Source organism: Ursus maritimus, unplaced genomic scaffold, assembly GCF_017311325.1.
Source record: "Ursus maritimus isolate PB19 unplaced genomic scaffold, ASM1731132v1 scaffold_1, whole genome shotgun sequence".
Classification (NCBI taxonomy): domain Eukaryota; kingdom Metazoa; phylum Chordata; class Mammalia; order Carnivora; family Ursidae; genus Ursus; species Ursus maritimus.
Genome location: NW_024423343.1, coordinates 21268026 through 21340114, shown reverse-complemented (window position 1 = coordinate 21340114; position 72089 = coordinate 21268026).

Genomic DNA, 72089 nt, shown 5'->3' with positions numbered 1-72089 from the left:
GCTGAAGGCAGACGCTTAATGATTGAGCCACCCAGGCGCCCCAATAAGCTGCTCTTTTAATTTCTATAGGAATTAATAACGTCTAAAGGAATATAGGAATTAATAACGTCTAAAGTACATTCTTTGACACTCAAAAGGTTGAATTTGGTTAAGGCAAGACTAACGATTGCAAACACGGTATACCATGATAAGAAATCCAAGCAATATGAACCGTTCTTTGAACTGATGAAATTTAAATATCTAAATAGCATTGAGAACTACATTGATTATCTCAAAAATTAATCAAATATTGTTTAAGAAAATGGAGTGTTAAGAAATATAACTTTATTTATTTTATTTTATATTTTCTTTAATTTTTTTAGAGAGGGAGGAGGGTGGGGCAGAGGGAAAGAGAGGATCTTAAGCAGGTTCCATGCCCAGTGCAGAGCCCAGTGCAGGGCTCAATCTCACAGCCCTGAGATCATGATCTGAGCTGAAATTAAGATGTTAATTACGCCGGCTCACACATGTTCTCTTTCTCTCTCTCTCTAAAAAAAGAAAAAAAAAAGAGAGAGAGAAATAGAGAGAGAGAGAAGAAGGACAATGGGGGAAAGAAAGTTATTAGCAAAAGAAAAATATTGTCCCAGGGCTTTCTATGGGGAAAAGCCAGGGGTCTTACTATACAGATGACCTCATCTCAGATGTTTAACCTACTGAGCCACCCAGGCACCCCAAGAAATCTACTTCACATCACATTTTTGGTAGAAAGAGATGGAGAAGTAGAAATGTCTGAGACCCAAATCCTTGAAGCTCAAGCCCTCCGTTACCTGTACTCTTGCAATAGTTCTATCGTTCCCAAACTGTCCTTATCCTTCATCTATCCACATCAGTGCTCTTTTTATTTGGGAGCAGAAGAGAAGTAGAGAGAGAGGATGTTGGATAAGTACAAGAGTCCCTCCCGTTCATGTCCAGAGGCCAGCATATACTCTAGTTAGTACTGAAAATGTTGACTCCTTACCTGTTGAGGTGATGGCAATCTTTTGTTTCTTTCCTTCCTTCCTTCTTTCTTCTTCTTCTTCTCTCTCTCTCCCTCCCTCCTTCCCTTTCTCTCATCCATCCATCTAACTAAGAAATATTGATTGAGACTCTACAAGTAGCTAGGAACTATGCAGTGTAACTCCATTTCTGGTCTTTTATTTTTATTTGCTACATGACGAATGAAAGTCCTTCTTTTTCGCATATAGCAGAACAGGTACCTTGACAGAAATTCTTTCTATTCCCTCTAGAATAGCCATTTTAGACGCAGGGTCTGCTCGGCTCCCAGAGTGGAAATAACAATTGCTTATTATTTCGTAGCACTTGAGGCTGGATTTACATTGCCTGTTGGCCACCTTTCTTTTTCTTTTCTTTTTTATTTGCACACATTGGCTTCAAACTTCTGTTGAAAACACCCCAAAAAACCACACAGACCCGAAATGGTGTCACTTAGCCTGAGTCCCCAAACAGGTGCTTAATACATAATGTAAATGCAGTTTTAAATTCCTCCAGAAATGTACTCTTCACTGGTCAGTCTGGAATTTTTCAGTCAGCACCAGTGAGTCGGCTGGCTACATGGTTCCTCTCCATCGCCCCAAGGAAGATGAGGTCGTCTGCATGGTAAGACCCCTGGCTTTTCCCCATAGAAAGCCCTGGGACAATATTTTTCTTTTTCTAATAACTTTCTTTCCCCCATTGTCCTCCTCCTCCTCCTCCTCCTCCTCCTTCTTCTTCTTCGAGAAAGAAAGAGCATGTGTGGGCCGGTGAGTGGTGGGGGGTTGGGGGAGAGGGGGAGAGAGAATCTTAAGCAAGTTTCATGCCTGGTGTAGAACCCAGTGTGGGGCTCCATCTCACAACTCTGAGATCATGACCTGAGCCACAATCAAGAACGAAACACTTAACCAACTGAGCCACCCAGGCGCTCCGCCCTCACTGTCTTTCTATAACAACCTTCCATTTTGTACAACTCCTTAGAGTGCCCCTCTACTTGCTAGATGCGGTGCTGCCCAATTCACGAATTGTTTAATAACGTCCATTAGATCTTCAAATTTCTTTGGTTGCATTTTGTTATTTAATTCCTGTCTTCAAGTTCTGAAAAATGTGGCATAGTGAATGAGTGTGTGAGCCACTGATTTTGCCCCCATATGCCTGTCAGCCTGGTGCGGTATCGGCACAGGGCAGCTGCCACAGTGACGTTGCTACCCTATGTGCGGGTCTCCTCTCAGTGTGTGTGTGGGGGGGCAAGCATGGTCTCTCCTGTGTTCGTGTAGTTCATAGATACCCTTTGTTTCCATGTTATTTAAGGAAAACAGGTCTTGAATAAAAGTCCTAAAGAAGAAATGGGATTCACACTCGTTTTATTCTATAATACTCTACTTAAAATTAGAAAAGTCACATTCATTGCCCTTCTCAGTTTATCAGATTGAACGACACAGATTTTATTACATATGACCTCTTAGGTCATTAGCATTTCACAATCATTAACTTTTCATTACCCTTCTTTTTCAGAGCAGAAAATGCCACTAGAAGCCTATGTGACATGTTTAAGAATCTTGTATCAAATGTACAAATGAACACGAAAAACATTAGTTTTTATATTGAAAAGAAAAAACCCTCTTAAAACGTCTTGGGAGTTTCCAGTTAAAATGTAAAACTCTTGATTAAATGCTTTAGTCAGTCATGCCTGACTGAATGACAACTGCCATCTCGCCATCCCTGTTCAGTCTTCTTTTCCTCCAATTTAAATCATTGTATTTATATGGTTGGTTATGCCTGCAGAGCCAGGGGAATCGGGACATAGGATTTTATTATATGTGTCTGGGGTTATTTGATCAACCACTCCACATTATAATAAAGCAGGGAACATTGGATTTTCTAAACTGCCTGGTCAAATGGGTCAAATTCTCTAGGTGTTTTTTTTACCACACCCTCCTATTTCCAGGAGTCTAACTCAGGATTTATTCACTCTGTAGGTGTGCTGATGGCTTTATTGAGTATACACAGTAAGTTATGCACTGTACGAAAAATGCACTTTAGAGTCAGTCTATGACCGGCAGGTTCATAGCCTTTATTTAGCACTGGAACTTATAAGGAAACAGAAATAACTGCATTTTTCTTGAAATTTCATTGCTATTATATCATGGAAAAAAAATTAAGTTTTTTTTTCAGTTAGCATTTCCTGATGGTGATAATTCTTTTTTTTTGATTGATTGATTGATTGAAGAGAGAGAGCGAGCACACATGTGCACTCGAGGGGAAGGGAGGTGGTGACCAGAGGGAGAGGGAGAGGGAGAGAGAATCTCAAGCAGATTCCCCACTGAACGTGGAGCTTGACACGGGGTTCAATTCCACGACCCCGAGATCATGACCTGAGCTGAAATCAAAAGTCAGATGCTCAACTGACTCAGCCCCCCAGGTGCCTCCCAGGTGGTGCTCCAAGCACACGGTGAGGGAAATAAAAACTTCCTTATGTCACAAAAGCATTTTTAGTAATACAGATAGGTTCATTTTAAGTGAGTAGGCTTTGAGGCTAGAATTCACCCGGTGATATTTGAGGCAAGCATCCATGCCCACGGTTTGAGGTCAGTGTTTTCCTGAGGTTCAGTTCTCTGAGAGACCAACGTCTCATTTATCCCCAAAGAAACAGCCCGATTTGCCTCCCAAGATTATTTTCTAATAACAACGAGTGAAGTGTATTTATAAACTGTTCAGGAAACCTAACACAGGTCCCTGTTGAAGCCGAGAGACTAGAATATACATAATTGGGGTTTTCTGGCAATGGTTTGGATTATGAAAGGCAGCGTGAATTCTGTTTATAAACGCATACGTTTTCTGATGAGCCCCCTGCGCCCCTGAGATGAGCAGAGAGGTCTCCTCCCGAGGAGACATCGATTCCTCCGCCTCGTTTACCTTTGCCTGGCTTGAAAACAACAACAAAAGTATCCGCAGTTCTCAGAACCAAGCTGGCTTTACTTTGGCTTCTGTTTCTGTTTGCTCTTTTCGCCTGGGCTTTGCCTTCTTTGTGCCTGTTTTTCCCCTTTCCGCCTCTTCTGAGTCAGCTGTTGACATAAGTCGGTGCGGAGCCCGGGGTTTGGGGAGACTCGGACACCGTGTCCAGGTACACAGATTTTCGTCTGATAACGCCCCAAACCCTCGGCCCGGAGGCGCCCTGCGCTCGAGACACGATGTTCTCAGCGGGCAGCCGAGCAGGTTGGCGGTGGGGACGCCCGCGCCCCGCGCTGCGCGCCGACTCCCCGCCTTGGTTCTCGCTGTCGCTGTCGCCGCAGGAAGGACCAGAGCTCCTTTTTGAAGTGCAGAGTCTGGGAGGTTTTTCTCCCCCGGGGCTGCGGGGAGAATGATGAAAAAGGACTGCTTTATTCCGAACTCGATTTTTGATGAACTACAACTCACAACTGATCTCAGCAATAAAAGCTTCTCCAGTTTGGAACGGTGGCGTCTGAGGTGTCGTGACATCTTGATCACTCGAGAGCTTTATTTTCTGGCTTCTCTATGGCTGCACGTTTGGGAAGTTGTGTGTACCTAATGCCATCCTTCTTATTTGATGTTCTCAAATGTGAACAGCGGTGACTCGTCTGTCCTTGATTAAATCACCCCCCCCATTTTTACTAATTTTTTTCCTGCCCCATTCCAAAGATGTAGGTAGATGTCAGATACCATGAGTGAAGGAAGGAAGCAGAACAGGGAAAATACAGGGATACAAAGGGAGAACAAAGTAAATGAGTAGAAAAGACAAAAGGGAAATGGGATAAGATTTCTACTTCAAAATATGGGAAATTTCATTAGGTGTCATTAGGCAATTTGGCTTCTTTCATGAAACAAAGCAATTAAAACTGCTAAGTTTTTATAGAGCAATTATCTGCATTTTAAGACAGGCAAAAAGATATGTGATAAGAAAGAACTGAGTCTTTCTCTCTGTCTCAGTCTCTCTCTCTGTCACACACACACATACACACACACACATTCACACCCTCCTGTTTGGTGATCAACACTTAAGGATGTAACAAGTGGTTTCAAAGGTAATGATACTGAGTCAGCAGGATTCTTCTGCCTTTGATTTAGACCAAATGTTGTCTGTCGTTTGACTTCAGATGCATCTTAAGGTCCCCTTAAGGTCCCTTCTTGCTGAAGCCAAGAGCTTAAGGCAAAAACAAAACATGCTTTTGATGTTCGTGCTATTTTAGCACCAAAATACACCCAACATCTATGATCTATGGTGGAAGTCCCTCCCCATCATTTAACTTGAAATAGATGGATAAATAGATGGAACGTTCTCTTACTCAGAGCGGATCAGACTTTTACAAGAAAGTGCTCTCCAGTTTGGGCTCCACATCTTAAGAGAACTCTGAAATTTGGAGAGGATTCAGAAGAGACCATGCGTGTTGATGAGAGGGTTGGAAGATGGTACTTATAAGAAAGAGTTAAAGACGTTAGAATTGCTTATCTTGGAGGAGAGAAAAAGGTAACCTAATAACAGTCTTGCAGTGTTAGAAGATATAGAATAATCATAAAGATTACCAGCTGTTTTCCTTCTCCAGCAAAGAGAACCAGAGGCCAAGTTCTCATGCTGCATAGATCAAATGTAGGGAAATCCTTCTGGGTGGTGCTGGTAGTGGTGGTGTTAAAAAGATAAATGAGTAACTATTGAATTTGTAAAAAAGAAAAAAACAAAAAACCCACTTTCCTGGAGTATTAAAATACCGAATGAATTTTAGGTCTCGTATTTTCTGGGAATTGGAAGATAAAACTTATGTCATGGTTCTTAATGTTGCATAGTAATTTATAAGTCTGTAAGAACAAAAGCTTATTTTAAGGGAATGTGTGTAGATAGTGGCCAAGAATCATAGAATCTATGAATTACTTTCCACAGAATACATCAATTCAAGACAAGGAGACATGATTTCCATAAGGATATTAGATGCCAACTGTTTAGACTGATGCCCCATTTTCTCAGAAAAATACTGCCTGCTAATTGACATAAGAAAAGAAAAATCAAGAGAGAGCAGAGATGGAAAAGTATACAATAGATACTAAAATCATGGAGACGCTAAGAACCTCAGTTACTGTTATACTGGCACAAAAAATAATCCTAGACTTTTTTCTTTCCTTTTTTCTTTTTTATTACAACGGACTAAGCTAATTCTTCTAGTTGATCCACAAATAGGTCTGCTTCTATGCAAAAATCTCTGTGTGAAACAATATGATTTACTTATTATTTTTGAAAACTGGACAGCCACATGCAAAAGAATGAAACTGGACCACTTACACCATACACAAGAATAAATTCAAAATTGATTAAAGACCTAAATGTGAGACCGACGAAATCCTAGAGAAGAACATGGGCAGATGATCTCACTTTTATGTGGAACCTTAAAAAAAAATAAATAAATAAAATTAAAAAAATAAAAAAACCATAGAAAAAGAGATTAGACTCTGGCATCAGCCGTAGCAACTTCTTACTAGATACGTCTCCTGAGGCAAGGAAAACAAAAGAAAAAATAATCTATTGGGATTTCATCCAAATAAAAAGCTTCTGCACAGCAATGGAAACAATCAATAAAACTAAAAGGTAACCTATGGACTGGGAAAAAATATTTGAAAAATGACATATTCGATAAAGGGTTAGTATCCAAAATATATAAAGAACTTACACAACTCAACACCCACAAAATAACTAATCCAGTTTAAAAAACGGGCAGAAGACTTTTATTCTGGTTTCACCAGTTTATCACCGGGAAAATTTTCTTTCTTTTCCAACTTTATTGAGAAGTAATTGACATATATCCCTGTGTATGGTAAAGGTGTGCAGTATGATGCTTTGACTTACATACATTGTGAAATGATCACAACAGGTTCAGCTCATATTCACTGTCTTGTATAGATAAAATAAAAAGAGAAGAAAAAGAAAAAATATCGATAACTCATAGGATTTACTCACTTAACAACTTCCCTATATGTCATACAACACTGTTAACTACAGTCAGCACGTTGTATATTATGCCCCTGGTTCTTGTTTACCTTATAACTGGAAGTTTGTAGCTTTTGATTACTTTCTCCAATTCCCCCTCCCCCCACACTTTCCCTCTGGTTACAAGTCTGATCTCTTTTTCTATGAGTTTTTTTTTTTAAAGATTCCACATATGAATGAGGTCATATAGTATTTGTCTTTGACTTAGTTCACTTAGCATAATGTCCTCAAAGTCCATCCATATTGTTGCAAATGGTGGGATTCCCTTTCCCCCTTTTTTATGGCCAAATAACACTCTGTAAAATAGACATATATGCCACAACTTTATCCATTCATCCACTGATGAATAGTTAGGTCGTGTCTGTGTCTTGGCTATTGTAATAATACTGTCATGAACATGGGGGTTCAGGTATCTTCTTGAGTTAGTGTTTTTATTCCTTTTGGATGTATTTCCAGAAATGGAATTACTGGATCATATGATAGTTCTATTTTTAACTTTTTGAGGATCTTCCATACTGTTTTCCATAATCCCACCACAGTACACAAAGGTTTCCTTTTCTTCACATCCATGCCAACATTTGTTATCTCTTGTCTTTTTGGTGATGGCCATTCTGACAGGCGTGAGGTGGTATTTCGCTGTGGTTTTAATTTGTAGTTCCCTACTGACAGTGATGTTGAGTATCTTTCTGTGTACTTGTTGGCCTTTTGCATGTCTATTCAGATCCTTTACCCATTTTTTTTATTAGGTTATTGTTTCTTTGCCATTGAGTTGTAGGAATTCTTTATACATTTTGGGTAATAACCCCTTATCATATACATGATTTTATAATATTTATTCCCATTCCACAAATTGTTTTTTCACTTTATTGATGGTTTCCTTTGCTGTGCAGAAGTTTTTAGTTTGACGTCAACCCACTTGTTTATTTTTGTTGCTTGTGCTTTAAGAGTCCTATCCAAAAATCCTTGCCAAGACCATGTCAAGAAGGTTTATTTCTATGTATTCTTCTAGGAGTTTCATGGTTTCTAGTCTTAAATTTAAGTGTTTAATCCATCTCAAATTAATTTTTCTGAGTGGTGTAAGATAGGGGTACCGTTTCATTCTTTTACATGTGAATATCCAGTTTTCCCAGCACTGTTAACTGAAGAGACTATCTTTTCTCCATTGAGTGTTCTTGACTCCCTTGTCAAATATTGGTTGACTGTATATGGTTGGGTTTATTGGTTTATTAAATATGGATTTATTTCTGGGCTCTTTCTTCTGTTCCATTGGTCTATTTGTCTGTTTTTATGCTAATACCATATTATCTTCATTACTATAAACTTCTAGTATAGCTTGAAATCAGGGAGTGTGATGCTTCCTGATTTGTTCTTCTTTCTCAGGACTTTTGGCTATCTGGGGCCTTTTGTTGGTATATATTAGGAGTGTTTATTACTTCTGTGAAAATGCCATTGCAATCTTGACAGGGATTGCCTTGAATCTACAGACGGCTTTAGTAACATTCACATTTTAACAACATTAATTCTTCCAATCTGTGAATACAAGATGTCCTTCCATTTATTTGTGTCTATTTTTGATTTCTTCCTTCAATGTCTTGTAGTTTTCAGAAAAAAGATCTTTCACCTCCTTGATTAAATTTATTCCTAAGTATTTTATTGTTTTTGATGCCATTGTAAATTGCATTGATTTCTTTATTTCTTTTTCAGAAAATTCATTTAGTGGGAGCATTTCTTTATGCTGAGTAGAACCAAAAATGTTCACATAATTCTCTGTGAGTAGGCACAGAGAGCTTTGTATTTCAGGCTTAGGCAGAAAGCGAATCATCTGCTATGAAAATATGGTATTAATAATCTCCAGTGGAAATATACCAATGCCAAAGGCTTCAGATTAAATCATAAGAGGAAAGGTTTAGATTTTTGCCTGTAGATTTCATTCAAGGAGAAAAAAATGCAGAGAATTTGTTTATATAGTAGTGGCTTTGCTTAAAGTGTACTTTCTGAAAAAGAATTAATTAAGGAGCTTAAAATGTTTTTAAACTTTGTTATGGACATTTTCTAACATTCAGAAAAGCAGATAAGATGGTATAATGAGTCCCATGTACTCATCACCAGCCATTCAACAATTTTCAATGGTTTGTATTCCTGTTTCGTCTACCCCCAGTCACCCCCCTCCATTTTTGTTTTTTGTTTTAGTCTTTACTAGCATTTAAAGGCACTTAAACTTCCTTTGGGAATCTGTGATATTTTTGTCAGTATCTGAAATAAAAATATCTTTATTAGTCAATACCCCCAGACTTTCGTACTGATTAACGTTTTGTTTCAGAATACAAGCTGTGTTAGGTTCCTATTGCTGTAACAAATGGTCACAAACTTAGTGGCTAAAACAACACAAACGTATTATCTTACAGCTCTGGAGGAGGGATGTCTGAAATGGGTCTTACTGGGCTAAAGACAAGATGTCAGCAGAGCTGTATTACTTTCTCGACATTCTAGGGAAAATCCGTTTTTGTTTTTGTTTTTGTCCCCCTGCCCTCTAAACGGCCCAGCTTTTAGTGGCTGCCCACATTCCTTGGCTCAGGGCTCCCTTCCATCTCCAAAACCAGCAATTGTCAATCGAGTCTTTCTGATATTGAATCACTCTGATAGTCTCTCTGTCTCTCTTTCTCCCATGTAATCCCATGATTACTTTAGGCCCACCTGGATAAGCTCCCCAGTTCAAGGTCGACTAATTAGCAACCTTAATTCTATCTGCAACCTTAACTCCCCTTTGCCATGTAACCTAACATGTTCACTAGTTCTGGGGGCGTTAGGACTTGGACATTTTCTGCCTTCCACAATGGACATGTTTACATTGACTCACAAATGCACATTTAAGCCTTTCATGTTAAATATATAATGTAGATTTAACAGTTATAGAAAAATAGTCAAAGAGCAGCAATTTGCCAAATCCCGTGTGTTGAGTCTCTCTCTAATTCTGCAGACTGATTATTTAACTCACTGTTAAGTCTGAATAAACACAGTGGTAATTATTTCACAGTTTGGAGAGTAAAGTAAAAAAAAAAAAAAAAAACAGCAGCAACAACAAAGACAACCAGTTGGTAGGCAACAGATCATTTATAGATAGAACAATTTGGATTGGGCCTTCAAGAATCTTAACATCACTAACATTATGATCTATAAATTTATTTATCCCAGAGTATTTCTACAGTTCTGCTGCCAAGGATACCTCAACCATCTGAAATGTTAGGTACTTTCTATCTGGATTCTCAATTTTTTCATCTATAGACTGCCCCAGGCCCCCAAGCCATGTCCAAACACTTCTTTTCCTTCCATTTTTGTTCCCTTCTATGCTCATGTAAGAATTAAAGAGGTGCCTTATAGTAGACAGAGATGCTGTGATTTCACTGCTGCCACCAACAGAAAGATTACAGATGTGGAACAGATGTGTATACTAATCATTTAAAAAATTCTGTGTGGAGATTTTATAAGAAAGTGACGGTGATAAATATTTGTTTGTGCTCATAGTATTTAAACAAAACCATTAACTTATTGTGTCTTACAATCTTTCTTGTAGATTTCACTAAAAGCAATTTATTACTATATATATATATTTTTTTTTTTTTTTCTCTTGAGCTTGGGAGAATGAGAGCTTTGCCCTCCCTCCAGATTCAGGATGAACTGGTTTACCTCTTTCCTTTTCTGTTCTAGATGGAGATGTTCCGAAAAGGAAGGAAAACACCTCCTTGAAGAGTGTGGGCTCCATCGAGGGCAGCATCAGCATTAGAATCCTATGAAATCCCAGCTTGGCCACTTAAGCTACTTAATCTTTCTGAGCCTTTGTTTCTCAAATGCAAAACGGGGCCAGCAATATAATTCATTAGATCGCTGTGAGGAAATCTGGGATGACGTATAGAAAGCAGCTAATGCAGTATCTGGTGCACCAAAGATCTGCTCTCTCTACCCCTTCCTGTGGAGCAGGAGACTGTGCAGCGAGAAGAAGACTTCTAGTGCCACACAAATTTGTTTTCAAATAAAATTAATTTTTCTATTCGTACGGCCATATGAAAATGCCTGGATAGACTTTCACAAAATTTGTAAGGTATCGTTTAGGAAGGTCTGTTTGAAAACTTAGATTATGTGGTATATCCTAAAAAGCACTTTAGAGGGTCCTGGGTTACCTCAGAAAAATAGGCAGTCATCACCAGGAGCTGAAAGTAGGGTTCAATGAAGGGTCTGAATAAACATCATTTAAGAGAAACCCTTTCATATTTAGTAATATACCACTGATGAAATATAATAAAACATTGGTTTTAAATAGTTCCCCCAAATGGCAAGTCACAGGGGCAGGTGCTCTGCAAGGCAGGTATGATTTGTGACCAGACTACCTTTCATATGGGAAGCTCTTTTGTGGATTTCTCTGGATAGAAATACAGCAAAAATCTGTTTTTTAATGATGGTTAATGAGTCTTTCAAACACCTGAAGATAGCCAACATGCGATGATCTTCAACATGATCTCTCTTCAATTTCTTCACCGTCTGTAAGTCACAAATTTTGTGATTCTTCCGCACAGACCCAAGGCCATTCCTTTGCTTGTGGAAAGACATGTTGTCTTCTGGGGAAAGAGGAGACCCAGAAATAGAAACTATCCAAGAAAAAAATCTGCTGAGTAAACCAGAAGACAGAGCAGAAAGCATTTTCTGTGAAGGTAAAGGATAACAACGCGGTAACAATTGCATAAGCAGCTAAACAGTCATTTCCAAGGAAAAGACAGGCATTCTATGTGTTGGAGGGAATGGGAGTTTCAGATTTATCAACACAGATTTGTGTGTTTAGGGTTATTTGCGTTTGTGGTAAAGAGCTCAGACTAGAAGTCTTTGTTTATTGCCTGAAGATTTAAGAAGCCAATTTGTTTCCTGTCTTCTATCTCAACCACAGACAATATCTTCCTTAATAGGATACTAGATTGCATGCATGCAGTTAAGCAAATACGGAGTAGGAGAATCACCTCATTGAAATAGATCTTGGGATGTCCTTAATTTACGAGAACATTAGGAAATCCTCAGAGTAGCCTCACCAATGGAGGAGATAAATGTTGAAAGCAATATTCCATGCTAAACAAACCTCTGTGGCTAACTAAATGTTTTGTACTTACAGCAAGTTCAGTAGAAGACCACCTCCCAACTCAGATCTGTACTGAGTGATAGAAAAAGAAAATGGGTTGAATGAACCACATAAATAAGGCTTGTTACACTTGATCTTAGCTAAAAGGCCGAGAAGCGATGGGCTTGTTACAAAGATATCCTCATGTATAATCAAAATTTAGAAAGAGGGTGGTTCTGAATTTGACTTGGCTTTCCAGAAAATACAACACAAGGCAGAACGGGTGGACTGTTTTATAGGAAGCTAGATTAGCTACAGTTTCACAGATAAGATCATTTCACAAGCAAAGGTTTTGAAAACATACATGAGAAGAAATTGCAATCATCAAAGAGGAAGCAATTAAGGCATTTCACAAGAATTTCAGAAGAACAGGGTCAAGATACTATCAATCTGACAGCCTTCAGGAGGAGGAAAGCAGACATTAAGGATAAAGTGGTGGGAAGAGAGACGTCAAGGATAAAGTGGTGGGAAGAGAGACGTCAAGGATAAAGTGGTGGAAAGAGAGACGTCCAAGTGCAAGGTTCCTCTAGGACTTCTGCTGAGTCAGCAAACCTTCCTGGATTGAAAGAATCCAGGATTCTTTGGATTGAATCCTCGACTGAGGAAGCGCTCCTGCTAGGGACCCTGAAAAGTGTGCATGTGTGTGAAAGGGCTTTGATGTCTGATACCCAAAGCTGGATTTTTGTTGTAACTCAAATCTGAGAGAATTCAGATAGAGAACAAAGAGTGGCAATGACTAGCTGACCTTAGTTTAACCCTGTTTTGAAAATAAAATCTTAGATATGTTAGTATTTTATACTTACCAAAGCTTCTTGTGACCTTTATATCCGTAATTCCTACGTGTCAGTGATACACTCAAACGGGTTGTGAATGTGACAGGAAGTGAGATGAGAGAAAGAGAAGGAATATTCCTAGGTTGTGGTTCTTTGCAGATTGAGGCTGGATGCTGTCCTTACTATGGAGCAAGGGCAACCGGGGATAAGTCTGATGGGCAGTGTCAAAAGGGAGGTTGGACTGGGACAATTTTTTTCTGGAAAGTTGTGACCATTTGTTGCCTACTCATAGACTACCTGCTCGTAATCTCTTTAATGCCAGAATGAGGTAGTGTAATTCCTATTATGGGTGAGGAGACTAAAGCTTGCTGACATGAAAGAACTTGCCAGACCACCACTAGGGGCGAAGCTAGACTTCGTCTTAGTTCTGTCTGATCTAAAACCCGTGTTCTCAGGGGCGCCTGGGTGGCACAGCGGTTAAGCGTCTGCCTTCGGCTCAGGGCGTGATCCCGGCGTTTTGGGATCGAGCCCCACATCAGGCTCCTCCCCTAGGAGCCTGCTTCTTCCTCTCCCACTCCCCCTGCTTGTGTTCCCTCTCTCGCTGGCTGTCTCTATCTCTGTCAAATAAATAAATAAAATCTTTAAAAAAAAAAAAAATAAAACCCGTGTTCTCCGACTGTGTACCCTGCCCACACTGCATTTTCAACATTTTTGAAGTGGTGTGCATTATCGAATGTTTACTTCACCCAAATGAAGTGTGGGATGAAAACATATTTCAGTGTTATTTTTAACACTGCTCCCTCCTATGTGCAAAAAGTATAATAAATATATTTATATATAGTTTATATAATTAGATATAATTATAGAATTTATTTAATATATAATAATATAATAAGTATATAATACTTCTATAACAATAAAATAATAAAATTAAGTATAAATCATAGCTTTAATATGTTTTGCTATCTTGGATCAGTTCGACAATCCTACTAGTGTACCTGTGTAGTGCCTTTCACTGAGTGTGAAGGTGAGTAGTATAGGGGAAATCCGAAATTGCAGGGAATCTCTGCTTCTACTAACCTCGCAAAAACCATTTGCCCATGTCTTATAGTAAATGGTGAAGTACTCCCTTTCTGCCGATTCCCAGATATAACACTATATTGGAAGAATTACACGATGGAGCAAACTTTGAAAAATCAGAGTTTTAAAAATCAAAGAAGAAAACCTCCAGAGGCAGTGATGGACCAGTTCATTGGATGTGGTTCAGCCGCATGTGTTTCGGGCTGGCACGGACTTTTAGTCCTTTGAATGGAGACGGGTTTCTACATTCTTGACTTTAATCACTTTGCTGTCAGGGTCCCTATAATTTAAACTCAGTGGTCATCTCGCAGCTTTTCATATGATAAGTCAGTTCCTCGAAATCGTTGGGTGAATGGCAGCAGTTTTGGTTTGAGGCATTTGCACACCTTACTGAAAGACCGTGGGGACTAGTAGAAGAGGGAAAATCTCTGTTACGTATTGTTATCCTGTTTGATTAATTTTCCGTTCAGTGCTTAAAAAACATTTTGATATGTCATGAGAGATTCAGACAGAAAGAGGGGAGAGGCCTCGGGTAATATTTTTACTCTACTGAAATATGCATGACCAGCACTAGGATGAAGAGAAAGGTTTGTCCTCTGCACTGTCTTGCCATCTTTCCCTCACAACTTTCCCTCACCTTGCTGTTCAGAGCCTCCTGAAAAATGCATTATCGTGGCAATTTAAACAGCATGTTCTAATTATAAGAAAATAATTTTTTTCTTTTGTATTAAAATTCATGAGAGATAAATTTTAAAAAAATTTCTGACTTTGAACAGTCTCCAGTTTATAGAAAAATTACAAGTACAGTACAAAGAATTCTTCTTTTTTTCATTTTTTTCCTACCCTGTACCATTTGGGAATAAGTTGGTGTTAGGATACTCTACCACGCCCAAAAACCTTATCATGTATTTCCTATGAAGAAGAACATTCCCTTACATAACTACAATGTCATCACCAAAATTAGGAAACTAACATTGTTTTATTATGATGCTCTAATACTCAAACTCCATTCAAGTGTTGCCAAATGTCCCAATAACATCCTGTATAGAAAACCAAATCAGACTCCCACGTTGTATTTAGTTGTCATCTCTGGAGACTATGTCAAATCAGCACAGTTCTTTGGTCTTTCCTTAACTCTTGTGACATAGGCACTTCTGTACCCCAGATTTATTGATATATAAATGACATATAACATTGTGTGAGTTTAACGTGTTCAATGTGATGATTTCATACATACATATTGTGAAATGATTACCACAATCAAGGACACTACAAGAAAGGAAAACTATAGGCCAACATCCCCACCCCCCCACACACAGACACTCCCCATGAGGATGCCCTCCTCCTCCCCTGTTTGGATTCCTATACCCTGGTATGGGCTACCCCCGGGGAGACACAGACACAGTAGCAATGCAGGCCAGTGCCGTAGAACCCCTCCACTTTCCTCAACTGTGGTCACTGGTTCCAACTTGTCCAGTCTCCAAAACTGTGTGTCATTTGTTTCCACTCTCCAAATTCTGTAGACACTCTCCTCACTTGACATTCCATATTGGGCTCATGCCTGCATGGATGTCCTTCTGACTCAGCTCGGGGTTCAGTACCCGCCTCTGGGCCACCATTCTCCACAAGCACGATCTGTTCACGCTGCTCAGTCTCTAACCCCCCATGGAGTGTGCTGCATTTTCATGGGGGTCCTTCACCCAACTCAGCCTCCATCATCCCACTGTGGGTGTCGGTGTGTGTGGATGTCCTCCTCACCATCTCTGGCCTTAGCACCTTGCTCTGGGCCATTATTGGCTGCCACCTGTGTTTAAAACACAGGACTGACTTTTTCAGCCTCACCAAACAACATTCAAATAAAAATGAAAGAGGAGAGAGGAGGGAGGGGAAGAGGAAGAGAGAGAGAGTTTTAAAAAATAAAATTGTTCTGGGGGCGCCTGGGTGGCACAGCGGTTGGGCGTCTGCCTTTGGCTCAGGGCGTGATCCCGGCGTTGTGGGATCGAGCCCCACATCAGGCTCCTCTGCTGTGAGCCTGCTTCTTCCTCTCCCACTCCCCCTGCTTGTGTTCCCTCTCTCGCTGGCTGTCTTTATCTCTGTCAAATAAATAAATAAAATCTTAAAAAAAAAATTAAAAAAATAAAATTGTTCTGAAGCTGAGTAACATCACACAGAGAAAGGCAATTTAAAAAAAATCACATCATATAACAACCAAATTGAGATTACAATACTTTCAAAACTGACACAGCTGAAGAAGCCCAGGACTTCACTGAGAAAAACCTCTACAATTAAAGCAAAATCTGGAGAAAGGATACTTAATGCTTTCAATTAAACTTTAAAAAGTTTTTGTATAATTTTTAAAAAGAATTTGCAAACTTTGTCATAACTGACTATTAAGCACTGAACATCTTTATTTTCCAAATAATATGTTACGATTTTAAGAAAAAGTAGGAACACCTTTGGAATGCTTGCCTTTTTTCCAGAGGAAATATTAGAGGAAAATAAATGTCATTCTGATATTAAAACTAAGTAGTTCGGGTAACCGTTATGGAAAAACACCAACACCTATTACTTTTATTATCAATAAAATGAAAATTCATTTTTAGAATTAGAATTTTTCTCCCTGTCATTGTAAATACCACCGTTTTCTCTGCTGTGTGCTTTGTGTTTGTACAAAGCCATTTGTAAAGGCAGAAAGTGTTACTGCCAATTGTTCCAACAGTTTGAGGCATAAGAAGATATATTTAAGAAAAGGATTTCTCTCTGTATTCCAGAGTTTTCTCTCACTCAGTGAAATAGTTAAGATTAGGGGATTCACTGGGCCATCTCTCGATACTCTTCGGTTGTCTTACCGCGGCCACCGTGAGGGGAAAGTGACTTGAGTGGGACAGTGAGGGAGAGAAAGAATACCACAGGTTGGAAGTTATTTGCAAGTTGGAATAAAAAAGAGTTATACTAACAGTTGTTACTTGGAAAATTCTTGTGTAGTAATTAAACTCATATTTTTTAGTTCTGTCAGGCTCTGAAATTTAAAAAAAAAAAAGCTTAGGGGCTTCTTGGTGGCTCAGTTGGTTAAGCATCTGACTCTGGATTTCGGCTCAGGTCATGATCTCAGGGTTGTGAGATCGAACCCTGCATTCAGCTCCATGCAGGGTATGAAGCCTACTTAAGATTCTCTCTCTTCTGGGGCGCCTGGGTGGCTCAGTCGTTAAGCATCTGCCTTCACCCCAGGGCCTGATCCCAGGGTCCTGGGATCAAGCCCCACATTGAGCCCCACATCGGGCTCCCTGCTCTGCTGGGAGCCTGCTTCTTCCTCTCCCACTCCCCCTGCTTGTGTTCCCTCTCTCGCTGGCTGTCTCTCTCTGTCAAATAAATGAATAAACTCTTAAAAAAAAAAAAAAGATTCTCTCTCTTCTTCTCCCTCTGCCCCTTCCCCCTTAAAAAAAAAAAGCTTAAAATATAAAGTGTTACTGCCAATTTCAAAAGGTTATTCAGATCTACGTAAGTTATATGAAGTAGAGAACTTAAAGAAGGGATTTAAGTCATTTGGTTTGAAAACACAGCTACCTCATTCTTTGGTTTTTACTTAGAATGCATTCAGGCTCCTGGATAATTAGCTTAACCACATTCTTCATTTTGCTTGCAACTGGTTCCCATAGCTTTACAGGCCTCCAGGGCCCTCACAACATGCAGATGCCTCAGGGCTCATAGGCAAATGCTCAGTAACATAAAGTGGGTCACTCTTTCCTCTAGATGCCCCTGAGATCATAGTCAGCAAACTGGCATAATCCCCTTAAGGTGTTAGCTGAAAGATGGGAAGTTTTAATATAGTATTAGGGAGAGGGACAATAATTTAGGGTAGAAGGTAGTTTCAGGATAACCTAGAAAAAAAGCCTGAGATGAGGATCCTCGTGCAGAAAAATCTATAGAAGACCCAGACCCTCCTTCCTGAGGGTCCTGAGCCTCTGAGTACCATGCTATGTGAGGTCATGGTCACGGTGGCTGGCCGCAGTAAGACAACCTAAGAGTATCGAGAGATGGCCCAGTGAATCCCCTAAGTGCTCTATATAGTCCCCCTTTCCCTCCTTAAGTAGAAAGAGTCCTACCTCCTTGCAGCAATCGGGGTCAGATTCCCTCATCAGTGTAGCAACTCCTTTCTTCACCCATTGATCTGGCACAAAAAGTGCCCAGATAGCAGCCAAAGCTTTAGGGTTGGTGTGACTTTTACTGTCTTCCTGGTGGAAGTGTTACAGAAAAAAGTCAGACGGGTGAGAAACCAAACGACACTCGGAGAAGTAGGAGAACTTGGATTTATTTTACCCCAGCGGACCCAGGCAAGCGCACACTCAAAATTCTGGGCTCCAGGTAGCAGGGTTACACAGCTTTTATAGGGCAGTACAGGGGGTGAGGTTCCAAAGGCTGTGCTGACTGCTGGTAGGTGGGTGTGAATTGGAGGGGGTTGCTTTAGGCAGGAACAGGGGTTAGGGCAGAGGTTAGGGCAATGGAGGAAGCTCCCGGCAGGAAGCCTGTCTACAGAAGCAGAAATAGCTGGTTATCTCTTGCTCAAGCCGGGCTTTGGTTGTCTCTTAGTATTGCTAGTAACTTTCCATCTTCTGGGGCTTGCCGGCCTGGGCCTTCTCTGGGTAATTTTTCTCTTCAGAAGCATTTCCCCTCCAAGAACCAGAGATTAAAATTCCTCAAGTTGGTCATGGGTGGAGGGGGCGATGGTGTGTGGGGTCATTTCTATACCTCCAGCCCTTGGGTACCAGACCCATACTTTCTAGTTATAGGGCACGCAAGATCAAATACAACCACCATCAGTTAAAATTCTATGCTGCATGCTGAAGAGTAGTCCCTCAGCTGTGTGTCTTTAAGAGGTCATTCCACTGCTTTGCCATACCAGCAACTTCTGGATGGTGTGGTATGTGGCATGACGTGTTGAGCCCATGGTCACGTGCTCACCATTGCACTTGTTTGGTTATAAAGCGGGTCTTTGTTCCAAAGGAATGCTATGCAGACTACTAAGCCAATGAACCAGAACTGTGTGTCGTAAAGGCCAGCCCGTGTCTGGAAGATGTATCAGTCCAGATCAGCATAAATGATTACTCCTTCCAAGATAGAGGTATCCAGCTTAGAATGTCTTGCTTGTCTTGCCTTGGAAAGAGGTGAACTCCTAGGCATTCCCAAGCAAAGCAGTTTCGATCGCCCAAGGACATTGTTCCAGGAAGGCTGCAAGTGTGAGCTGTGACCAGCAACACCTAAGGCAGCCAGTAATAGAGATTTCCAAGCATCTGGACTTTTCAGCCCTTCCCATCATCTCATGAGGAATAGGGATCATGTTCTCAGATGGCCACAGAAGCCAGCCTGGTAAAGTAATCGAGGGGAGTATGCCAAGTGGGAGCTGTGGCCAAATTGAGAGCTAACGCCCAGTCTAAAAGGGAGGGGCCAGGTCATCGTTGCCAGCATTGTTGCCAAATCTTCTAATTTCTCATGACTACCTGACAATCCAGATATATTTTCATGCAAAATCTCTCAATTTTTAAAATGTTGACAATCATATTATTTTTCTAACAGAAAGCAGACGAAATACTCCAATTAAGGTAAATGGAGGAGAGAGAATGGTGGAGAGTGGATCTGTAGGAGGAAATGGAAAACACCCAGCACAACAACCAATTCAGAGTTTTTAAAAACAATCTGGATCAATAGCATGTCAACACTGTAGTAGTCTGCTTGGGCTGCCGTAACCAAATACCATAGACTGGGTGGTTGAAACAACAGAAATTTATTTTCTCATGGCTCTGGAGGCTGGAAGTATGAGATCAGGATGCCGGCGTGGTTGAGTTCTGATCAGATCCCTCTTCCTGGTTTGCAGTTGGCCACCTTCTCACTGTGTCCTTACAGGGCCTTTCCTTGGTGTGTTCATGAGGAGAGACACATGCCCATCACACCCCCCTGATCCCCCCCTCCAAGAGAGAAAGAGAGAGAGAGAGGAGATATATTTATCATGCTTTATATCTCTTTTTATAAGGACATGAATCCTATAAAATCAGGGCTCACCCTTATGACCTCATTTAACCTTCCTCGGAAGGTTACTTCCTCGGATGCCTCATCACCAAATACAGCCACATTGGGGAATCGGGCTTTGAATTGGGGATTTGGGGGGAAGGGGGGCACAAACAGTCTATAATTGACATCAAATAAAATGCTCGGGTACAAAACAAACGAAGCATGTCCTCCAGCTAGCACTGGAGCACCAGGGGTGGACCCCGATACAAACACAACTGACTGCCTGCACATAGAAGCCTGGCCCTGAGTCTGCGGCATTTGTGTGTCCCAAGCCGTGATGAGTTAGACAGTATTTGGATCACAATATCTGATTTACTGTTTAATTGATTACCCCAAGTTTTCACCTGTAAAAAGAAATAATGAGAAATCTGGGAAAATTATAGAACTGGAAAATATGTTGCATGCTTTTCACTTGAGATGAATTATTTGGTTCAACAAGTATTGACCTAGTAATCTTCTTGTTCTTTTTGACTTCAAACTGAGCTCTGCATTCAAAAGCAGTGTGCAGAGGAACAGAGAACTAAAAACAATGTAGAACTGAGAATAGAAATCAGGTGTGTTGTCATTATCAGTATCAGAGTAAGTTACGATGTTTCAGCTGGTGTATTTTAGTAGCACTTTCGATGGAAAATCGTAAAGAGGCCCAAAGTGCTGAAGACTTTGCCCTCCAGCACCCCAAAGTAATTGCTCTAGATCTACATTGACATCAAGAGTCCCACTATAGACCCATTGAACCAGAAACTTTGGGGACGATGCTCAGTAATCTGTTTTACCAGGTCCTCCAGATACATACAGCAGCTTGGGAGCCATTACTATATATTAACAAATTAATGGAAAGGGGATTCTGGTGCACACAACCGTTTGAAAACCATTGCTCTATATTAACAAGTTGATGGAAAACGGTAGAGCCAGGAGGAAAAGGGCTAGAAACTGACATTTCATGAAGCTTCTACAATGTCCCAGGCACTTTAGTAGGAGACCCAGTGGTGGCATCAGATATGAGCCAAGGATATCCAACTTCAAAGACCGGGTGTTCATCCCCTTTAATCAAACTCCCTCCTTAAATATATTGAGTATATTTATTGGTCCAAATCTTTCATATATGTTATCTTATTTAATCTTTATAAGAGCTCTTGAGAAGTAGGCTCTGTTATTCCCATTTCACAGATCAAGAAAATTGGGCTTATAGAAGTTAAGTCATTTTCTCACTGTGGCATGGATGGGACTTACACTCAATTCAGATTGTCACAAAGCCAGTGAGCTCACCTTGTCTCCCTACACTAAGCTGCTTCCTTGGTTTGTTAAATCTTCTACCTCTGGTTGCTATTCCCTACCTACTGCTCATCTGTTTTCTGTGTTAGAGGATTCAATCTTTCTCAACTGGCATGCCTCAGCTGAACCACAGAACACAGGAAATGATTTGAGTGACTATTTTCTCAGTTCTCCCGAGGATGGTCTTTAGCGCCAGGCTACCTGCATGGGTGGGGCTGGGGGGAACCAATTCATTACCCACAATGGAAGCCTTAGGCATTAAGATTCAATTCTTTCACAGAACCCCCTGAAGAAAGCCTAGAAGACATATGGAAAACCATTCTTATGGTTTTACCCATCTGGCAATTCAATTTACTCTTTTCAAGTTCCCCTTTGAATATCTTCCTTCAGTCAGAAAATGTGCCAAGAGAAAGCACAATATAATTGAGAAAACACTGAGCTGGGGGTCAGGAATTTAAAACCCATCCCCTCTGCCGGGTAGATGAGCCTCACTTGATAATTCACTTCTATTCCCTGGTCTCTCTTTCTTCACAGGAAAATGTTTTCTGGATTAATGAACATCAAGGACCATTCCATCCAGCTTTAGCATTCTATTGTTTATGAAAAGAAATCAAGTACTACTGTCAAATCATCCAATCATTCCAATGAAGAAAAAAGAAACTGAAGAAGTGAATATACATGTCTTGTTACTGTGTGTGTATATCTTTATGTGTAATCACCTGGGACCCTTTGGATATTATTGTATGTGGTTTTCTTCTTGATAATAATGGGTTTCAGGACACGCTACCCTCCAAATATGGTGCCCTTGACATATTGAATATTTTATTTATTTTTTATATATTTTCTGTTTTTTTTTTAATTATGTTATGTTAGTCACCCTACAGTACATCATTAGTATTGAATATTTTAAGCTGAAGAAGTTTGAGAAGATGACAGAAGCAAGATCACTCTGACCACCTCCCTTCCCACTATGACCTTTCTTCCCCGACACAGGTCATAAAACCCTCATGTGAGAGGTAACCTCCCTCTACTCAGGAAAAATGAACATCTTTATCTCTGAAGACAAAGGGATGCCAAGGAGGAGTCTAGGAAACAGGCCTTGCTAAGTTTCCCCCAGTTTACTAGGCTTCCTACATACTCCTTAACCTATCTTATTCTAACACTCTGTTCACTCTTCATCAACCCAAAATAAAAAAACACAGCTTTAACTGTTGCTTTGGGTTTCTTTGGTTCCTGTATCATAGGACACATTCTTATTGCTAATAATATCTCTGTGAGCTTAACTTTCAGACCCAGCCAGCAACACTAAGAGGGATAAGAAAAACTTTTCTCTCTTCTGTAATACACCCCATAGTTTTCTTGGGTATGTTTTTGTAAAAATCTTTGTTCATAAAGTATTTTCCTTTAGCATTCAAGCTAGGATTAAGGGTGAGGGCTATGGTAACCTTGACAGTTCTTAAGAAGTCTTTATGATGTCCTGAATCTGACCTTTTTATGACACATCGTTTGCTTCAGTTCAATTCAAGCAATTGTATTCTGCAGCATTTTCCCATGTGCATCCCCTGTAAACATTATACTAACTCATGGAAACCTGGCTAGAAATTCTCTTCCAGTGGAAAAGTTAATGCCATGAGTGAGTAGGCTGGCTAATTAATAATCTCAGAGGTTATGGTGAAATGTTCCTTAGTAGAAATTTCCATTTTGGAAGAGCAGAGTCCATTTTTATTGTTGTCCTGAGCAATATCCATGATGGAAAGCTTTTTGTATATCCAAAGGCTTAAACCGGAATCTATTGTTGGTTGGCTTTTTTTGTAAGTGTTTCCCCTAGAAGGAGAACAGTGAAAAGTATTGCCTTTTATAATCATTCACCAGCTAGCAATCCATACATTCATCAAACAAACAAAAATTCTTCCTAAAGAAAATCCAAAATATACTAATCAAGCAAACCTAGGCAAGTTTGCATATTTTTGCAGAAAATTAGATTAGTCAAAGTAAGACTTAGAGAATGTTCCAAATCTCCATCAACTGGGTCGTTTGTAGGTTCATCAGAAGAGGATTTAACCAACCAAAAGGAGGAGGCAAGGAAGTAAAAGTCTCCTAATGCTTAACTGCTTGCAGCTGCTATCTTTGTGTCCAGCCAATAAAGATTTATAAACAGTACATTCTTTGTTTCATGCTGAGGTCCCTCTGTATACAAAAAGAGAGGATGAAATTCAGCATGGTTACTTTCAGCCTATGACAATTGGAACCAAGCTAATAATTGATAGATGACAAAAAACAAGAGAGAGGCACTCTGAGGAAGAAATGGTATCAAGAATGAAAAGGAATGAACTCCTATAACCAGCCCCAGGATAACCAACTGTAATATGTACAAGCTTATAAATACTTTTGTTAAGCATTTGATCTGTACAGATATTAGGTCAATAAAAGCGTATTTTTATTTTTTTTTTTGCCAAAGTTGTAAATGCACACATTTGCTAAAATTATCTAAAGCCCTCCCAAATAAAATCAGTATTTCTTCTCTTTCTAAGAATTGGAAGCCAACAACCTTCAGGCATGATTAACTAACTGTGACAGACTATACAGACGTGAATACTAATCATATGCATGTCATAGGTATATAGAGTGTTCCACTGGGGTCAAGTAGAATGAAGACGAAGGTTTTTCTAGCATGTTGAAAATTAAGCTTAATCATAGCAGGGTTAAATGAGAAGTAGACATAAATAACTGCTTTTTAATTTTAATTACCATTTTTAGTTTTTGCTATTGTCCTACATATAGTCTATTGTGTATTTTTGGCACTCATTCTTTTATTCATTCACTCAATGGTGTTATTGAATACTTGCCATGTGCCATGCACCATGCTGGGCAATGTGAACACAAGTAATAAGGCAGTCTGGATCCCCACCTTTGCCTTTCAGAGGGGGAGACAAACAGTAAGCACACACAGCTGAGTAAAATTAATGACTTTAAACAGAGACTCAGGGTGAGAAAAAGTCACCATGTGATGAATTAAGGAAAAAGCCTTTCAGGCAACCACAAGAGACAGAGGCTGGTGTGATGGGAGTTAGGTTAGGGGTGAGGTACTGTAAAATAGGGAGGAAGGACTGGGCCATGAGGAATTTTCTTAAGATATGGGAAAAAGTTTGGATTTTACCTGATACAATAGGAGGCCATTGAAAGTTTTTTAATTAAGAGAAGAACATGAGAAAAATCTTTATTTAGCACTGATCATCTCACAGCTGTGAGGAGAATAGATTTGAGAGGTGCTTCAATTGAAGAAATAATGATACAGATTAGGTCAATATTTCAGTAATTCAGGTCAGAAATGTTGAACGAAAATGTATTTTGTAGGTAGGACCATCAGTGTTTGCACAGGATGACCCCCAAAACTTTGATGTTAGTAACTGGATAGAAAATGATTATTCCGGGGCGCTTGGGTGGCACAGCGGTTAAGCATCTGCCTTCAGCTCAGGGCGTGATCCCGGCGTTATGGGATCGAGCCCTACATCAGGCTCCTCCGCTGTGAGCCTGCTTCTTCCTCTCCCACTCCCCCTGCTTGTGTTCCCTCTCTCGCTGGCTGTCTCTAACTCTGTTGAATAAATAAATAAAATCTTTAAAAAAAAAAAAAAAGAAAAGAAAATGATTGTTCTATTTCCCAAGGTCGGGACTTTTTACTGGGTGAGGGTCAGGTCGATGGGAGGGGGTGGGGATTAAGGAAGGTATCGAGGATTCCATTTTGGATGAGTTCTCCAACTGCAGGTGACAGCCTGCAATGGGCTGTCTGAGCTTGAGGCTCAGAATCAAAGTCTGGACTGGAGACATAAATTTGGGGATTTCCAGTATCTGGAAGGTATTGGAATTAATGTGAATAGAATTTATTTTCACTCAGTTAGAATGAAAATAACAAAGAAGAAAGAGGGACCAGAAAGGAATCTTAATCATGCCAGTATTTTTTGGTTGAGAGAAGGGGAGGAACCAGTGAATTCCACCAAGCAGGAGAAGCTGAAGAAAACTAACAGAGTAGGAATTGTGAAGAATTGGATTTTTGGAAGGAAAGTACTCAATTAATATTAAACATGCTAGAAATTCTAGTGTAGCAGACACTTTGTAACAACTAAGACAAATAAAAATTTTAAGCTTTTTCTTCCCACTTATCCATTATTTATAATCAGTATTAATGTTAACAGCTTTCCTTATTCAGATAGACCAATAAATTACCTGTGTAATCATCGTACTCACCCACGTTCATACATATTCACACAGATTCTGGACCTTGCAATAATTTGAATTCCAAAATTCAAGTTCTCTGCTCTGTTCAAGTGTTATACCCAGCCAATCCGTTCCTTGTTTGAATCACGCCCCTGTTCCAGAATTCTGAGCCCTACGGCAGGGGTTTCTTGGGGAGGAAGATGGCATGACCATTTTCCCTGGCTGAAGAGGCCCAAGGAGATGGGGAGAAGGCCAAGATTTGTGGCACAAAAGGTGGGCCATGGACACACACTTCCAATGGCTTGATATTGCCGACATCTTAACACGGAGGGATGAGATGGGAAAGACAGGAGTGAAGGAAAGGAGCTGGCTGAATTCTCTCTAGTTATTTAAAATAGGTTTTATTTTTGTGGGTTAGCTAAATCTAAATCTTAGTGAGAGCATAATACACTGTGCGTAAGAATCGATGAAACAGCATCTCCTTAGAGAAACAACAAACACAACGGTTGCCAGAGAACAGCAGGAGAGACCATTTTAGACAGTATTTCAGCCTGGAAGTTGTATTCTCCCTCCCATGGATTCAAGGAGCCTACAAAACTCCACCCGACACAGCAGAAAAGATAAAGACGGCATTCTCCCAGATTAGAGTAATGTAAAACCTTCAGCTCTGGCAGGAATATGTGAAGTACAAAATGGGTGGGGAGGGGGTTGGGCATTTACAGAAACACAGCTGATGGAAACTCTGTATGTTTATGTCTACATTTTGAACAATTGGTTACAGACTGGGAATCCACGTCTGCAACGTGTCCGCTATTTGGCAGGAAAGTGATTCTTTTTCCATGGATTAGATTAGTGTGGGATATGGAAGACACCGACAGGTGACCCAGAACAGGAGTGACCTTGGAAGAAGTTGAGCTAAATAGGAACCAGCAGAGCCACATGGCCTTGACCACACCCTACTGAGGGTTCTGTCAGTACCTCAGTGAGGAGGGACGGGCATTGAACTCCAAAAACAGTGGGAAAGAGTTATAAAACAGCAAGTCACTCACTGTTACAACAATAAGTTAGAAAAGCCTAAGGGAAACTAAGGAATGTCAGAGAAGGAAGGAGAAGCAGAAAGGGGACCCTGAAGATGCAAATGACAAACTTCAGAACAAGCTTCACCATTTTATTACTTTGTTTAAATTGTATGTACATGCTATTGTTTTGTGCATTTTCTTCTAGTCCCCAAAAGATACAGAGGTATTTCTAAATTTTGGGTAATGCTCCCCACTTTTTTCCCTCACCCATATAATCTATTCCTTAAATCTTCCAAGGTCAAGGAGACCTAAAGAAACTATGTGACTGAATATTTGACTCAAGGAAAAATTAAATTTAGCACTGCAGTTAGAAGTTTAGGGGCCCCTGGGTGGCTCAGTCAGTTAAGCATCCAACCCTTGATTTTGGCCGGAGGCAGGCTCTGTGCTCAGTGGGGAGTCTGCTTAAGATTTTCTCTCTCTCCGGGGCGCCTGGGTGGCACAGCGGTTAAGCGTCTGCCTTCCGCTCAGGGCGTGATCCTGGCGTTATGGGATCGAGCCCCACATCAGGCTTTTCCGCTATGAGCCTGCTTCTTCCTCTCCCACTCCCCCTGCTTGTGTTCCCTCTCTCTCTGGCTATCTCTATCTCTGTCGAATAAATAAATAAAATATTTTAAAAAAAAATTAAAAGTTTAAAAAAAAAAAGATTTTCTCTCTCTCCTTCTCCCTCTGCCCCCTCCCCCGCCCATTGCACACACACACTCTCTCTCTAAAATAAATAAATAAATCTTTTAAAAAAAAGTTTGTAACTCAGGCAGCCATGTTAATTACATAACTTGTTGAAACTGACGAGCTGGCTGAAGCTTCTTCCCTCCATTTTTGCAGCTGACGTTATGACTGGCAGTGGACAGAGAATCTGTGAACCAGCTGATTAGGGTATCTTGTCTGAGGGCTTTATGATTGGGCTTTCACTCCAGCTCATCAGCTGTTAGAATGCTGGAGGTATTAGGCCGCCTCCAGGATTCTTTTTCAGTCTTGTTCCTTGAAACAAGAATTAAAAACACATACAGGAGAATGAGGGACCCTCAGATCCAAGGCTAAAATGTAATAACCTGAGTGAATGACCCAAAGCATGAATCCTCTCATTATGTTCCTAGCGCCACAGAAAGTAAGTGGCTGCAATCCTACATTGGAAACTAAATCATTGCAGGGCTGAAAACAATGTTATGTTGGCATAGGATCACGGACTTAACAAAAGAAAGCTTTTTTTTTTTAGTAGCAAGTAGAGAGTGACATCAACTATTTGGACCATCTAGCTACATTGCTTCAAGTTGAGCTTTTTTCTCTGGAAATTTTATCCAAATCCTTTTGAATTAATTTGTACTATATTAACAAATATTCTAATGAGAAGTCAGTCTAGTGAAACAATTAAATTTACCATTAGGACAAATACAAACAGAAACATGCTGACCTTTTTGTTAGCTACATGATTTTGTTGACGTTCCTCCTGGTTTTAGAAGTCTGTTTAGTAATTGATATCTTAAATGAAGTCTACACTAAACAAGGGGAAAAAGAGTGGAAAAATGTCTTATGAAGTTAAGTAGTGTTGATGGCCTAGATTTCAAAGCAGTTTCCTTAGTTAGCTATGTGTCTATACAATCAATACATTGATCATTGACTAACAGTTTTACATGTTATTTTACATGTCTTATGTATATACATGAGTTTGTACATGTGCATGTGTATAGCTCTGTATCTCTTTCTTTCTTCCCTTCTCTCTCCTGAGTTGAATTCCTGTGTTCTTTCTATATTTGCCAGAAGTGTAAAGAAGAGAAATGTCCTGAAAATATATATGTATATATTTTTTTTCTTTTTTTTTTCCTAATGGCTCAAAATTTGTGTAGATGGAGGATTTGGCTTTATCTTGAATGAATCATATCTTTAGAATCAACTAGTTCATGGTAAAAATGATTGTGGGGGATTATTCTCATTTTTTACATGTTGAATCTACTGTTCTAGAAGTTCTGGGCTGATTCCCAACTTAGTCGCTGACTCATTTATCTGTAGTTTCCCCCACAGGATGTGAGGAGGTGGTATGTCTGGAAGCCATGAACATCCCTAAAGTATCACCCCACCTAACCCCAGGGCATAGATTGAGTTTTCTGCAACACGGGGCAAGGATTGGCCCTGTATTTCTGCTATTCCCTCTGGAAGCTGAAACAATAAACCATTGTAAGGATGGGTGTAATTGCTTCCTTTTCAACACAGTGAGCTAGCCTGCTGCTAAATATTCTATCCTCTAGCCTGTAGTTTAGCCCATCTATTCACTCTTTTCTAAAATAAGTGTATTTATAAACTTTTATATGTAGTGAAAGGCATGTTGGAATTATATACACACATAGATTAAGAAGCTTACAGTCCTTGGAACAGGTAGAAACCTGAACTGAAAACAGTCTGTAAAAGATCCGTATTATGACTTTGTAGGGTGATTGGTATGAGCAGAATTGTGCAAACCCTCCCCCCAAACACCACCAAATCCATATGTTCAAGTTCTAACTCCAGTGCCACAGAGTGTGACTACATTTGGAGACAGGACTTTTAAAGAGGTAATTAAGGTCATATGGGTGGGCACGAATCTAATCTGACTGGTGTCCTTATAAGAAGAGGAAGTTTGAATATGAGGGTGTAGATATAGTTTTGGGTTACATGTTTTCATTTCCTTTGTATATATTCCCCAAAGTGGAATTGCTGGATAATATGATAGTTCTATTTCTGATTTTTTGGGAATGCTCCATAGTGTTTTCTATAGTGGCTGTGCCAATTTACAATCCCACCAACAATGCACCACACCCCTGTGTTTATAGCAGCATTAGCTACAATAGCCAAGACATGGAAACAACCTAGGTGTCCATTGATGGATGAATGGATAAAGAAGTTGTGCAACACACACATACACACACACACACACACACACACACACAGTAGAACATTATTCAACCATAAAGAAAATGAGGAAATCGTACCATTTGCAACAAAAATGGATGGACCACAACGGCATCAAGGAGAAAGGAAGTAAGTCAGAGAAAGAAAGACAAATACTGTATGATCTCACCTTATGTGGAATCCAAACCAAACTCATAAGAGAAAGAGATCAGACTTGTGATTATCAGAAGTGAAGAAAAGAAAGAGGGGGAATTGGCAGAAGGTGGTCAAAATTTACAAACTTCACTGGTTAGAAGTACTAGGGTTGTCATTTACAACATGAAGACTAGATAACACCGCTCTGCATGTATATGTATATATGCAAGTGCTTAAGGGAGAAAATCCCATGAGTTCTCATCACAAGGATAATTTTTGTCTTTTCTTTTTATTGTGTACACACATATCAATATGAGAAGATGGATGTTAGCTGACCCTATTATAATCATTTCACCATATATTTAAATCAAACCATTTAAGGTGTTATACACCTTAAAATTATACAGTGATGTATGTCATTTTTTTCTCAATAAACTCGAAAAAATTATTTATTAGATTGTAAGTTTTTTGGAACAAGGAACCATGTGCTATTCATTTTTGAATCCCCACCCCCCCATCACTGATGCCTAGCACTGAACGTGGAACACAAAAAGATCAATAAATATGCATTGCACCTGGAAAGAAAAAAGAAAAGGAAATTTAAACACTCAGAGAGACCCTAGGGATGTGGTCACAGGGAAGACCGTGAGGATACCACAAGAAAACAGCCATCTATGAGCCAATGAGACAGGCCTCAGGAGAAACCAAACCTGCCAACACCGTGATCTTGGTTTTCCAGCTTCCAGAACTGTGAGAAATTTAATTTCTGTTGTTCAAGCCACCTAGTCTACGGTAGTTTGTTACAACAACCCTAGCAAATACGTTGGTGTAGTAGGATTAGCTTTGAAGTATTAAAATCTGAGTAGAGCTTAGAACATTAGCACCGCCTGGGGGAAATCATTTAAACTCTCTGAACACCAGTTTCCTCATTTGTAAATTGAAGATAATAATAGCTATCTATCAAGCTTATCTTGAGGATCAGATGAATGTATATATAGTGTCTGACATGAAGTAGGTATGCAAGCAATATTTTGGGGGAGTTTGGTACCTATTGGAGGAAAGGTATGGGGTCTTCAGTCAATTAGACTTGGCTTTGAATCCAAGCTCTGCACTTAGCTAAGTGACCTTGAGCACATTACTTAAAATTTTTAATCCATAGAACCTGCATATAAAACACATGGAATATATTACAATATACACATTAGTACACATATTAGTGAGTTAGTAAACATGTCAATACATGTTAGTTCTCTTTGGAGATTCTTGTAGTTCCAATTCTTTCTGATTATTGGTTATATCAACAATGTGTTTTGAAGAGTCCAATTGGAAGGATGAGAATATTTATTTTGACCTTATACCCTTTCTCACCCTATGATGACTAAATGCCTGTGGAATGGCCTTTCTGAAGGAAGAGCAATCAAATAGGAAGTCAAAGAGAAAGCTTTATTACCAGGTTGATACAATGGCTATTAATATTCTGTCAACTGGAGTTACCATGTGAAATCTTGTTACTCATACTTTCTACATGGAAAAATGAGTAAAAGTAAGGCTGAAATAAGTAAAAATCTACTTTCATAAGTATATGCACTCTCCCCGAAAAGGATAAAAATTACAATTCCACCAGCAAGAGATAATCAGAATTAATTTGGTATAGTTTTTCAGATATCTGTTAACTCTGGATGTGCATAGATTTCTACCTACATAAGTATTTTCTTATGCATAGTGTTTGGTAGCTGCTTTTTCCATTTAACACTATATTATAAACCTATTTTCATGTCATTGATTAATGTGCTCAACATTATTTTGAAAGACTGGGTAGTATTCCATTGTTGAATGTACCAGAATTTTGAAAACAAATCCTTTTGTTAGTCATTTAGGTCCCACAAAATTTGTTTTTAAAAATCAAGATGTTACTTGGATGTCTGATTGATGACTCAGAGGTGTGTAGTGTGAGTTGAAATAGCCTGAGGATCACATGTGACCCTGTGGGAGTGGGGGAAGACATGATGTCTACTCTAGCTTTGGGTATTGGGGGAAAAAAGCAAGGAAAGTGAAGCATTGTGAGAAATACATTTCCATCTTAAATTTATTGCGACAAATCATTTCTCAGGGCCTAATGAGGCATCACTTACCTACAAAGGATCTGTATCTCACCTGGAATTAATATATTTTCAGCATTAACCAAAGGCAACAATCTTGGACTGTGGTTCAATGGAAATGAAGCAGAATTTCAAAAGAACACTTTTCAGCCTTAGCACCTGGAAACAGAGAAATGACTTACTGTGTATTGTGTGTACACAATACATTGTGTATTGATGACCTTTCATAGTGATTATAAGAAAAATGATTATGATTCCAAGTAAGCATTTTATTTGTTACTAAAATCAGAGATCTATTTTTTGGAAAAGATTTATTTATTTATTTGAGAGAGAGAGAGTTCAAGCAGGGGAGGGGCAGAGGGAGAGGAAGAGAGAGAATCTCAAGTAAGAAACCAGATCCTGGGGAGCTGGACACGGGACTCCATCCCAGGATCCGAAGATCATGACTTGAGCCAAAATCAAGAGCCGGCTGCTTAACCAACTGAGCCACCCAGGGGCCCCATAAAGACCTTTTTAAAAGATGATCTTTAGTTGTAGATATAGTAATTATCTTTATTAGGGATAAGATACCCATTTCATCTCTTCTTCCTCCCTCCTCCCTATTTCTCTTGCTCTCATTTCTTATGCTCATAAAACAAAAGTATCTTTCATGGAATCAAATACCCAGCTAGGAAAATGTATCATGCTTACCAGTTCAGCTCAGAAATATGTAAAAGGTGAAGTCTGTTTAGCTTCCCAGAACTTTTTCCTTTTCCTTACTCCCAGATCTGTGAGTCACCATTTTGTGTAAAAAGTATTTTGAGTGAAATTATTCCTTGGCAAGTCATGTTGTTAAACTAACTTCCCTATCACTCAAAGAGATGACCCTTATCTCCCTCTTTGCTGGAAGAATGTCTGCTAGAGGCACTTAATCTAGTCCAGAATAGTTCTTCATGCTTCTCAGGGACTGAGTATACTGAGCATACAGATCGTGCAAACACTACTATTCATTTTAAAGCAAAGGGCTGCTGTTTATTTTCTTGGTTAGTTGATATTGGTAAATCCCATCGGTTCAGTTGTATAAAGAGAGGCACTGACAAGCAGTTTTCTTAAGAGAACTGATTTAATATAATGATTCATGAAGCAAAGTGCCTAGGTTAAAGTATAAAAAGTAATGAAGTATAGGGGCGCCTGGGTGGCACAGCGGTTAAGCGTCTGCCTTCGGCTCAGGGCGTGATCCCGGCGTTGTGGGATCGAGCCCCACATCAGGCTCCTCTGCTGGGAGCCTGCTTCTTCCTCTCCCACTCCCCTTACTTGTGTTCCCTCTCTCGCTGGCTGTCTCTATCTCTGTCGAATAAATAAAAAATCTTTAAAAAAAAAAAAAAGTAATGAAGTACTAGGTAATATGCCATTTCACCAGGGAGTATAAGTACAGAATACCTAACATCTTTTGAATCCATTGAGAACATTAAAACCATCAGTCTGAGAATTTAATAGATTTCCCAATGATATGAAATACGTTTTAAGCATATATACTTACTATAAATACGCCCTGGGCCTACTTACCCTTTCCCACCCACATCCTCCGTTTCCTACCCCTCCAAAAAAGCAATCATATTTTAAAGCCTTTCCATGTTTGTGCTGACCATCTATTTGACTGTAAGGTAAGAAAAGAGATTTTTAGTAGCCGCTGAACTGGTGAAGTCACTCTCACGCTTGCTCCAAGATTTAATGTCTTTATTGTCATCATTAACTAGTATAAAATTGAGGGACTTTTATTCCTTTTTAAGTACCGTTTTTTATTCCATTTCTTTCCAGCTCTTCTAAATGTTGCCCATAGATTTTATTTTCATTTTGTCTGACTTATTTAGGAGATATGTTGCGTAGCATTAAAATGCATATGGAGCCTTTTAGCAACAAATCTCCAAAGAAACGATTTCATTTTCATGATGCTCCAGGTGATAGGAGGATAACAAAATTATCATAGGTGTCCGTAACATCTGTTAACAATGTATCTAATTGACATGTGTGGGCAAACTCGACCTGGATGCCTCTAATGAGCTATGACTAGTTGACAAGTAACGAGCAAATGAGACAGGGTACATAGTTTTACGTCCACCTGCTCGCATGAGGAAGTGGCTGAAGGGTGGAGTGTGTATTTTGGTCAAGAGAATGTTTTGGTGATGTTTTCTTTTCCGTGTTGATTATAATTCCGCCATCCCAGAAATCTAAATATATTTGAGTTTGCAAGTATTGTTGGCTTTGAAAAGACTGTTTTTCCTCATATATCTAATAAGCAGTACATGGGTCTTCTTTTCTATGAAAAAAAAATCAAGCTTTATAAGAAAAAGAGCCCTACTTGGAATGATTTATGTGTACTCAATATTAGGAATAAAGGATTCGTTTTTTTTTTTTTTAGGTAGTAAAATAATGTTGTATTTGGGGGAATTATTTTTCAAAAAGCATAATTTTCTAAACACCTTGCCAGAAAGTTCCAGGGATGGATTACTGAGATATCACTAATTATCATTGTATTTCCTGCTTCTGTTAATTGGAAACAAAATGAATACATAGAAACCTATCATGGTGCTTCAGAATTTAAAGGCAATTGCTATGGTGCCTCAAGATGCTTTGGATTTAGGTATTTGCCCTGGGAACACCTCCGCCTCTTCACTGAAAATGTGCACGTGAGTCCCATAGAATGTCCCTATAGGAGTTGACCCATGCCTCGTGGCTGGTGATCATTCCCTCCATGTCTGCACCGATTTTCAGATAGCAGTGAGATGCACAGACCCCTTCATGTTCCATAGAACAATTTGCAGAATTGTCAGGTGTGTAGCTGAAGAAAATAATCATGCATTTTAGATGACACACATGAAAGCATAGCCAAGCCTGAGGTCATACACTTTGGACTAACAGACGGCTTTGTTCAAATATATTAGAAAGATACTACGTGTTCATAAATTCGACACATTTGAAATCACATTGAAAGTCAAAAGTGCAAGTCCCCATTTCTCCTTGATTCACCCCATCTTCCAAAGGTAATCACTTTCAGAGTGTGGCATATCTACTTTTCTAGCCACTTCGTTTGGCCTATGAAAAGAAGGGTATTTATTTGTATTTTTTTTCCCAGAATGGGATAAAAATGCATCCATTTCTGTAACTTTCTTTTTACCATGTTTAACGACATATTATTGAAGCTTCATGTCATTACACAGAGACCTGCCTCATTCTTCTTTGCGTCTTTATAGTCTTTCATTTTAACACATGTTCCCAAATACATAATTCATTCCATCTTGACAGATATTTAAATAACGAACTGGTTAGTTTCTGTTTGCCCTCCTCACAGATCACGCTCTGTTCTTACCTTCAGTTCTCTGTCCACGGGAGGCTGACCCTTAGCCACTGATGGGACTTAGCCAATGGGATTTGGGTGTGTGAAAAGAAGTCATGGTCTTTTTTTCCACTCCCTTCCACTCCTTTCTTCTCTCCCTTCCTCCAGAACTGAATGTTCTGGAAGTGACTGAGCTCTTCCATAAAGGTCATTGCCAGTGGACGGCCTCTGCTCCAGTTCTGCTAACATATTACCTGCCTTTGCCTAGACGTGATAATGGCTCCGTGCTCCTGCTCACCTGCTGCCTCGCATCTCTTGCTGTTCCCCCAAACCAGGGGTGGGTGACGAAATGTTTGGTGTTTGTCAATTTCTGTAGGTGTAAATACTTCCACAGTGACTGATTTCAAGATACCAACTTGAAATTACTGAATGCAATATTGGGAAGAATTGTGCACAGCCAGCTCTTGGGAGCTGGTGTGAGTCAGCTACAGAACACCACCTCCCTATCCATCCTGGCACTTTGCAAGTTAGTCCCTTTATGAATTTGAATGACCTGAGTTGATTCTGTTTTCTGCCATAATTTTGCCATAGATAATTTCTTTTTAGTTCTATTACAAATAGTAGGGTAGCAGCAAAGATCTATCTATCATCTATCCATATCCAAACATATATATTTGAGCTCATATGTAAGTAATGTTGGACATTAAATTCTGAGAATTGGGCCAAAGTTATGTCAGTTCAACATTTTCTTGGGTTTCGCCAACCAAAATGTTCTATCAATTTATAGTTCCTCTGAAAGCTCTAAGAATGCCTCTTTCAGGGTGCCTGGTGGCTCCATGGTTAAGTGTCTGACGTTAGCTCAGGTCATGATCTTTGGGTCCTGGGATCGAGCCCTGCATCGGGCTCAGTGGGGAGCCTGCTTATCCCTCTGCCCCTCCCGTCCGCTTGTGTGCTCTCAATCTCTCTCAAATAAATAAATAAAATCTTAAAACAAATATGCGTCTTTCTACGTAACCTCATCCACACTAGGCATTTTTAATTTTTACAATCTTTGCTGATGTATTAGTACAAATGATACCATTTTGCAGTCATTTACATGTTATCAATTATTCGTGAGGCTGAAAATTACTTTATAATTTTGCATTTATCAAATTTATTTTGTGAATTGGAAGACACCATAAACATGTGTCTGAATCCCCTTGGAAATTTATTAGCAGTTTGGTGACTGCGCCCCTGAAAGGAGAAAAGGAGAGATGGCTATTAGTTTGTCTGGGAAATGGCTGTGTGTGTTTCCCATTCAGGAAACACCCTCAAATTCATGTTGAAGCCCCAACCCCCAATGTGACTGTATCTGAAATTACATCTTTAGGAGGTAAAATTAAGTGATGTTAGTGGTGGGTTCCTAATCTGATAAGGGCTGTGGAGATCTCTCTCTCTCTCTGCCATGTGAGGATACAGCAAGAAGGTGGCCATCTGTAAGTCAGAGAGATCTCACCAGAACCCCACCATGCTGGCAACCTGATCTCAGACTTCCAATTTCCAGAACTGTAAGGAAATAAAATTCTGTTATTTAAGTCACCCAGTCTATGGTATTTGTGCCCTGATCTAAAATACACATGGATCAGAGATGGGTAACTCTCAAGAAAGAATAGCTTGGGCATGTTTTAGATATTAGCCAAAAAGGACAACATGGAGGTGGTCTGCTAGGTTACTCAGGGGCTGTAGAGGAGGGAACAGACAACCCAGGGGTGAGGGGAGTTCCCACTAATGGGAGCTCTTGAAAGAATCCACAGATGTGGCCAGGGAAGACTCAGGGTCAAATACCTTTTAAGCCTAGAGAAGCACAAAGACATCTTAAGACAGTACTGATCCATGTCTTCATCCACTGATGGGTAGAACTACCCTCATTACAAGTATTTTACAGGGACAATGGAAGATGGTGATAAATTAGCTTTCTAATCACACCCCACGAGTCCCAAGTTCTCAAAGGAGTGAGTCCCAAATATGATTCTCCAGCCCAGAACTTCTTGGGAATTTTACGCCCATAATTTTGAGTCCCATGCTCACTATCTGATCTATCTGCTCACTATTTCAGATGTGTTTGAAAATGCTAATGTACAACATTGAAATTAACCACTCCTGCAGTTACAGTTCTGGTCAAAGTTCAATAAAGAGACCTGTTCTTCCTGCTGTTGCTCATTTCAGAAACTTGGGGAGTTAGAGTCATCTTTGCTACTTTCTTCTCATTTACCTCCTCTCCATTCCCAACTAAGCTCTTGAATTGAAACACCTAAATGTATTTCGCACTCATCCATTCCTCTTAATCATCCCTTAGTCCTGGCCACCCTTATCTTCTGCCTACAGATATTATATTAACATAGTCACTGTATCCTTTTGGCTCCTACTCGTTCATTCTCATACACAGCAGCCAGATCTTAAAATAATGATTTGGGTGGAACTCCTCCTTAAAACTTTTTCCCCACGGTCTTGGGATAAAGACCTACATTCTGAACATGATCCGTGAAGTCCTGAGTAACTAGCATCTGCCTACATCACCAACATCAATTTTTCCTATGCTCACCATCACCCATTACTCTTCACCCCTATGGCGTTTTTTTAGTCCCCAGAAAACTCAAGCTCATTACTGACCAGATCTTGGAATGTGCCCTGCCTGATACAATCTTCTCTTTTCTCTTTGGCTATCACCAAACTCCAGGTTAAATTCAATTTCTTTCCTGATTCCTCAGACCAGAGTATATCCCCCATTGTGTAATCTAATAGTACTTTATTTATGATGTTTATTGTAACTTAAATGGATATTTATGTGATTATTTGCTTAATGTTAGTTTCTGATACTAGATTATAAGCTCCAGGTGGGTAGAGATGATATTTATTTTGTTTCCCACTAACCTACCAGCACCCAGTTCAGTGCATGACATACCGAAGGGACTTAATAAATACTCACTGAATAAATTGCTGAGAAAATTCTTATAATGGAATCATATCAGAGAAGGTCCAAGGGAGTATCTCTAAGTCAAAGATATCTAATGACGCTCAGCTTCTGTTCTTCCTTCTGCCTCCTAGCATAACTAACTTTACTTTGAGCCTGTACATCTGCCCTGAGAATTGAGACTCAGATGTAAAAGGGGACCCAACATAGACCTAGAATTGTTTCCAGAATTAAGTCGACATAAGCAAGGGTTGCCCGTCTTCATCTAAGGTCCAGTGGAGATCTTGGATCACTTTTATGAAGAACATCAATGAGAGGTTGAAGCGAGAGGAAGAAACATATATATCATTTTCAGAAAGCCTCCTAACTATAACATTTTATTACATTAAAATGAACTTGTTTATTTAATGTGTACCATCCATAACATGGTGATTTAACTTTGTATAGAGAAAAAAATTTGCTTCCACTTCACTTTTCAGTCCAGAAGCTTATAATAGAACCACTACAGTCCTTGCCCAAATATGGTGACATAGCACTTTAGGTTGAGGAAATTGGCTTGAATTTATAGTTTGAAATCCAGACTGGATGTAACTAGATCCCAGTGAGTCAACATGTGTGATTGTTCCAAAAGTTTGGATGAAGGCCAATTGTTCATAGCTTGCCATTTCCAAAGAGATTTCAAAACATGAACAATTTTAGACTCATCATTAAATAACAATAAAAAAATCCAAACAGCGTAACAAACTTCAATGGAAGATGTAAAACATACAAATTGCTTAAAATCATAATTTCATCTATGTTCACCTAGATTATTTTTAATGGCAAAGTCCCCATATCATAAAATCTTACAAGACAGGAATTAGAGACAAAGTGTTAACTGTTCGAAATAGGATATAGAGTCACAGAAACTTGTCAACACACTCAAAATTAGAATTTATAGAGTCACCATTTATTTTTGGACTTTTTCTCGAATGCCAGGTCAATATTTATAGAACCTGGGCTGAGCTTGGTGGTAGCCAGGACCGTGTGGCATGTGGCTGTCTTTGATGGTGTTTCCAGGATGATCTGCACTCCGACTCTTCCCTCGTGGCCAAAAGTCTCTTTCAGACTTGCACGGGGGTTGGAATTTTACCATTAGATATGGATATCTTTACATTCCGTAGGGTCAGAGTACGCTGCCTTCTGTGAAAATGCAGACGTTGCCAGCAAGGGCAGTAACACATCAGCTTATCGTCAATCACTGCCAAGTTATCTGGAAATAAAAGAAATAAAAGACCAGCGGGCCCATTATCAATAATTTATTCTTACTTCCGCAAATTAAATGTTCTATTATTTTAAAAAAATAGCATCTGTTTGACTCTCCTTAATATTGAACGCTGTGGGTAATGCCAAAGGCCTTGTAATGTGTGCTACCGTTTCTAAAGCGTTGTGGCGCACGCTGTCTCTTGAGCCAGAACACAGAAGTTTTCTGAATGACAGGAGGGAGGCACGCCCAGAATCAGCTGGCAGACGGAATGAGGACCTCGTGTGGCAGGTGGGTGGGGGCAAGAAAGTTATGAAGAGAAAGGGACGGGAACATACAGGAGCCTCGAAAGGGTCTTTGCCCGCATTACAGTTTTTTTCCAAGAACGCTTCTGATGTTGGGTTTGCAGCTGCTTATCATTTGAGAGAAATAGAATTAAACTGATTTTGAAGAGCCGGAGCAATACATGTAGGTCTGTCCCTCTATACGATGCCACTATGTGAGGCCACTGTACCAATGGGAAAGTGGAAAGGTGAGTAACCAGTTAAAAAGTCTATACTCTCTGTATAAAATAAGATAAAATAAAGCCCTTTTCCTGTTTTTCATGCTTGTATTGAAAAAGGTGTGGCTTATTCTCACATCCAGTATATTCACCCTTAACCAGAAAGCCTTAGTACCTGACTAGTTTTCAGGAGTTTGATTGCTTAACAGAATATATGGAAGTTTCATCAAGGCATATATGAGAGACTGGCCAGTTGATCACCTTTCAGTAGGCTTAGGCTCCGTTTAGCAGCAACTGGTGGTGTTTTCACTTTGAATTATTCTTGTAGAAATAAAAAGTAATATATTTATATTTTGATCAAGCAATAAGTTCCTAAATTGAAACCAACCACCTAGAGAGACTATGGGCTCTGGGAAACAAACTGAGGGCTTCAGAGGGGAGGGGGGTAGGGGATGGGGATAGGCCGGTGATGGGTAGTAAGGAGGGCACGTACTGCATGGAGCACTGGGTGTTATACGCAAGTAATGAATCATGGAACACTACATCAAAAACTAAGCATATACTGTATGGTGACATAACATAATAAAAAATTTTTAAAAAATGAAACCTACCACCTACTCCTCTCAAGTTTCTGCTTATAAACTTTCATGTGATATATCTAAAGAAGCCTTGTGCAGTGATGTCATGGATGCATCTGCTTGAGTAACGCCTGGTGGGTTGTGTTACTGGGTTTTGATATGCCACACCATGTCTGGACAGCTCATTACGGTAGGAGATTTAAAGAAATCCACATCAGGAAGCAGGCCAACACCAAGCCTTTTTAGGAAACTCCAGAAACCTCTGTTTGTGGTAAAATAATTGAATGATTAATGTGGTGAACAAAAGTTTATGCTATATAACTGAAACATATCAAGACCTACATCGTTAAGATTTCCATTGTTACGTAACCTCAAGCATGTGAAATTTTTAAACATAACTATTGGCTAATACAATCATTCATTTTACCCATTTTAATAGCACATCTTATTTGCAGCCATGTATTATACCTCTTCTATTTAAAAAGATTTCTTCTAAGCGCAGAGTTGAGTTCATCATGATGGCATACTGTTGTCATTGTACTGGCGAACTTCTCTTATTTCACTGTTATTATTATTTTTTTCCCCAATCTTTACTCAGAAGGCTGCCACTTTAGTACATTTAGTTTATGAACCAGGATTGTTGTATATCTTTGGAAAATATACAGTATTATTTTTATTATTGAATGTTTTAAATTGTACAAATGTCATCAAATCACAGCAATATGTTCTACCTTCGGCAGGTTCAACGGCACTTTTAGCCCTGTGTTTTGAGACCTAGCCACGTTGCCGTATGTGGTTGTAGTTTATGGCTTTTGATGCATCAAAAGTAGCTCGTAGTACACATCCGCCACATTCCACCTCGCCGCTGCCATGTGGGCTTTCTCTAATTCTCAGGTGGTCAGCTTGGATAGCTGGGTGGATAGACGTACCATTCTTCATGCAGAAAGTCCAAATAAGGAGCAGATTTTCTGCGGAAGACAGTGGTGTTAGAGTTGAGGTAGAGTTGCCAATGGAACATCTAAATGGTACAGAGGCGGCACGGGGCTCTAGGAGCGAGCCTTCAGGTTACAAGAGCCTAGATCTCATGGGACTGGTTGATGCTAGTGGTCATGATTTTAGACTCATCAGCATAAAACATGAAATGGATGAGATTACCTTGGACGAATGCACAAGTGTGAGAAGACTCAAGGGCTGTTGACAGATCCCAAGGCCACACCAACATGTCAGTGTGGGCAGAGGCAGGGGCTCTCAAGGCAAAGGAGTTGCGGTGGTCACACACAGACACGATGTACTAGACCAGGGGTCTGCAAATGACTCTCTCTAGACCACATCTGGCTAGCTTCCTGTTTTTGAAAACACGTTTTACTGGACCACAGCCATGCTCGTCTGTTTTCATATTGTCTGTGACTGCTTTTGTGATAACACGGCAAAGTTGTGTCGTATGAACAGAGACTGTATGATCTGCAAAACAGAAAATATTTGCTGTCTGCCTCTTTACTGAAAACACCTCTTGACCCCTGAAGTAGACAGTGAAATTAAGAGCTAAGGCAAGTGACTCTGGGATTCTTTATATTTCCCCTTTGAACCCAAAGCAGGCTGAATAATTATGAGAGTATCCTGTATGCTCAGTAAGCATAAATTTCATATTTCTATGAAAATGCTTTGTGTTCCTTCATTTCTTTTGAACGTATTGGTTTCTTAATATAAATCCACTGGAGTCAGATTTGTTCTTCTGTGGAAAACATGACTCTTTTGCTGTTTGCTTTTTCTTCGCTGCATGGTATGATTAAGTTTGAAGTTTCCGCATTTTATGTATTTGAGTTCCTCTGGGCACGATTATCCATGATTTTATGTAGTGTAAATGCATTGGTAAGAATGAAAGCTCTTTTCCATTGTATTTTTAAAAAATACATCATAAAAGTGACTGAAGCCCTTGTAGAAGTGTCAGAGAGTAGATATCTGTCAACTCTCAGATAAGCAGCTGCTATTTTTTACTTTGAGTTTGAGATTCTATTCTCACATAGCTTATTGCTCTGGTTTTTTTTTTTACATTATTTGAGAGGAATGTATTCACACTGTAGCACTCAGCTTTCTGAGATAGTCCTTTGAAACTAATCTGCATCAGAAACAAGTTGTAAATATAAGAGAACCCCAAATTTTGTTTCTATGACTGGTTTTATTTCTCTTCTCTTAATACTGAATTTTACTTTAAAAAAAATCATATTTTCAGGAGGCTACCATCATTGAGATAAGGCATTGTCAACTTCTGTGGATATTGAATTCTAAGAAAAAAATGTTTAGTTATTTTCTTTGCCTGAACAAGTATATGGATTTTTAAAGTGTTTAGTGGATTAAAAAGTGCTTGATACACAGGTGTTTGTGCAACCAGATCCTGAATTGAATTTCTGAGAATAATAAAGATATCAAAATAGGATACATATATAGGCTATAATACAGTGGTTCTGAACCCTAGCTGCACATCAAAATCAATTAGGAGCTCTAAATTAAAAAAACAGAAGCAGAAACACAAACAAAGAAAACTGATGCCCACTCCTGGATATTTTGATTTAATTAATCTGGAATACATTCCAGGCATTGAGATTTTTCTTTAAAGCTCCCCTATATGATTCTAATATGATGCCAAAAATCAAGAACTATTGCTGTAAATACGTATGTAATAAAATCAACGGCTGGGTGATGGGAGGAATATTTTGAGATCATAATAGAAATGTCATTCTAAGAATTTGTTATGTGGGAACTACTGGAAAGAAATAGACAAAATCTTACTGAATTGGATGAGTAGAAATTATCATTGCTAGTTATAAAATACAGAATGTAGGGAATCTATGAATTCAGGGAAGCATCTATTTGGCATCAAAATCATGTGGAGAAATTAATAAAATAAGGAGGGAGATGCAGCAAAATGTTTACATTTTGCAACCCTTAAGAGCCAAAGTGGGTAGATTGTGAGCCTCTCTCTTAGCCACCTAACTGGTGGACAAGCTCCCCCTTTCCTACTCCTACAATGAGAAATTCCTAAATGTAGACGAAGCGAAGTGTAATTAAGGTGAGAGCAACACATGGCCTGGCACTGTAGTTCTTACATTTGAGCGAACATCAGAATCACCTGGTGGGCTTTTTTTTTTTTTTCTTTGAGAGAGAGCGAGCCCACGCTACTAGCCAGGTCAGAGGAAGAAGTAGAGACAGAATCTCAAGCAGACTCCATGCTCAGCGCAGAGCCCGACACATGACTAGATCTCAAGACCCTGAGATCATGACCTGAGCCAAAACCAAGAGTTGGACGTTTAACTGACTGAGCCACACATGCACCCCGTCTGGTGGGCTCCTTTAAACACAGGTCACCATGCCTTACCCCAGAGCTGTGGGTTCTGTGGGGTTTGGGGAAGGACTTGAAATTTTCTATTTCTTGCAAGTTCCCAGGAGCTACTGCTGCCGCTCATATAGGGCTCATATTTTGAGAGCCTCTCATGTAGCAAGTTGCCACCGGGGATGAAGGCCCGGGCAGGAAACTGGGAAAGGTTATTTTGGAGGTAAAGGGATAGTCTGTGCTTATATTGGCCGCAGGTAACCAAGTGTTGGTTCACTTTGTGTTTGTGTGTGGCTGTGAAGTGCTAATTTGGGTCTGTTATTACCTCCACATTTAAGGTTGTGTCTTTACCTTTCCATCTAAAGTCATGAGAAAAAAGTTCTAAATTATTCAGGTATTTATGTGGATTTTTTCTTCTTTCATATCAGTGGCGCAAATTCCTTGTTCTATTAGAAAAGAGGTAGACACTTGCCCCAGTCATTTTATTCCCTCTAAACTGGACTAACTACCCACCTACAGACATCTCCCTGGTTTTCAACAGCAACTACATCTGGGACTTGGTAAGTTAGCTGTGACAGCTGGTTTCCTTTAGCCTAGTCATACCGGAGAATGTGTTCATTCTAGTAAAGTTTCCTTGCCAGGTTTGACACCTGATTGGGAGGCAGAGATGTTGTAATATAACTAAGGCTCTGTTCACACTTTCGGGAACATTTTATCTATGGCTGGCACCCATTCTATGCACAATGCTTCCAGAAAAAGGAGATTTCTCATCCCAAGTATTCATGGGGCTGGAAAACTAGGCCAGTCAGCGGAGGATGATCTCTCCTACAAGGAAAGCTCTTGCTAGAGTCCTCAGGATAGTTAATGCAAGGGAGACTTCCAGAAAATTCAAATAGGCTTGACAGACAATGAACTATAAATTCTACAAAAGGTTGCACTGTTTTTGGGTTTTTTTAGCACGAAGATGAATGGCAGCGTTTAAACCTACCTTAAGTACAGAGGACATTTGGATGCATTTGACTTTAAGGTTCATTTTTTGCCACCACTTTTGAAGCATAAAACACAACATGTTACTCTAAGATAAAGAATTCATTAAAGTGTAAAGAGTTCTCCATGCAATAGTAATCATTTGCTTCGTTTAAGATCTGAGAAGAAAAAACAAAAATTATTTTGGTCTTTAAATAAGGAAGAACATGATGGATGAAAACAACCTTTTCTTTCTTTTTTCTTTCTTTCTTTTTTTTTTTTAAACAGCCTTTTCAAAAAACGAGACATGCTCTCAAAATACAGCCAAACAGGTAAAGGAGAATAGAAGACTGCATGAGATTTACTCTGTAAAGCCATCCTGCTGGAAATTCACTGCTAGCAAGTGGGAACAAGGTGTTATTTGACTTGGTCTGGCTATTAACCAGCATTTTCGGGAGCACAAATTATAAGCAGTATGGTTATTTTTCTGTTTTGAAACACCCCTACCTTTCATAATTCAAATTCAAGAAAGGAAACACTTTCCCCCTCTCTCGATGTCTAACAAAATGAGTCAACATTTTGCCCATTACAGCTACCTGATTGTGAAGTGTCTAGTTCACAATCTGACAAAAATAAACAAATGAACCAAATTAGGAAAAGAAGTTCAGGGACAAAATTAGTGGGCCATTTATACAAATCCTATGTGCCTGGAAAACAGGTGGGAATGGGCCTTCAGTCCTGCTTGCAGCAATTCCGGGGAGAGCATGCCAGCTGGGAACAAGATGATTAATTAGAGGTGTGCTTTTCACATCAAACATACACACTTGGCTCGGAACAATTTGTCCCAGGTGCTTCTTGAATGATGGAAAGCATTGCATGTCTGTCCCCAAAGACTGAGAATTCCAGAATCTCAAGCACAGCTTTTTGTTAGAATTCATGCTATCTTAAAGTGAAACAGACAGAAGGAACACGTGGTGGAAGCAGGTTTCCAGTGCCATCAGTGTTGAGTGAAGCCTTGTCTTTCTCTGGTGGCATTGGCCTTCAATTTATAGGCACTGAATAAGACTGGGGCTCTAAATCACAGATTTAAAATGAAAATCTTCCCTTTAAAGTGCACTGTGCCATCAAATAAAAAAACCCGGTAACAGTGAGTTTCCAAATTTTAGCACACCTAGGATTTCCCCTGGAGTATGTATTAAAAGGGTAAATCACCAGGCCACAGCCCCTAGAGATTCTGATTCAGAACCCAGGACTCTGCTTTCAATCGAGTATTTTCAATGATCCTGATTCTGTTGGTTTAGGACTAAGTTTGAAGCAATGTTAAGAACTGCTGCTTTCATGCTTCTTTTAGGAAACAGACCCTGTCCGTTTACAAGTGTAGAGGTTTTCATCTGATCCACTCAACAATGTTTATTGAGTCCTTAAGCTCTGTACTAGGCTTTGGGGATACAATGGTGAAGAAAACAACCAACCAATAATGACAGCTTAGAGTCAGGCCACTGATAGTCTTGTGTAGGGAGGTAGACATTCATCTCAGCATCATACAGATAATTATGAAATTACACCTCTGGCAAATTCTATTAGAAGTGGTACATGGCGTTATGGGAGCAGACAAATCAACACGATAGGATGCATCTCATTAACTCCTCAAGGGTAAGCAAAACTAGCTCTTAGGTTTAAACTCTGAAAGGTTTTATTTCAAGTCTTGCTCCTAGGGAAGCTTATCTGTCAGCAAGCTACCCATGCCCTGCTGTGCTACACGATGCTGGAAATGGCACTTATGTTCTACACATCCATGCTGAGATAACATCTAGGGCTCTAAGCCATGGGCTGAAATGAGAAATCTTTTCTTTGAAATGAATCATGCAATCAAATGCAAGAGCCCCATGTTAGAATCTGTGAAGCATCCTGCAAAAACTCACGCATCTTGATCTGGAAATGTAATGTTTGTGCAAAAAATGGGGCACTTTGAGATAACTGGATCATGAAGACTTCAGAATCTATTGCTAGATCCTTCTTGCTCAGAATGCTCAAAGTTGCTGGATATGCTGATGAGGGACTTTGGGTGTGATACTGAGCCATGTGTCTTCAGTAGGTCTGTCATGAGATGTGAATTGTGGAAATGGGTTAGATTGCAGATGAAAATGTTGTCAATCTAAGCATAGCTGTAATGTCATTAAAAACCTGAATAGCTACCATTCTAGACTATCTCATTAGAAAGTCATCACCTTAATAATGGACTACAAAAAAAAAAAAAAGATTCAGAATTGAAAGACATTGTGGGCTAGATATTACTGATTCAAGAACTCATTCATTAAGCATTTCCTTGGCAGCTCTTGGGTGCCAGGTCCTGGGCTAAGGGCTGAGAATACAGTGGAAAGCAAAGCAGCAGGACAACCCTCCTCAGTCTAGCATCGCCATGTGTTACAGGCACCTGCAATTAGTGCCAAATGTGGCATTGAATATTTACCATGTGCCAGGCACTCTTTGGCTTTGGGGAGTGGAAGACAAATTAATAAGTTCTCAGTGTGGGGGACCTTATCTCTCAGTGGGTAGGAAATAATCATCAGGAAGAACATAGACCTTGAAGCAGGAGAGACCTTGATTCAAATTCCAACTCTGCTCCTTAGGTGATATGAGAGCATAAGGCAGTCTTTCAGAGCCTCGGATTTTTCATCTATGATATCAGGTCAATGCTTAGCTTCAGAGGTGCTGTAGTGTAGCCCATGAGCACCAGTGCCCCTGCACACCATCTATTCACGCCCAGGGTGTCAACTCAACACTTCTTCACATCCGTGGTGAAGTCTCCACTCAGACCAAACCACTTCAGTAGAGTGATTTTACTCAAAATTTGTATGGGAAATGAAAGGAGTGGTTTACATTACACTGTCCACTGCATTTTATTCTCACATTTAAAAAAAAATCATCTTTCTCTTCTCTTGCTCCTCACCAGGTATGGGTTGTAAATCTTCCCAGCTCCTTACCATAGCTCTCAGTCTCTCTATTTGTAATGCAGATTTATTTAACTTGCTCTGAGCTTTTCCAGGCTTGCCTACCCACATCCCCCCAGTCCCTTATTCCAGCACCCTTAAAGGAAAAAAGAGGGGTATAAATATATAAGTATGTATTTACGTACAATAACAATCTTTCCTGTTCCAGAATGTTTGGAAACAATGCACACAAGGTTTCAGAGCACACAGAAGATGTTGGATACATGGTCCGGAGACTCTCCTAGGACTTTGATCGTACCTCCTTGTTCTGATATCCTATAATAATGATCATATATTTAGGAAACATTGTTTCATTTGAACAGTTCAAAGCCATTTGTAACCTCTCTTATTTATTATATAGAATAGATTACGGAAATAATTGTTTTACGGATGAAAAGATTGTAGCACAGAAATATTCAAATGCTCAAAGTCTAGTGACTAGCTAGCTCCGAGAAGAAGAATGAAGCCCCGATCTGGCATCTGAAGGGGGTCATGCAGAGGAGAATGTATACTTCTAAATGGAAAGTAAAATTTGTGTTAATTTTTTTCAGGTGTTTATTCTACATAATGTTGAATAGGGAGATATTTGGCTTCCTGAATTCCCAGACCAGATCTTTAAACAGTTATTAAAATGATTTAGTATTTTGAAAAGGCCAATTACCTTCTTACTACCTAAAAAATAAGTTTTTAAATTGATTACTACACAGCACCTACTTAACATTCTGTTTGTAAAAATTTCAGCAAAATACTTTTTATACCCTCGGTACATTTAGCACCAAATCCACTTTGAAAAACTGATTTTAACTGTGTTTTCTGTAAAAGCCATCTATGATGAAGGAGAACAAATTTCTTCAATATCTTTTTTGATGTGATCTGTTTGAGTGGTTCAAAAATGCACGCGCTTGGAAAAGCAGATGAGAAAAAAAAGAAGTTCAAGTTGAACCTTCAATCCTGTGACTTTTTTAAAGGCCCCTGATCAGCAACAAATTCTAGAATCTTGTCTAATAAAAATACGTCCTCTTTGATTTGATTCCCCTCCGGAACAGACTTTAAAATAATAAGTAGGCAGACTGTGGTTCCTCTAATTTTATGAATCAGGGACTTTCCCAAATGTATTTCCAAATAAAAGGTTGGTGTTACTCAATAGCCTAAGCCCCAAACAGCCTTTCCATGGAAGTTCCTCTGCTGGTTTCATGAAATCTGGCTTTGAGAAACCAACCGTCCCCCAGAACGTGTGGCGGTGTAGTCTGAGGTTACATACTTGTAAACAGACCCCCTGAGTTTGTTGGTAGCTACTGACAAACAGTGTCCTTAATTGCCTGAATTCCTCTTGACTCACTCTTTCTCTCCCCAACTCTCCAAGGTCTAGAACCCCAATAATCCATCTTGTATAATTTTTGCCACTTGTTTTAAATGTTTTGTTTTATTGGGAAGGCCAAATGTAGAATATTAGATCATTCCATACTACTTTAATTCCTTAAATTACTTTTAGTACACGTGAGGATAATTTGTAGTCTGTGCGAATAATTTCATATTCATGCAACGAGAGAATAATAAGACAGTAAGAGTCTTCATTAGAGCTCATATGTAAGACTGTCCATTAAATTACTTATGTCAATTAATTTTTGTATATATAGTGCTTACCAGTGCCAGAAATGATTCTAAGCTCTAGCCCCGTATTGACTCATTAATCCTCACACCAATGAAAAAGAGGGTGTTAGTATTATCTCCATTTTACAAATAAAAAAATGGAGACACAGAGAAGTTAAATCAACAAATGAGCGGCAAGACTTGCTCCCAGGTGGTCTGCGTACAGGAGACCACACACTCACCTCTGTGGTTATTTGGTAATTTGTAGGAAAATATAACTGGGATCGTATGCTTAAGAAAATATCTCAAAGGAATGAACAGGTGAATCAGGGTCATTTCGCTTTTCATTTCATAGTAGTAAGTATTTTCCACTGTATTAAACTTTTTCAATGTAGACAAAGTCCTTAGACTTAACTTTAAGCCAGTAGAGTATAGTGCACAACTTCTTACAGGGGTCAAAGCACAGCAAAACCACGTTGCCTGGACGAAGGGCCTCCCAGCCAATGGTGCTTATTCTATGCTCTGCCCGCTAACTCTCAGCTTGAGCCTGAATACTGCCATGTCTCATGATTAGTGGAAAAGTATAAAAGCATTTTAAGAGAGTTTTGGGTGAGATGTGTTATTAATAGCTCCTTGAATTTCTTATTCTCAGAATGTCTTTTTTTTGTGCCAAAAACTCAGATCTTGAAAAATGACCAAAATAAATGTCTGTATGGTTTTTATGAGAAATTTAAATAGACTACCACTTTAGGGCTGATTGAAGTAAGCCGGGATCCATGCTCATGTTTAGATCTTCTGGAGGTCGGTGTCATGATTCTTATGTTTCAGTAAACATAGCTTGTGCTAAAACCAAGTGGGCTTTCAGCATGACTAAATGGAAATCATGTCACACAAGACTAGCTGAATTTTCAAACACCTAAACCATGAATTCATTAAGGCATTTATAGTTGGCAGGGACCATGTGCTACAGTGATCCGATGATTTTATGATCACAACTCTTGGTTATTGGATGAAACCAAAGGATAGAGGACCCAGAGGATAATTGTTGGGTTGGGTCCATTGGGTTAGGAGAAACTGGGATAGTGCTTCAAATGAAAAAGGAAGAAATAAAATTAGAAAGTATGAAAAACTACAACGGAAGTATATTGTTATCGGTTTTGTGCTTGGAAAAAGGGACTTAGGATTAAAGAACATGAAGAAGCGTCTTCAGCCAGACTTCCTTGACTTTCTCTTATGTGCTAAGGTGATTTATTATAAAATTGCCTCAAATAAGACTTCTGTACCACAGCAAGATTCTAGGGCAGTGCATACAGGAAGAGAGAGCCTCAGGGAAAGTGCAGGTGAGAAGCCCAGGGGAATATAGAAATACTAGGAGAGCATGCCTGAGTTCAGGGGAAACTGCGGGGAGGAGGGGTGTTCAATACAGGCATTCAGTTAGGACTACCAGGTCATCGGTAGAATCTAGAGACACAGGGAAAGCAAAGAGGAGAACAGATGCAAAGCATTATGGACAAGCAAAGGCCTTGACAAAGGAGCCAGGCGTGGTTTTCCTAGGACTACAGGGAGAAAATTGTATGATCATCCAGCAATCTCTTTTGGTGGGGGTGGGCAGAGGGAAGTTAATGAGGAGCTGGAGAGGGCGCTGGGCTGAGAGGCAGCCCCTGACACAGGCAGAGTCTGACGAAACAGTGGCACCATATGTCTAATGCAATATATACATACAATATAATATAATTGTATTATTGTATGATATATATCATTATATATTAAACTGTCTGTATATAAAATAAATATAAAATATGAGGGCAGTGTAGATTACATATAGTATGTGTATAATTATGCTGTACTGTATTAAAATAAGCATACATATATACAATGCAATGGGGGCAGTATGCTGATAGTTTAACAACAAAACGCCCCAGAAACAGTCATCAGGACCAGAGCATTTCAGAGCAAGAGGCAATAAGATACGGTGGGAAGGGCGCTGGCCTGGAGCTGTGAATGCAAAGTGCAGCCTTGACTTGGCTCCACGTTTGTGATTTTGGGCGAGCTTCTGGAGTCTCAGCTTCTTCACCTATAGGATTAAACAGGTGGGACTGCATGGGCTCTAAGGTCCATTCTGGGTCCGAGGAGGGATGCGTCTCAGGGCAGATGGATAGATACAAGAAAGAAAGAGGCCCTGTCCCTGACGGGCATGCCATTTTTCTACCATGTGACAGGAAAGTCTACATTCTAATCCAGGGTTTCCAAATTCTTTTAAATTGTTGAAAGACAAAAGTGTACATGGAGAGGTTTCACATTTTTCCTTTGGTCTCTAGTCTCTGTTCTGCAGAATGCAACTGCCTTTGATGTATATTATCAAAGTAAAGTTTGTTCTTCTTCCAGCTTCACCTGTTCCTTCTTTATAGAGACCCTTCAGGTGCCTTCTGAAACACCTACTTTGGCTAAGGCAGGAATACAGGGTAGTTAGGGGGGCAGGGGGAGAACCACAGTCTGATTTGGTTCTGCCCATATCACCCAAATGCCCAGAATGTAGTCATCACCACACTGGCACCCCGTGTGGTCAATCTGAATGACTGTTGAACAAGGGATGAAGATGGCCCAGAATGTCAGATCAACAATGTCCTCACTGATGAGGCAAGTCCAAAGATCCACCCTGAGTGTTTGTTATGGACTAAACCGTGTCCCTGCAAAATTTATATGTTACAGTCTTAACCCCAAGTACCTCAGAATGTGACTATATATTGGGGGATAGGGCCTTTAAAGATGTAATTAAGATTAAACGCGGTCAAATGGGTGGACCCTAATCTCATATGACTGGTGTCCCTATGTGAAGAGGATGTTAGGACACACACACAGAGCTAGAGGTAACCACACGACGACGTAGGGATAAAGCAGCTTCAAGCTAAGAAGAGAGTCTTCAGAAGAAACCCACCCTGCTGACACTTTGATATGGGACTTCCGGCCTACAGAACAGTGAGAGAATATATTTCTGTTCTCTAAGCCGCCCAGCCTGCGGTGTTTTGTGATGGAAGCCCTAGCACGCTATTAATACGGTCTCCAAAGACATTCTCACCGATTCAAGTACAGCAATCCTTTCAGCTAGCTCTGTATCACCCATAGTACCTAGTTAATACCTTTAAGAGGCGTTTCTTATAAAAATATTTTATTTCTGGTCTAATGCCTTTGGGAGGAAATGTAAAATATTGACATTTAATAGGAATATATTCTAATTGTATTATGCTTTTGGGGTCACTTTGAATTTTGGAAAAGTTGGTGGAAAAAATATAAATGAACTTGATGTTCCTGTCATTTGTGTTGGTGGAACATCACCTTACTGATATGTTATTGTTTAAAACATCTGGATAGTCTAATTTATTTTCTTTTATGAAGAGTGTGTGGATTTAAAGCAGACCCCTTCATCTGAGCAGCACAGCATGGAGGGCTGAACATCCAAATTTTGTCCCATCAGCAGGGAGTCCGGCGCCAAGTGAGGAGACGAAGTTTAACAAGAGATTATCCGCACAACCTGGACAGGTTCCCAAGAGCAATGAAACTGAGGGGACTAAGCAGTCTTGTCAGTAGCAGTTACCTAGAGAAGAGGTGTGAGGGGCAAGCCACTGTTCTACCCCATTTAGTGTTCACTTCAGAATCTTGTGAGGTGTTGAGCTCAAATTCCATTTTTAATGGCGGTATCGTGGCCAGGACTTGAGAGCAAGGACTGGGTCCAGTTTAGTTGTTTGTCTCCTCTCTGCTCAGAAGTGTGAGAGAAACTTGCCTACAGCCAGTGCCCATGTGTCTGTGGAATTGAATCTAATATAAGAGTGGAAAATTTCCCATTGCAATAGGTACATCTCATTGGTAGGTAGATGCAAGTGTGTGTGTAAATGTACAATATGAGTATTCTAGGTATAATATTTGGAACGTCCCATAAGTAATTTCTTAAGCATAAATTTTCTTCTGAGTGAAACAAGAATTACCGTTATTATTTTGATCAAGAGGAAAGGAAAGAAGCAAACAAGTCTTCCAGAACTCAGTCATGTGGTAAAGTGAACTCAGAATTCGAGAATGGTTGCTCTGAGGCCCTTATTCCAAGAGCTCGCCAGGGACCCCCCTCCCTTCCAGAGAGGCTAAATGATGATGCATTTCCAACTAACTACATTGAAGCGTCTGGAGAATTAGAGCTAAATCATTGCCCTAGAATACAAATGAATGTTCTTTCACCAAAGGACACCATAAACAGATGTTCCTCCTCCCCCTTGTTTAACTATAAAACACTTTTGTTGTTGTTTTTAAAAAGGATCTGTAGTCATATTTCAAAGGAACTTTCATTCCCTTAGGGGCAAAGGGATTAATATTTATTATGTGGTACTATTTGCCATGAACCTGGCGTAAGTTCTCATTTAATTCTCAAAGTAACCCTTTGAGGTAGGAACTAGTAGCTCTAATTTAAAGATGAGGAAACAAAGACTCAGGAGGATTATAATCTTCCCCAAAGCCACTGAAGGAATAAGTACACAGTCCAATTTCAACCTGGATCAATAATCCTGCATGGGCCTCGCTCCTTTTACTTCATCCACTGCTTCTCAAATTCCCTAAAACTGATTTAAACTCTAAGCATAATCTGTAAACATTAAGTTACTCTTCTGTTTGCTTAACCCATGATGAAAAACTGGCTTAGAGAGGTTTTCATCAAATTTGGAGGAAATATATGGGATGGTCTGACTTTAAAAAGTAGACTCCATGGCACTTATGAATTTCACTATGGAGGAAACTGAGGAACACACGGGTAATGCCTTAGGGCAGGTGGAGGACCACTTCTTTAAGGACAGATGAGAGTAACATCCAACAGAATGGCATTGGATGGTTGTCTAGAGAAGGGCTGCTTAATCAAGGGTGATTGAGAAGGATGCCGTGCTATCTGCTCAGGTGGCCGTAACAAATACCACACATTGGATGGCTTTAACAACAGAAGTTCATTTTCTCACAGTTCTGGAAGCTGGAGGTCCAAGATCAAGGTCTTGGCAGGTTGGGTTTCTTCTGAGATCTCCCTCTCTACTTGGCTTGAAGATGGGATGGCCACCTTCTCACTGTGTCCTCTTATGGTCTCACCTCTGTGTGTGCATGTCTGTGTCTCTTCTTATAATGACACCAGTCATTAGATTAGGATCCACTCATCTGACCCCATTTTTCCTTAATTTATGTCTTTAAAGACCCTATCTTCAAGTATAGTCACATTTGAGGTGCTAGGGGTTAGGATTTTAACAAATGGATCTTGGGGGGACACAAGTTAGCCCATAACAGATGTCCCAAGAACATCTGAGTGCCAAATAGGGAGGCAGTCAAGACATCCTTCAGAGCACCTGAAATGGAGGTTGATGATATACTGATGGGAGGACATGTCAGAGGGAGCCTGCTCTTTTCCAGCAAGAGAAACCAAAGCCCAGTAAGAGAAACATTTGTCTGCCAATTAGGAGGGACATACTGTATGCGTAACATGCCATGGATAAAGAGATTATGAAAATGAAATCATGCCAAGAAACCTAGCATCAGTTCAATGTTGAAGTTACAGTTACCCAGACCGAAAAGGTAAGGTGGTGTTAAGGAGTACACTCCTCAAGGGAAACATCCTATTGGAGCCTCCGAGCCTCCACATCTTCAGCAATAAAACAACGCCTGTGGTTCAAACACTAATTAAAAACATATCTTTAGGATTTACATCAGTGATTTCAAGATGGTATAATAACAGAGGAGCAACACAGATCCCCTGGATAAGGACAATTTCCTTCAACTACTTTTTTACTCTCAAATCCCTAAAATTTCCTAAAAGTGCCTGTTTCACCAGAAATACATCATAAAGCCAACATTCCAAATTGCAGGTGGTCATCTCTGATTGATAGGTTTCAGAAACTAACAAAGAAGGATCCAGAATGAGTAGCAGCGGCAGTGTGCTCATATGTGCTCCAATGTAATTAAAAGTATAAGAGAGATATTTAGGCAAACTTTATTACAAATCTGAAAAAAAATTGAGGTTCTGTATTAGCTCTCTCCAATAGAAATATAATGGGGATCGTTTTATGTAATTAAAAATTTTCTAGTAGCCACCTGCAAAAAAGTAAAAAGGAAGCAGGTGAGCTTAATTTTAGTAACATTTATTTAACCCAACATATCCAAAATATTATCATTTTGTCATGTAATCAATATAAAAGTAATTAATGAGGTATTTTATGCTCCCTTACTCTGTACTAAGTCTTTGAAATCCTGTGTGTATTTTATACTTGCAGGCCATACCAATTTTCACTGGAAATACGTGATCTCCATTTAGATTTCATAAAAGTACCGTTACGAAAGTAGATCATAAATCCACGTTGTTCCAAACTTAACTTTAAATTGTTTAACTTATTTAATTTATTATGAATTGTGCTCATTTAATTATAATAATTTAATCAAGGGTAAGTTTGTAAATTTAAATTTAAATTAATTAAAATTAAATTTTAACAATTTAGTTCCTCAGCCATGCTAGAGACATTTCAAGTGCACATTAGCCACATGTGGCTGGTGGCTACGATGTTGGACAGCACAGTTTTGAACACAATGAATACAATTACATAAATTAAATAACTAGAATTAAGGAAAATTATTAGGTTCAACAATATTTTTATCTTGTTACTCTTATGCTTTCATGAGGGTTAGTGATTTTTCTGACCCAAACAAGTCATCGTAAGAAGACAGGGTGACCGAGTAAAACCACACAGGAGGTTTGTATGACAGTCCTCTGTCCCAACTCATTGGGGTGACCTTGAGCAAATCACCTCACTCCTCATAAACCCTTGGCTTTCTCCTCTGTCAAAAGAGGGAGTTGGTCTAAAATCTCTTCCAGCTGTGACTTTTTGTAATCTTGAGTTCACTGAGAAATTGAAGCTGGCTTGTATGACAGTAATTATATTATGAGAAAAATATTTTGTTTGCATTAGAGAAAATCTATCTTCCTCTTCTTACTCATTACACTCACAACACACAGGATAATACTGACGTACTACACTAGATTTCGTCAAGGTATCAACAGTTAAGTAACGGGAAACCAAATCATCTGGAAACTTCACATCGCCTGGGTCAGTAGGAGACCATGTGAGAGATGTCTCCTTCCAGGGGAAACCAGTTGAGTCCTAGACTCCCGCATGTCCCTTCCTGTAAGACCTTCTGCAGTTCTGTCCCGTGTCAGGTGAGGCTTTCCAAGTTTTAAGATTCATTGTCCATAAGATGATGAACGATGCCTTTCAATCAAATACCTTATTTAGATAATAGCAGCTTTTATAGTAAAAGGTATTGATTAAATAAGTGACAATTTATTCTTTATTTGCTTTTATGTCCTTTAATATTTAATGTGTTAACATTTAAAAAATCCTATATTTTCTGACTCAAGTAGCCGTATGGTATATGTTTATTTAAAATTTTTGAGACAGGCAGGATGATACAAGAAACAATCAAATCTTCTATCAACGTAATACTATACAGAAATAAATATTTTCACCATTTTGGGGTATTTCTCTTCAGCCTCGTTTTCTGTGTTTGTTTTAATTTTTACATTTATTTCCTACAAAACGGGGGTCAATTGTATGTATGTGTTGATGGCTTTTCATGTGTCAACTTGGCTAGGCTCTCATCTCCACTGAGGCAATCGAGCACTAAGATGTGCCCTGAGTGGAAATGAAGGTCTCTAATTAGTCTTGAGGACAGGAGATCACTCTGAATTATCTGGGTGGTCTGATTTAATCAGGTGAAAGGACTTCCAAGTAGGCTTTCAAAAGAGAGAGCCTGGAAGACCCCGCCTGCGACCAACAGCATCCGTCCGTGGGCTCCCGCATGCCTGTGATTACCCCTTCCTGACAGCCTGCCCTGTGGATTTCAGACTTACAGTCACGTCAGCCAATCCTTGTAATAAATCTCTTCATATGTGTACTGGTTCTGCTTGTCTGGTCAAATCCTGGTTGATACAACATATACTTTTATAGTCCACTTACTAAGTATTATATCCTGAGCATTTTTTCACATCACTAAATTTTCTTCAAGACTATTTTAATTTCTGCATGAAGTCCATTATAAGGACAAAGCCATATCGTTATCATTTGACACTTAAGTGACTTGTAAATTTTCCTCATTATAAGTAAAACTGAACTGCAAATACCTGTACACAAATCTTTGTGAGTGTAAGAGATTCTGAGATGAAAGAGCCTGGGACTTTTTTAGGCAAAACTGCTTTTCAGGAAGGCTGCATCAATTCACATTCTTATTAACAGTCGAATAGGGTCTAACTCATCGTACTCTCAATGACACTGAGCATTATTATAAATTTTCAAACTTGCTTATTTGTTAGGCAAAACAGGTATCTCATATTGCTTTAATCTGTACTGTGTGTGCATGTATGTATGTATATACATATATATCTGTGAAATATACACACACACACACATACATACATACATATAAAATCACCAACTGCCCTTTAAAATCTTGGGGTAAAATGTTTCATAATGGGTGATCAGTCAGGGTTCCGTCGCAGAAACAGAACCGGTAGGAAGGATTGACTGATTGATCACAAAAAATCGGATTATATAGGATTGTGGAAGCTGGCCAGGCAAGTCCCCCAACCACAGGGCAGTCATCAGGAAGGGCAGGCCTGAGCTGAAGCTGCACTCTTCTCCATGAGTGGAATTTCTTCTTCTTCAGGGGAGCCTCAGTCCTGCTCTTAAGACCTTGCAGCTGATTGAATCAGGCCCACCTAGACTATTGAAGGTAATCTCGTTGCTTAACATGGATTGATTACAGACAATCACATCTGTGACATACAGTCACAGCAGCACCCACATTAGTGTTTGATTGAGTAATTGATTGAATGATAGCCTAGCCAAGTTGATGCAAACCAGTAATAGTGGGTTATGTGAGAGAACTTCCCTGCTGCCCACACGACATACTACATTCTTCATGATAGTTTTCATCTTGATTTTCAGTTATCACAACATTTTATTCTTTCAAATCCCATTCTACCAAGATGTACTTACCTCAGCAGATAAACCTGAAGACGTGGACGCAGAGCACCAGGCTTGCTGCAATATTTTACTTGAGGACTTCACCAAAACGTGGGGGACACCCACCTTGTAAAAAGCACCATGCTGGTAGGCTTTGGGGGGACACCGAAATGGATCAGCCATAAAGGACATGTACTGTTACGATGCAGGAGGGATGGAGGTGAAAAGTACTTTCAGAGAAACAGCAAGTTCAGAGGGTATTCTGAAAGAAGAGTATTTTTGACTGTGGGATGAAGTCAGTCTTCTTGAAAGAGGGGCATTTCAAAAATAGGTGCATTTAAGATATTTAGAGTTGGGCATTTCAGATGAAGGAGGAAATATTATTAAAAACACAGACCTAGAAACTTATAAATAATAGGAGCACGTGGTATTGGAAGAGAAATAGGGAAGTAAAGTTAGAAAAGGTATGTGGAGGCCAGATGTCAGAGTTTTAGGTAGTGCTAGGCTAAAGGATGTGGGCTTCATTCCACAGCCCATGGACTGGGGGTGGGTGTGGGCCTGCCTGGACCCTGGGTTACTAAGGTGGGCCTGGTGCTTGAGTCTGTAGTGATGGCTCTTGGACCTGGGTCCACCTGTGCCAACGTGGACCTTGGGTCCACAGGGCCCAGCACCTGGGTCCATGGGAACGAATCTGGTGCTGGGACCTTCTCAGAGTCTGGTATTGCAAGCACCAGTCTGAGGCTGATCTGGCACAAGGGTGAGCCTGGAGCCTGGGGTAGTGAGAGTCTGCTTGTAACTTGGGTCTCAGGGTGGTCTGGTGCTCTGGTGGGCCAGGGACCTGTAGCTAGGGTAAGTCAAAAGCATGGGTCCTCCGTAGTTGGTCTGACACAGGGTCTAGCTGGGACCCTGGGTTTGTAGGTACCTGCCTGGCAGCTCTAGAATTTCTGAGGTTTCCAAGGCATAACCAAAGTGTAAGAGCTCCAGTAGAGCATGGATGGAATCTTGTCTGTTGGCCTTCCCTAGAAGAGAAGCTCTATTGCGTTCCAGGTTCTTTTCTGGACAAGATCCCCTATGGGAGTTTATACTCTCTAGAACTGTGGTTCTCCACCTGACAGGGCCGACATGGGGCCTGATTCAGTAGGTGTGTGCATCAGATATACCACCAGCAGAAAAACCACTCCCCTAGGATAAGCCTAGACCTGTAGTGTAAACCTGTTCCAAAATAGAATGCCAGAATAGGTTTCCTGGGTCCAGTTTACCCAAGGGCCCTACCTTGAAACAGCTTTGGAAACTCATTACCATTGATGTGGAATTATAGGAGTGTGGCTTGAGGTCTGGGAGTATTTAGTCTGGGGCTTTTGACACATACCTGTCTGGGAAAAAGAACAAAGTAGACTTGTACTTGGATACTCTGGGGTACTTTGAGTTCATATTCTTAATCTTTGTAGAGTTAAGATTTGGAGTATATCTTTTTTGTTATTTGGTATATGTTTTCCTGAATGTCTGCCTTCTTGGCCTGAAGCATGGTTTTTCTCTAAGCATACTAGATGTTCATTGTTCGCCCATGAATAAGCTGTAGACTAGACACAAAAGTACAGTGGCAGAGTTGACATGAAAGATTTTTTCTTAAAGATTTTATATATTTGTCAGAGAGAGAGAGGGAGCACAAGCAGAAGGTGAAGCAGGCTTCCCACTGAGCAGGGAGCCGGATGTGGGACTCGATCCCAGGACCCTGGGATCACGACCTGAGTGGAAGGCAGATGCTTCACCAACTGAGCCACCCAGGCATCCTGACATGAAAGATTAAGAACCTTAGAACTCAGAGACAGGTGAAATCTGATTAATTAAGCATGTAGACAACATGTAAGTGCCTGTTTTGAGGGGCACATAATAGCTTCTTAGAGGAATGGAAGGTATCTCTTGCATTGTAAACTATTATGATCTTTTTGAAACCAGTAGAAGCATATAATTGCTCTTGCTCTAAAATAGGCTTTCTCAGCCACAACACGACTGCCCTTTAGGACTGGGTAGTTCTTTGTCATGGGGGCTGTCCTGTGCGGTGTAGGATATTCAGCAACTCTGCATAGACTTTCCCAGCTAGATGCCAGCAGCACGCCCATACCTGCCATGAAAATGAAAAATGCCTCCAGACATAGCCTAATGTCTTTTGAGAAGCAAAGTGACCCCAGTTGAGAACCTATTGAGCCTCTAGACCATGTCTTTTCAAACTATTGTCGCCTGTTTGGGTTACTTAGAGGTGTCCGCACTGAGGAACCCAGGGTAGTTCAGCAGGTTATGCTGTGTGCAGTTTTCTAAATGTCATTTGATTAGAAGGTGAATATCAAGACTTCCAGCTGTCTGCGAAGTAGGAGACCACGGGCAGGCTCTGGGCTATGCAAACACTCAGATACTGTGTACACCACAGACTACACGTACAAATGTATATTCTCCTCCCCACCCCACGCCCAGCAGAGAATTGACAGTTTCATCAGATTTTTCACAGGGTTTCAAGCCCTGAACAAAATCTAGAACCTCTGCTTTGGTGAATCAAACAACCTAGGAGAGTCTCAGAAGAAAAAGAGAAAGCCAGGACTAGCAGAGGTGGAGTGCCACATTCATAATGACATTTTACTGTAAATAATAGGCTTTGTATATTTTTAAATTATTTTGACCATGAGTGGACATGCAGAAAGAAGCGAAAGCTAAATAACACTTCATATCTAAATTCTTACTATCATCTTTGCACAGAATCATACTGTCCTTTTTAGAAGTGGAATATAATAATACGATTGAATCACGATTTTGTGTAAGGCATCCTGCTGCTGTCGACGTGAACGATAAAGGTCTCTACTGTCACACAGCCTCTTTTTTTCTGATGAAATAGTGATCAGCTTATTTTCCTGTTTGTTCTCATATTCATCCCCACCTTCCCCTGCTCTTCTGTGTATGCACGAAGATACATTTCTTAGGCTCCCTTGTCAGCTGGTTTCCAGGTAGATCTGGCTAATGGAAGGCACCAGGGACCTGGTCAAGGGGAGAAGAACTGGATGACACTGGGCGGCAAATCTGGCTGCTGCTGTGTCACCTCTAATGCTACGGCTTCTAGAACACAGTTGCACTCCCTGTGAACCCAGCCATGCATTTGACCAGTTGGCTCTGGATCCTGGCAATACCACCTCTGCCACCTTCTCTCATTTTCTCACCGGCCCTAAGTGCACGAAGGGCTTTCTGCTATTGCTCATCTCTGGCTTGCCTCATAAACCTATTTGTTTTGTCGACTCTTTCATCACATACCTACTAAACCCCCTCTATTAAATTCCCTCTATTGGAAATATCTGGAGAGGTTTGGTTTTCCTCGGCAAATACTGAATTATACAATAGGATAGAATAAGGACATAAGTTACTTTAAGAAAAGGCAGACTCAAGGAAACACAGTGAGAGACAAAGTGCCTTAGGTTCTTAAGATGAGGAGTGAGTGTGTCTAGATATGCGGAGACACTCCTTGGAAAAGCTCCCTGAAAGAGCCAGTCTTTGAGCTGGTCCTAAAAGGGTAGGGAGCATATTGATGGTAGAACAGGGGTGACAGGTGTGAGACAAAAAGCACAACTCCATGTTGAGGGAACAAAATAAGAAAAGGTATACAAACAAAACCTACAACCATGTCGTAAGAGGAGAGTCAGGAATAGCCTAGGTCGACTAGAGTAAAAACACATGAAATGGGGCTACGCTGAGGAGGGTCTAAAGAGCAAAGTAAAAAGAATGTGCTTTCTTAGTTCAGTAATCCCTGGATGTTGGACAAAAGATGAAATCTCTGAAATTATGTCAACATTTCTTAGCCAACATTTGTTTTCGCATTATTTCAGTGACTATTTGTTGAGTGTCTAGGTTCTCGAGCACACAGTGGGGGAAGAAAACATTAAAAAATCCCTTACAGAACTTGTATTCTAGTGGGTTTGTTTCATAGCTATCAATCATTTTGATCACCCGTAGCTTTGACGTAAACATAGGTTAGAAGTGGCATTAGAAGATATTGGATGGGGGCGCCTGGGTGGCACAGCGGTTAAGCGTCTGCCTTCGGCTCAGGGCGTGATCCCGGTGTTATGGGATCGAGCCCCACGTCAGGCTCCTCCGCTATGAGCCTGCTTCTTCCTCTCCCACTCCCCCTGCTTGTGTTCCCTCTCACTGGCTGTCTCTATCTCTGTCAAATAAATAAACAAAATCTTAAAAAAAAAAAAAAAAAAAAAAGAAGATATTGGATGGATGCCGGCTGGGTGAGAGCTGGGCAGGGAGGGGAGCATTTACTATAGAGGCACCCCTCTTTTGGAGAGCCACTCAGAGGTAACTACTAGCCCAAACTAGCCCACTTTGTTTCAAATTGCAGATGTTGCCTCCTGTAAGATTCAAGGCCTCTGGCAAAAGAAAGGTTCTGACAGGAGTCGGATCAAAGACAAGACTGAAATAAAACACAAAGTTGTTCGATCAAAATAAATATTGCTTTCTTTAATCAAAACTGTTGGCTGCAATTTTTGTCAAGATAGCAAGTTCCTCTTCTTTCAGGAGGGCAGTTAATAGCAGTGCCAATTTGAGCCAAAACTGAAAAAGAACAAGTTTTATTCTTAATACTCCAACTTGCAATTGTTGGGAATTTGCTTACAGGTGGGTATCTCTGTTTCCTTACTGTCTCACATCTACTCAGCGTCCCCAAGCTCTCACTTACCTCAGAAAAAAATCAAGCCTTTTTCCAACCATCTTGAGATGGAATTTTATGTACCTGGACTAAGCCAGGATCATCTCTCATTGAGAATTTTCAGTGGTCTTCTCACTGACATTCCATATCTAATTAACTTTATCCCCCTTACCTATATTTTCCCTTGCTGTGTGATCATATCTATATCTATATCTATTTCTATTCATTCTAGAATATATATTTATATATTAATATGCATATATATGTACATATATATGTATGTGTGTGTGTGTATATATATATATATATATATATACCCTTATGTATATGTATACCCTGTGTGTGTGTGTGTGTGTATATATATATATATATACATATACCCTTAAATCCCTACTATGCCTCTGGCTTCATCCTACACCTCTCCTCCCACCATCTCCCATTCTCAACACTTTCCCCTGATTAATTTGAACTTTAGCCCTTACTTAGGGCTCTTTCCTCAGAGCAGTCCTTGAAGACATTTGCTAATTTAGGTCTCCTAGCTCATTGCATTGTCCCATAGTCCCTGTCTGTCTCCACCATGACATATATCATGCTAATAATTAATTAGTTATTATATATCATCTCCCATTAAACTCTAAGCTCCATGACAGCTGTGATTGTGTTTAATTCGAATCTATATTTTAGGGGTGCCTGGGTGGCTCAGTCGTTAAGTGTCTGCCTTCGGCTCAGGGCGTGATCCTGGTGTTATGGGATCGAGCCCCACATCAGGGTCCTCTGCTTGGAGCCTGCTTCTTCCTCTCCCACTCCCCCTGCTTGTGTTCCCTCTCTCGCTGGCTGTCTCTCTGTCAAATAAATAAATAAAACCTTTAAAAAAAAATCTATATTTTAAATGCCTAGTAAAAGTTGATGACATGTGGTAACTTCCCAGTAAAGATAGATTTAATTAATAATTAGTTTATTAATGAAGGGATTGAATCTTGTTTTTGGAATGGGGTTGTGGGTTTCTTCCCCATGTCTTGTACATTTCACACATTAGGATAGCTTACAAAACAAGTTCAGGGAATAAAGGTGAGACCCTCAAACCATTAGCTGAGAGGTCTATGTCTCTTAACATCTTTCCAAGCTGATTTAAGAGTCCAAGTTCTCAGAGGAGATTGTACACATAATATAAAGTATTTTGAAAAATGAGTATGTTTCACATTCCAAATAGAAAGATTTCTTTTAGACCAAATACTAATGGATTTTTCTATAATTTTTTCTTTAAATGGCTGCATGCAAACCACATAAAAGATACTGTTTGATTAGCAAGCTAGCAATGTCAGCAGGTGGTCATTAGCAAGACATTTCTGCTGTGTTATTATAATCTAAATTAGTGCAGGTAACGCTATAAAGACTTTCTGTGTCTGAGAATTTCTCCCACCTCTCCTAAGTATCTGGCAGTTACCATCACAGGCAACATAACAACAGTAAGTGTTGTCCTTATAACTCAGTGTTCCCATGGCCTGCTTGTTCTAAGGATGCCTAAATTTTAGTTTGCCTCACAAAAAACAGGTCTGATGTTTTAATAAATCAAGAATAAAATAAGGTAACAGTAAGGCTTTTCTCTGAATCACATAGCATCCAGGTACTGGAATCAGAGCTGAATATTCCAGAATAGGGGTCACTTCTGTAGCATGTAAAGTAGATCTAAGACATAATGTTTAATAATACATTCCCTCAGGGGTGGGGCTGGCCAATTAGTTGTGGGGCTCAAAATTGTTTAAGAATCTCCTTCCCTTCACATAGTCTAATATGCTATCCTGCTACAGAGGGACTTTATGCTCTGCGCGGCGCACACAAGTGAAGACATTATTCCACGTTGTGAAATCTTGCAGAGGAAATTTACAGGTTGAATGTGGTCAGAGGTAGAGTTTGGGATTAAAACCCCAGGAATTTCTTTGGTTTTGATGCCAGACAACACTCTTCCCTTCCCTCTGAGGAAATCGGCTTTGGGAAAACCTAACAAGAAGACCAGTGTGGCATCTCACTGTGGCTTTTAGAAGGATCCTCTTAAGTGGCATTTACAAAAGTGCATTCATTTGAAGGTTACATCCTCAAGTGAATAGATCTGCATTCAGTGATTTAATAGTGAATGGAAGCTTTGGACTTTGGTGGAAGGTATCAGTTTGGGCTGATTAGAACACTCCCAGCTGATCAAAATCCAACTGAGTTATTTGTAATTTTCTACAATTTTCACAGAGGGAAGTTCACACTAAAAATACTCTAGAGGTTGAATTTCACAGTCATTATTGTTTTAATTATGGGTCCACTGTCCTCTGTCTCTCCAGTGAGGCTTTTTGGAATTCACTTCAAAGGAATATAAAAATGGAACATTGAAAATGTTTTGACTGAGAAGTGGATAGTTTTAAATGGTAGGACCTAGTAAGTTTACTCTTTTATTCCCTCTTATTTCCTAAATGACTCAAACGTCTGACCAAAAATATTGAGACATACTTAAATTCAGACCAAAAATTGATCTTTCACTCTTTGTTCCTGCTTCTAATACATTTTTAAGACCAGGCCTCCCCCCCCCCAATAGCTTTACATATTTAAATTACTTTGTTATAACTTAAGTTCTCAGAAACTTAATCTGAAGACATAATGAAATCAACCCTAAGGATGGGATGTGATCGCATTACAGAAATATTAGCACCAGAAAGAAAACAAAAAAAACCCTAAAACTAATTGTGCTAGTTTTTCATTTTTCTACATGATTTAAGATGCATGTTTTAAAGGATGAGGTAATGCACCACATACTGTCTGGCAAGCTTAAAAATATAACTGCTGTGATAAAAATATAACTACTCTAATTATTGAGCTTCGTGATTTCTTTTATTATTTTAATATTGGCTTATAATATAATATTGGTTAAAATGCTAATTTCAATGTTGCATATTTAATATGCTAAATGTAGCTGAGTATTTCTTTAGCATATACATACTAACATTTTTCATTTGCCCAACTTTGAGACCTGACTTCAGAATTGAGGAGGAGCAAAAAGATACTCTCATTTTAATATCGCCAGACCTTAAATTTTGTTTTAAACATTCTTTATGCACTTTCATGAAATTCTCCTCAAACCTGCAGAAGCACTTTATGGATTCATTGAGCATCAGTACGAACTAAAGGGTAATGAGCTCATTTTCATAGAATGAAGCTTATTATAATTCCAGCTGTTGAAAACTTGCACAGCTGGATCCTGGCTGCAACACAGAGCTCTCATCTGCTAGTGAAAAAAAAGTTCCAATTTGAACTTGTAACAAAGGCTCTTTCTATAACTTTGAGGAAACCGTTTTTCACTGAAATCCATGTGTGTGACTTAATATAAAACTAAAACATGACCCGTCCTTTAAAAAATACATTCGTACCCATTTATTTTAAGAAAATTAAGGTTATAAACACCTTGACAACACGGCTTATTCTGGTTAGAATAAAGGGCACTCCAGAAGGAAACAACATTTTGAAGTCCAGTCCCAGATACGGCAAATTGGAGTAAATCATCCCAGATTCTGCTCAAGGCAGTGAGGAGAGGGGATTTGGGGCCACTGTTTCAAGGACCAGAAGATATATGATGCTCAGGGAATTTGCGGCAGGGAAAAGTGGGTGCTATGGCCACTATTGAAGAAAGAAAGATTCATTCATTCCTTCGATAGTGTGAGGCATAGCCTTACAATTAGGTAGAGATGTCGACCAGCACGTAGCTCTCATTTATTCAATTACCTGGCAGTTACTGAACATCGGTTAGTACAAGTTACATCTCCTGTGTTGCTGTCACATTGCTTTCTGTGTTTTCGTCAGAGCCTTATCTACTGCCAATGATAATTGCTCGCTCTTGAGGTCATCCTTGATTCCTTCTTCTCTTCCACACTCCATATCCAACACGTCACCGAATCCTGTCATTTGGTCATGGGAGCTCTTCCCATGACCTCCACCACCATACCCTTGTCCAAGCCACCAGTTCTGATGTTCCATTTGGAATACTGCAATAGCACTAACTGTTTCCCTGCCCACCCTGCCTGTAGCTAATTGTCTACACAGCAGTGACAGTGATGCTTCTAAAAATTTAAATATAAACATCTCAGTCCATTGCCCAAAACCGTCCAATGGCTTCCTCAAACACATAGAAGCAAAATCCAAAATCTTTATGAGGATTTATATGGTCCTGCCTTCTTTGGCCCTGGCCATTCAATCTCCCAGTCTTCATCTCCTGCCCCTCTCCCTTTCATTCTCAATGACCCAGTCAACTGGAAGTCATACTGGAAGAACATACGTTCTTCCAATATGGCAGGCATGTTTTTACCCCAAGGCATTTGTACTGCTGTTTCTTCTGCCTGGAATGTTTTTTCTCCATATCCCTGACTTCACATGGCCATTCCCCTTGCTATCTTTTAAACTCTTGACTTAGCTGGTATCCTATTGTGATATATTCTTCTTCTCTTTTTTGCCTCTTCACCATCCAATCCATCCTCAACCTACTGCCACCAGAGTGACCTGTCTGAAGCACAAATCTGATCAGGTCCCTCCCATGCTACAAGTCTTTCACTGGCTACTACTGCCTATAAGAAGAATTATACTCTACAGCCTTAATAATCTGATTGTAGGGGTGCCTGGGTGGCACAGCAGTTAAGCGTCTGCCTTCAGCTCAGGGTGTGATCCCGGCGTTATGGGATCAAGCCCCACATCAGGCTCCTCCACTATGAGCCTGCTTCTTCTTCTCCCACTCCCCCTGCTTGTGTTCCCTCTCTCGCTGGCTGTTTCTATCTCTGTCAAATAAATAAATAAAATCTTTAAAAAATAATAATAATCTGATTCTAACTCTTCTTTTGGCCTCCTCTGCCCCTTTTTCTCAACCTCCACTTTTTCATTTTAAGATTTGTTCATTTATTTACTTATTAGAGAGAAAGTGCAAGTGGGGTGAGGGGCAGAGGGCGAGAGAGAAGGAGGAAGCAGACTCCTAGCTGAGTGCAGACCCCAATGCAGGGCTCGATCTCACAACCCTGAGATTTAGACATGAGCTGAAGCGAAGAGTCAGACACTTAAACTTAACCGACTGAGCCACCCAGGCGTCCCTCAACCTCCACTTTATAATCCAGTCACACCAGCCCATTCCTTCCCCTTACCTGCTACACACTTCTAGCTCTTTTCCTTGTTTCAAAAGTATATTCCACCTGCCATGCTCTCACTCTTCTCCCAAGGAAGGAATTCAGAGCAAGAATATAAATGTAGACAGTATTCATGGAAGAAGAATGACAAACCAGTTGCCCAAGAGAAGACCTTGGATATGTACAAGAGGGGGTGCCCTCCAGACAGGGCAACACTTGACAGGTCAGAGAATGGCAGTGTGGCTCCTGCAGACATCGCTCTTGAGATGTGCTGAGGCGACAGGAGAATGGAAAGTGGAGAGATGTGAAAACGAGAACAGAGAAGTGGCATGACTGAGGTCCAATTATAGACGCCAGGCAGAGGCGTGGGACAGGGGCTTGAACAGATAAGGGTTCTTCAGAATACCATAGGAATTAAAATGTAGATGTGAAGTCTCTAACATGGCATTGGGCAGAGAAGTTTCCCTCAACTTGCAGGACTTAGAATTAACAATCAAGATTGAAGTTTGTGATCAAGGAAACAACGAAAGCAGAGTTTTCCTACTGGAGTAGATGGGAAATGTCTGTCCCAAGACAACCACCTCCAAACCCAAACCCAAACCCGGGGCCTGTTTATGGATTTGATGAAATTATTTCTGAAATCTACTTTTTCCCAAATATATCTGGTTCTAGTTTTAATTAAACTGATACACTTTCAGAATAGTCTTCTGGATTTTCTTCTTTCTGGGACAGTTTTAGGTTTGCAAACATATCATACAAATGATGATGATATTAAACATGATTTATAATTTGCTTGAAATACACTCATGACCCAGTGAGTGAGTTTAACTGTGCCATGTGCCCTTTCACTACAATCCAAAATAGATTAGTCCAACCTTATATCTTGTGACAGAAGAGTAAAGATGTAGATTTAACTCCAAACTACCGCACTGTAAATGTCTTTAAGATTTAAATGTAAGAGGCTGTAATATTCCTTCAGTGATAAAATCTGAAGTGTAAAGAACTCAAGTCATGGCAAATGGTATGTCTTAATGTATTGAAGGACATTTCCCGTGAACCGTGTAGTATACAGGAAGTATAATACAAGTGCTGGCGGTGTGTCTGGAATGTCTACAACAGAGTCCCGCTACAGCCTTCAGGCTTTAGAGGCTTGTAAATCCCCAGTATGTGACTTTCATTTTTTTAAAGAAGCTGACTTTACAGTTCCCTTGAGTACTATGATTTTTGCATTACAAAGAGTGACCTACCAAGTGAAATTAAAATCTTTTAAAATGCTTAGTGGGGTGGGTGAGTGGTTCTGGAGAGCTGCAAAAGAAAAACGTGCCCTGCTAAGAGACTATTGGGACTTTGGAATTCAGTGATGATTTTTGTCACTTGTCATTTGTCATCTTTGCCAGCCACAAAGATGACACATAAATGCACCGTGATAGCTCAAGTCCTTAGATAAACGTTTTTGAGGGGACAAGAAAAATGTAAAGAAACAAGACAGGCTGATAGTATTGTGAACTTTTCAAGTACATAGGCTTTTGCTGAATTCCTCCTAAGCTATCTTCTGTGTGTTGGACTGTCCATCAGTCATACAGTATCCTTCTCTTGCGACTCAAGGTTTATAGAAGCTCTGTGCAGCAGGACCGGCTGCCTAATTCTCAGGACCCAGTATAATAAAATAATGCAGGTCTCCTTGTTCCTAAGTAAGGAATTTCAGCGGGGTGATGGCAGAGCATTACACCAGGCGTGGGTCTTCTAAGGACAGGGCCTTCTGAAGCTGCGCCTGTTGCAGGCCCCAGAAACTGGCTCTGATCTATACATCAGCGGCGGGAAGAGAGGACCCACCCGTTCACAGTCGGTGAATTAAGTGCACACTAGCCCTGAACCCACGCCACCTTCCAAATGCCTTAGACTGCATTCCAATTTCTTCCCGCCAATAAGCACTGTTTCTTGCTAACTATAAGAATTTGGAGAAAAATGTACCATGTTGCTCTTTATTACTTCTGTACAAGGGAGGACTGCTATAAATGTCTTGTACTTATTGAGAACTGTTCTGGATGCCACGATACAGCAGTGAACACAGTAAGGCCTTTGCTCTTACTAGCATGTAGTCTAATGTGAAGCTTTCCTACTTCAACAAAGACCTCTGCAATTCTTTTTAAAGAATCTGTAACTAGAAGGGCTTTTTCTTGAAATAATTGTGCTTTTGGTTTTGATGAGCATTCTGGATAGGCAAAAATAAAAACAATTTTTCGAGGAAAAAAGTGATGATTTAAGGTAATATGACTTTGTAAATACCCTTTAATTAATTTATACCATTTAAAAAGTTTATTGCATAAGGACCAAGGAACTTCATTATCATTTCTATTTAATTGATAACTTCTTTTTTGTATCATCCTTTAGTAGTTATCTTCCTGGGATTGATGTCCAAGTGTTGGGTCCGTTTTCCTGTTTGTCATTACGTCCATCTTTCCATAGTGACCATATACAGAGAAACAAGAATCAGACAATAAAGGAATAAATGTATACAACTTCTTTTTATGACAACATCAAAGTTTTCTTCTCTTTTCTCTCTTCTTTCTTTCTCCCTTTTTTTGAAATGTAGCCTCACTGTTTCATTCGTTGTTTGATTTGGGAGTAGGTCTGCTCATAGTTTTACACTGAAGATGCTCGTTTATGTATGTAATTCTCATGAGTCACAACGGCTTTGTAAGTATCTTCTTACAGAGGGAGAGGTTCTTTTGAGGTCAAGTGGGGCTTCTTTTCCTATCATATATCCTCTGCTTGCGGCGGTCCTATTGAGTTTGGTCAAACTAATAATTTTTATTTCAGATGCATTTAAACTTACTCTCTTAGAAGTATTGCATTTTTTTCTCATTATCAAACTCTATATTCTGTGTTGCTAAAAAGGTGAACAAGTGTTATTGAATATCAAGAACGGACAGAAATGTTACAGTTTTATTCTTGATTCCTAAAAGTGTTTGAAGTTTTTAGGTCTGCAAAAGCAAAGAAATACCTGTCTGGCTACTTACATGCTCATTTCAGTAAATAATTTGTCCTTAGAATTTGTGACATTTCCTATCAGACATGTGAGAAACAACCTCAGTTGCTATAGCATTTGACTTCAAACTTGACCATGTGGTTTATGGCCATCTTGTTTCCTGCAAGGATAGCCCAGGAATTCATTTTTAATAAAGAACCCATTTAACTTTCCGTTAAAGAACTACAAATAGTCCCCAAAAAGCATGCTGACCACAGTCTGAAAATATGAAATGTTCTTTGGGGGGTTTGGGTGTGGATGAGAGACACATTTTCATATTATTCAGTATGTCATCATCAAGTAATGTTTACAAACCCCAGCACCCTGGGGATGTGTGTAAGGTTTAGCAAGCCGATATTAGCAGTCAAGGAAAAATTATTCCTGCTGCCTGAAAACATTCCCCTGCCTCTCAGTTACATACAAGATCGTCTGAGATCTCTTCTTTTCATTGTGTGGAATTTGCCTAATTTCGAGGACGGTTAATCCAAAGACAAATTTGGAAATTGCTGAAAGAAATCCTTCATAAATGGCCGTCCAAGAATCTCATGTCCATTTTTATGACTTTTTTCTACTGAGAAATATCTAGTTGTGGGCACTCTAAGAATACTATTTAAAATGATTCCTTATACTTGATTTAGCATAATGTTGTTTTCTTTGATCCAGATTCTCCATCCTACCTTTCACTTCTCTGAGTATAAAATTATTGCAAACACTAACTGACTCACATTAGAACTCCAAAAACATACTAACTTCAAATTCTGAGAACTGACAAATCCTTTTTGTTGAAATAGATGAATAAGGTGAGTCTTTGGTCTTGATGTACTGATATTTACAGGGCAAATCTTACCCCCTCTAGATAAAGTATACAAGTTTTTGATCCTGGTTGAGGTGGGCTTTCCAGAAAGGCTAGTTAGAGCTTTTGGACTAGTTTTAAGTGGGCAGACAAAAATTTAAAAATAACTTGAGTGATATTGCTGTCTTCATAGAAGATCAGAT